The sequence below is a fragment of the Opisthocomus hoazin genome, chromosome 7 (assembly GCF_030867145.1).
Source record: "Opisthocomus hoazin isolate bOpiHoa1 chromosome 7, bOpiHoa1.hap1, whole genome shotgun sequence".
In the NCBI taxonomy this organism is placed as follows: Eukaryota; Metazoa; Chordata; class Aves; order Opisthocomiformes; family Opisthocomidae; genus Opisthocomus; species Opisthocomus hoazin.
The window spans coordinates 23,743,057-23,814,382 of record NC_134420.1 but is presented as its reverse complement, the minus strand read 5'-3'; the positions used below and the strand labels follow the sequence as shown (position 1 = coordinate 23,814,382).

Below are 71,326 nucleotides of genomic sequence, written 5' to 3'. Positions count from 1 at the left end.
AAAAATCCAGGCCATTTACTTCTTCTCTAAAGATTTTCCTGAAATTCCTGCAGTACACAGAGAATTAAGGATTAGCAGAGATCCCAACATTTCTGAATCGGTATTTTGAAGGGGTGCAGGATCTCAGGAACCTGTGTACATTCACTGATGCTGCAAGCCAGGCATTGAGCAGACCAAAGCTGTTCCTTTATACATAGATTCGAAAAGGCCAGAAGCATGGCTTCATTTCCATGAGAATACTTCAAATTTTTGCAAGATGCTGTACAGCTGGTCATCCAGCATACAGTCAGAAATACAGATCCTGTCGAGCCTAAACATGGTCGAGCCTGCTATTTATCTGCTGAGAAGGCAAATGGGTAAAGCTCGCAAAATATCAGGTGTCTGACTTCGTCTAAGCGCAGTTAGAGTATTCTGTAATCACTCGGTTCTGATCACAACCAGCTCTAATAACCTACTAACTCCCAATCAGCTCTGGGGTATTAGTGCTTCTGGCTGGATTTACCTGCATTCCACATCAGGATTTAGGCAATGTGGGACACTCCCTTGGTCAAACCCTTCAGCCAACGAAAGAATACTGAACAAACCCATTGACATGAAAGAACCCAGTGAAAAGAAGCAATAGGGAAAAAAATATACCAGAATACTGTTTTAGCAATTCCAGCCACTGCTCTCTTGGGCCTGCAGTAGACTGAATAAGCTAAGGAACCTTCATAACTGAAAGCATAAGCCCTTCAGAGAGCTCTGCATTTACGTAGACATCTTACTTCCGTCTTTTTGTGAATATTATGGTTTCACATGCAGCAAAATAAACTCTTGGAGGTCAGCTCTTAGAACTATAAACACAGTGCAATATAAGAATATAAAACTGCAGCTCATCTTCACAGAAGTGCCCTTATTTTATTACTTTTAGCCCACTGCTATTTACCCAGTTAAATGGGTTTGTGGGTCTTCACTTTGTAGCCACTCTCACAGGATTTCATCATTCTTGCTAGGTGTGTACCAAACAGATACAATTTTTTGTAACCACTAGAGCAGCCAAACACTGGAACAGGTTGCCCAGAGAGGTGGTAGATACCCGACCTATGGAAACATTCAAGGCCAGGTTAGACGGGGCTCTGGCAACCTGATCTAGTAGAAGCTGTCTCAGCACGTTGCAGGGGGGTTGAACAAGATGACCTTTAAAGGTCCCTTGCAACCCAAACCCTTCTATGATTGCGAGCGTTGTTAGCAGACTTTGATAATCCTTCCAGTTGCAGTCATTCATTATCCTCTTCTAAATTCTCTCTGCACCACTACAATATGGAGACAGACACTTGGTCACTTGTGCAAGTATGTTGTCGGTTGAGGCAGTTTTGACTTTTTAGAAGCACTGCACAGCACTAAGCCAAGAAATCTTCAGACTGCACGTCATGGAGGGTACATTTCATCCACCCGCACCACGCACCAAATTTCGCATGTCTACACAATCCCAGTGTTTTCAATTGAGCACTGACAAAAATTTAATGTTTTGTTGTGCTGCAATCCGTACAGTTGCATGTTAATTATTCACTTGGGTTTACCTTTGTGATAGAGATTTACTGAAGAGATAAAGTTAGCAGCTTGCAGTCACACATTGACTTAACGTTGCATGGCATTTGAATAAGTAACCTTTTGACTGAGTTGCCACCAGACTCAGGAGTTCCTTCTTCACTTCTCACGTTATTCTGCAGTTCAGTCCCAGCCTGTGTTAAGGCATGTGTGAGGGCAGGTAGCATCAGTGGCCAAGAATGTCACAGTCATGGTAGAATAAGTACAAATCAGAAACTCAAAACTGGAGTTACGAATATACAGGTTATGTTGCTCTAATTCTCCAGCTCCACACTGTTATGAAATGGAACTAATGATACCACAAACGAATAAAATTTCACTGAGGTTTAACTTTTAAGTACTACCAGCTCTCATGATTTTATCATGAGATTTGAGATACTTGGCATTTTTCTTAAAGCCATGTTTCCTTTTCTGTTTACCTTTTTAAAGTGGTTCTAGCTACGTTAGTGGCAGCATTACTGGGAAAACATACGCTGAAAATAACCTAAAGGGTCTAAATGCAGAAAACCAAATAAGAACCCTCAGATTTTTTTATAATCGTTGTTATTCTTATCTTGCTCTCAGGACTTTTTTGGGGTCTGACTCATGATATTTAAATGCTTGCAGTCAGTGTTGGGACTGAACATTCGTTTAACCCCCAACACTGAGCTATTAACTAATCTGAAGTTAAGGCAATAGCTGCATACAACAGCTCTACCGGCTTTTTTAGTAGAGTCTCATTATTTATAGCACATCTGAGGATCAAACAAAATTTTGAACTGACTTGAAATAACAGAGGAGTCTCTAGAAATGCTGGGAAATAGGCCTTGCAACTCCTCATACTATGAATTTGAAAACTGCTTTTAAAACATGAAGTTAAACTGTATTGAAGTCATTGATGATCTGTGGAACAGAAGCTATGAGTGACATAAACTTTTCAAGACAGTAAAATTCACTAGTTTCTGGAGTAAAAAATCACCAGATTCTAGTATCAAAGGTGTTTGAATGACACTGATTTTTTTGTGGAGCAAGTAATTTGAAGCCAGTTGCAGAGAGGCAATACACTAAAATTTTGAAATTTAAATTGAGATACGTGCAATTTGTTTTTGAGGTTGACAAGCTGATTAAAAAAAGTACTGTAAATATAATTCTGCCTTAGTACTTTGGCATGAGTAAGAAACATCTACTAAATATCTGTCTTCTTCCTGTTCAAGACTTGCAGAATTCTCATTTGTGGGAATTTGTAAGAGATCTGCTCCTCTCTCCTGAAGAAAACTGTGGCATCCTGGAATGGGAAGACAGGGAACAAGGCATTTTTCGGGTTGTTAAATCAGAAGCTCTGGCAAAGATGTGGGGACAAAAGAAGAAAAATGACAGCATGACATATGAAAAATTGAGCAGAGCTCTCCGGTGAGTTAATGGGCAACAGGGCCCCTCATTTCAGTTGACTTCTATCTCAGCATCCATTGTTCATAACTGTCCCGAAAATTCAGTGGGAGAGGGAGGAAGGGGTAGACGGCAGGGTGTCTGGTTATTTTCTTCATGTTTTTTCTGCAGGTCATGAGATAGCACCCAGTCTCCTCTGTTTCTAAACAATATCATAGGGCTAAATGGAAAGTGGTACAGAGTTGCAACTCTACTGATGACAACAAATCTATCGCACTTTACCTGAGTTGAGAATTTTAGTCTATGTTTCCCATATGACCCCCACAAAATCACCCTTCTTGCTTTAGCAGTAACTCTGCTGATTTTTCCAAAAGTAGTAGTCTTAGGGAAAAAATACAACCAAACAAAAAACACATTTCTTTGTAATTCTGTGTCTTTCAAACAGCAGAAGGCATACTCCAAGGCACGGGGGCATGTTTAAAACTCTTAAAAGTCACAACGGCAATTTAACAGAAAGAAAGGAGCTCTCTCACTGCAATGAATGCAAAGACTCATGTGCTGTTCTCCAGCCACAAAGTCCATGTAAACAAATCCTCTAATGTAACTTTTACTACTACTTTCTCCATTGTTTTCTTTTCTTTTCCCTCCTGCAGTTACTATTATAAAACTGGCATTTTGGAACGAGTGGACAAAAGACTGGTGTACAAGTTTGGAAAGAATGCCCACGGATGGCAGGAGAACAAGATATGAACTGCCCCATTCTTCCTCCTCAGCATGAAACATGCCACAGCCTGAATAGTCCAGCTTCAACGGACACTTGAGTGTTTTGAAAGCACCACAGCTGTTCAGTAGTTCTATGGAATTTGTTTTTTCCACATAATGAATTTAAGCAACAGTTGTAAATTCATCTACCATTTTAGGTCTACCCAAGTGGCATTCAGGGAGCTTTGATTAGGCTCTGGTCTTACTTTCTAGTGAACAGCTCTGCAGAGTGTTGTTCCACATAACCTCAGTTCACTGTTGAGTTCCTTTTTCCTTAGCCCTAAAAGTCTCATTCTTGCAACTTAGAAAACTATGGCAGTGTCTGCAATAGCGATTGTGTTTTACAGAAAGCATTTGCTTTAATAACTAGGATTATCAAATTAAGTACTGCTGCTGCAATACCATTTTAGTTTAGTACCATACTACACAGAGTTAGCGGGCAATGGTTGGGATATAGGATGGTTGTTGCTACCTTTGCAACCTAGATCTTGTCCTGCCTTCATCTCTACCCACCAAATGTTGCAAATTTCAGATTAGAGATGACTATCACTGAGGTTTCTTCCAAAAATTTTGCATATCTATTTGGACATCCTTCTCTCACTCCTGTTTTTCAACCATTTGTTTGTTTTTATCTGCATAACAGCTACACACTTTCTTCCTGAGAGACAAACCCCTTGAGGATATCAACACAGTATGAAGAGCGTACTGCGAAAAATGCTCTAATTTTCTTGCAGCTGCCAATTTCCTAATATGAGACAATGACATTGCTAAAAGAAACATCATCAAATCATCAGACACAACCAAAACAATGGTACCAAAACCCACATAAAAATGTTTCTCAGTCTATGGCAAGACACAGAACTGAGGGATGAGCACTTTCAAAATGTGTTTTACTACCTAAAATGCACAGATGTTGTTCAAATATATCCTGTTTGGCCTGCTAATTAAAGTCAAACCTCGAAAATCCTGAAGATTTGCAGGAATGACGTTGTGTGTCCTAGTCTGATGCTGCTCGGCCATCATCATGGACAAAACCCATGCAGGTGCCCCTCCTTTCAATGCATCCTCTGCCAAGTCAAAGAGAGATGCATCAACCACAAAGCCCTAATGCAGTTACACAAATTTACTGTAAATGTGTTTTTAAAATGTGAATAACTCTAAAACACCTACTTCTGGACTTACGTAGTTTCCCTCTAACTGCAATTTGTTAACAATGTGAATGAACTACTTCATCCACAAGACACGTGGCTTTTTTGCATTCATATTTTCCTACCTCATAACAGAGATGCTCTGGACACCTCTGCACTTTTGTAAATATGCGTCTTTTTCGACAGCCCATCTCTTGGTGTTTTTCTTTTGCACATAGTGGTTTGATTTAAAGAGAAAATCTGCAGTAACAGATCGCATTACTCACAGGCTGCGTGGACTCTGAAGCACGTGTATGCAGCAGCCTCCTCATGCAGCACGCTGGGGTGAGCGGATGGCTCTGAGTTAGCAGTGCTGTAGGATGCATGAGGAGGAGGAGGTAAGAGTGCACCAAGGCCTACATTGCTGCTAGGGCACCACACACCATAGGGCTCCCCGGAGCCTGTCAGCCATGGCCTGTCCTGCTGCACCAAGAGCAGCAGGGCAGCAGGCTGGCAGCACCAGCCCCGAGCAACGGGTACCTCCCCGGTGACCTGGGCCTGAAGGTGGGGGTGAGAATCAGGCCCTGTGAGGGGAACCGGGGTCAGACACAGCCCCGCGGCCGGGCAGGGCCGTGGGCAAAGGGACAGGCTGAGGCCAGGCTGGGCCGTGGGCAGCGTTAGGGGAGGCTGCAGGCAGGGACAGTCAGACCTGGCGGTGCCCTCAGGCCCCCGGCACTCAATAACTCTTTCTTCAAAAACGTAACTGTCTCTTGCTCCGTGCCGAGAACGAAAGCACAGAAGACAGCCCCGTGACAGATAATGTCATGCAGAACAGTTTTCACCAGGATGAAATCTAAACCCCTATTTTAATCTTCCCCCAGTGCGGCCCAGCTGGGCAGCAGCAGCTCAGGGCCGGTGCAGGCCCGGTGCCCCTTGGTCACAGGGGCCGCTGCACAGAAACCCCTGCCGCAGTGCTCCTTGCCCAAACGCCTTCAGCCGCTGAACATGCGGGATTAACTCTGCACAAAGTTGTTCCACATATTGCTAACTGCTAGGCTGGGCACACAGCGCAGAACAGTTTGAGCGGAAGTGGTCTATTTCAGTAAAGTTTAAAAAGAACCTGATAAAAATCTGAAGGACTCTTAAAAAGGCTCAACTGGTGTAAATTGTTACAGTGTTGCAACTCTAATGGAGCTAAGATAATTTATTCCAACTAGGTCTGCACATGATTTCAGCCCAGAACAAAGGTCACTCAGCTGCTTCCCCCATGTTCATGAATGTCATGTACAAACACCAAAGCAACTTAATACTGTCCTCCCACAGCAGATCTTGCTTTTATTTTTAAGATTGAAGTACTGCAGAAAAACTTACAGCTTCATTTTTCATATGGTGCCTCGCTGTACCACTGAAGCATCTACACACAACATAATGAAGATCCTAAACATCTCTAACTGTAGAAGCCATTTACCTGCCAACATTGAAAGTGCCAATTCAACTGATAGTTCTTTAAACCTAGAAACAGGTTGCAAAAATTATTTTATTTAGAATCAAGCTTAGCATCATTACTGAGGTGCTCAACTGAGAAACACCACAACTGTTACACCCTAGTGCCTACCGTCTTCAGCTGATGAAAAGCAGAGAGATCTGTGAGGCACAAGCAGCACACAAGACTACAACAGCTTCATAAAGCATGCAGTTCTGCACCAGAGCATCTTTGTCATTTGGGATTTTTCTCTTGCAAAGAATCATCTATGCCGAATTACAGCTTTTCAAGAAAAATCCTGGCTATACTGCATAACAACACAGAATGTTACACTCTTCAGTGCAGTCTGAGTTCAGCCCGCATTTTGCCAGGTTTGAAGCAAGAATTGAACCCAGATGTCAGACTTTCCACATACCAGAAAAGTGTCTTAATATATTTCAGCAACAAAAGGCATACATTTTACTGGTTGGAGAAAGTATTTCAGCTGATTATTTATGCCTCTAGACATCACATAAACAATGGAGTATAATTCTGAAATTTAGGAATGACTGATTCCCACCTGCACCTGCTTCTAGCCCAGCAGAAATTTGGGGCCAAGGACTGTGTTATAAACCACACCACCAACCAGTGCTAAAGGGAAGAACTTCAGCTCTCATGGCCTGTTTGCTGGCCCGCTCTGGCAAATTCTGGCAAACTTTAACAAAACAGAGCCTTGCTGTAGATTATTACTCAGCTACTTTCAGTTACAAGTTTCAGCATTGCACAGTGCTGCTTCAGGCTTGAACAAAAAATTACGACTTTTGATCCATTCAGTAATGTCTTTGCAGATTCACTCTACGAGCCCAGTAGACAGGAAGTTTGAGTGGTCTAATGTTGAACAGCATACTTTGAAGGTTAACTCTTTTTCCTGGAGGCACAAGGTGTAAAATGTACATGTGTTCTAATGGCAGCATAACATCCAGTGACATTGTCTTCAAGCTGAGTTACAGAAAAATAATTAGGAAGAATTATTTTGTAGGACATTTCTTAATACATTTTCCAAACCATGCAAGTTCTCATTAAAGACAAAGAAAAAATGTACCTGCAATATTATTCCTTTTCTTTTGACTTATTTTAGTAAGCAAGGCTATAACCTACTTACATGCATAATTATATATGCATACGTGCTGTCACTTCCCAGAATATGTTAAAAAAATTGTTAAAAACAAGTTTTTAAAGCAAGATATGATTTGGACTGAATATTGAATTCAGAGTCACGTTCTTACACTAACAATTTTTCAAATACTGATATCTTCTTAGGTAAGCAAAACATTAAAATTACTAAAGGGAACAGTCTCAGAATAAAGTATACATATTCTCATATTAGCATATTTAGCTTTTGCTCCACCAAAGTTCCTCTGAACAACTGTACAGTATCCAGTGGCAGCGCTGTGAAGGAGCAAGATACATCCCTCAGCACCACCCTGAGGTGGCCTTTTCAGTACTATTTATTCCGAAGAGCTTGAGTGTAGGTACTGTTGTCAGGTAAATATTAGAGAAATTTTCATCTGAAACAGTAAGTCAAATCAGCATGGCAACAGACAGGAATTTCATTTCCCAGCTCCAGACACGCTCCTGGTTGTTCTCCGAGCCCAAACTCTCCATGGGAGAGCCAACAAGGACAGGGGTAACAAGCATCATGCTCGTCTATACCTTGATTTTAGCAAATAAATTTGACAGCTGCACAAGTATTTGCATGGAAGGGAGAAGGAGAAAATGACAATCTGCCTCTACTGTTTCTCAGCAGGATAATTTGACTTCCATTGATCTCTGTATTGCTGGCATTGAACGTCTCCAGGACTAAACTCGCTCAGCTCTCCCTGCTGACCACCTGGTGGGCCCAGCCTCTGCCTGCTCTTGAAGCCTCAACAGCAATCACAGCTTCCACGCTCCTCAGCCAAGTGCACTTTTCATCGAAAGATACTTACTCAGGGTGCTGAAGCAATCCATTATTCTCTCATCCATAGAAAGGCAGAAACACAGAACAAGAGCAGTGAAAGTCTGAGAAGTACAGGCCAGCTTCCATGTCACGCCTTCAAACACAGAGCAGCTACAGATTTCTTTGCATTTCCAGTTATGTGAAGAAGTTATTTCCAAGCACATCCATAAAAAATAAACAAAAAAAAACCCCAAACACTAAGTGTTTTAATTCTATCACATTCTTCAACACAGAAAGTACAGTTCCTGGCCTATATCTGTAAATAAGGCACAGCGTGCCAGCCAGCATGACATCAGATATGAGGAATAATCCTATCTTAGGTTGTTTTGCCTTTCACTGAACATTCCTTACATTAAAAGGATGCAGCTAATTTTGTTCTCCCTTTACTCTGGTATCTCAGCGGGACCACTTGCTCACAAAAGAACAGTTCATCTTTTCACATTCCTAACAACTATTTAAAAATCAGCTGATGGTCTGCAACACTGAGATACTCCAGCAGAGGTTGCAATTGAGCTAAAACAGCTGTGGGCTGCGCAAAGCTCGTCTCTCTACCAATACCCCAGAATCTGGGATGCTCCTACTATTTATCATGGATATATCATGGATATATTTCTTCTTTCAATACGTAAGATCTTCACATGCTATGACTAAAATATAATAAAAGGAGATGAAATTTAAATAAACACTAGGAAGTTTTATAGGTAGGAAAACATTTTCATGTGGCATTTCTCAAAACAGCTTTTTCTTAGACATAAAGCCTCACACGTCAGTTAGTACATTTAGCTTTTACTCCAGCAAAGTTCCTCTGAACAACCGTAAATTGCGGCAGCTCAGCCTTTAAGTAGTTGAGAGAAAGACTGTAACAGTGGCTGGATTATTTTCCAGTAGCTACACTTTTTCACCCTTAGCACAAGAGTGCTATCTCCACACAACTTCTGAGAAGATAATTTATAGACAAGTGATGCTTAAACAATAATTGTGCCAGCACAACAGGAGTCTGCAATGCCTGTCACAAGCAGGTCCAAGTCTGTGATTGCTCGTATCTCACTATTTCTATAGCTGTAACAACATCACGAATGAAAAATGACAGTTCTAAGGCTGAGACAAATTTTGGTATTTTGCATGTTTAAAAATGTTACGACTACCAATGGAACATATTTTTGTTTACCCTTTAATTTTAATCACTTAAACACTGCTTTATGAAGCCTTCTACTGCTGACTTTTAATAATCTTTAGTTCTTGAACAGACACAATTTAAATGCAAATAATTAATATTTATAACATATAATAGGCCCTAACACCAACATAAAATTAACATGCCCTAACCATAACAGTAATAGACCTAACCCTAGCCTAGTGGCATGATGCCACTGGTTTAATGGCTTGCTTTGCCATGGGTCTTTTCGGCCACATTGTGACCGTTAGCAATACCTGTGATGGACACAGGCCGGGGTTTGCTGGTTACCAAGCACTAGGTTCTTTGGCTAGAACATGAGGATGAAGATATCCATCAGTGGCAGCACCCTGTGTGCTAGCTGTCCAGATGCAAAAGGAAGACGCAGAGGTCATCTTCCCAGATCCTCTGTTGCTTTATTTTCACAGGAAAGACCCTTTTGTTACAGACCCTTCCTGCTTCTCTCGCAGGGGGTTTATTTTTGAACCCATTAGCATTCGAAGCACTTTTTGCAATGGACTTCCAAGTTTGGAAGGATTTGCTCCACTGAAGGACTGGTAGAAGGTTCTGATACAAAGCAGAAAAAAATGTTGGGTTTTTTGTATTCAGAAGCCACCAAGGAAGACTGAGTTGTTAAATGCAGCTCTGTGGTAGCCTGTGCTAGGGTTTTGTGAAGAGATTTGCCTGGCATATCGAAGAACAGTTCAGTCTGCAGTAACAGCCATAATCCCTACCATTCTTCAGCATTTACCACCAACCAGCCTACTTCTTTCAGTGATGTAGCTAGCATCAGTCCCGCATAACAAGGTTAGAAGCCAGCATCTGCTCCTTCCATGCCGTTCTGCCGAACTGGATAACTCTGCATAAGAACAAATGGAGTAGTCACTGTCTTTTACTCTCTAACTAGAACTTTGTAAAATCCATCTGCCATTTCAAAACTTGTGTTGCATTTTTTGTTCAGAAAAGAGCTATACAATTATGCAATTGTAACCTTTTTTTGCTGTTACTTTTCTAAAATAAGGGCGCAGGTTTGGTAGGTGCAGGCTAGTGTGGCTATGCTGGTTTGTTGCTTGGGTGTTTTTGTAACAGTTAATGGGAGAAGATAATGGGTTTTTTAACAGAACACATGCATTCTGTAGAGAAAAATATAGTGATAAAAAGTAAGTAGCTCATAACGCAGTAAATACATAGTGCTATATCGGCCAAACGTGTTTACAGGCTGAGAGCTGATTTGAGGGAAAAAAAAACAGGCTATAATTTTTCAGTTTTTTATGCTTCTTTGATTAATGCTGTCAGAGTTGATACCATGATACTATATACAAAAAGAAAATGCAAATTCATAAAGACTTGGTTTAAATGTAATTAAATACTATGACAATAAGTTTATACAAAAAAAAAGCCTTTACTTGCCAGAAACTTAACCATCTGACATTCTGTAGCTGAAAACATATTCATGAACTGAAGACTATTCCACAACTTTTTCCATTACAAAGAAGATTTTTCAAATCGTTCAAATGGGACCTACTAACTAGATGATCCATATTTTTGGTGTGTTTTGAAGTCACGGTTATGTTAAGATTTCTGCAGTGCAACTATTCAGAGTTAATTTTTTCTGTATATTTTCAGATTAATTTTGTCCATCGTGCAAGATACTATAGGATACTTATAAATATTCGAAGATATTGTACACATACTTCACACCTTTGCAGCTCTTTATTTTATACCTAGAGATTGGCTGTTAAACAAAGATAAAGTGTCAATACCTTATAACCATATATTTTACTACGTGGGGAAATCACTTGCTTGGTTTTTCTAAGGGCAGGCGTTGAAGTTGACATTATAATGACAAAACCAGGTACTGTTTTCCTTTTATATTTTTCCTGTGACATTTCAGTCCATTGGACATCAGTGTGAATTGGGTATACAAAAGTTTTACAGGTGTACCTCATTTCCTGAATTGCAATAAAATTTGTTTTCTAACATGAAAAATAGCGTTAATGTGCTGTTTTCAAAAGCCTCTTATTACAATTTGGCTAATAACTTTTTCTTTTTTGCCTGACTGCAGGTATGTATGACATTTTAGTGTCTGATTTCAGGAGATGTTTTTGTACAGTTTTGTATCTGATCTGTTCAACTAAATGCCTGCCTCTCTCCCAGCACCCACGTAGCCTTCTCACCAGCAACTGTTGTTGGTCAGACTGCTATCAGTGGAAGAGATGCCTACTCAGTAATCAGGGAATGAGGAAAACAGGAAGGCAAAGGGCCTAATGCAGATCTTGGAAAGTGTCTGTGAGTACACACACACAGAAGTGCTGCCATTTATATTAGCTTTTTTCCTACTTTCAAAACTTTCAATCCTAATAACCAAATGCGGTCTCCAAATGTCATATTCTGAAAAATACAGTTAGTCACCTCTACGTACCATGTACTCGACCCTTCTCTTTATGTGAGAGGACCCATACAGAGAAGCAGGAATTGTTGGAAATCTAACTATCTGCTGCTTAAAGTATAAGGTGAAGTGCAAAAATAGCACTGTCTTCCAGCTCTGAGATTCTGACAACATCTGTGGCCACACATGCGTGCCCAAATATCATTGCCTACGTTGTCTGTTTCCTACTTTTTTTACCCAATCTTTGCCCATGGTAAGATCTAACTTGACAGATAACCCTAGAGGAGCAATTACTTGGTAGAGGGATTGTACTGGCACAGAGGCAAAAGTGCGGTTCCTTCCCTTTCCATTCCTCCACTTTTTGAATGATTTGAAGTACATGCCAATGTAGTGGACCCTGGCATAATCTTTGTTCATTAGATCCTTCTCTGCTTATCTCACCTTGAAACTGGTTCTGCCTGCCTTACTGTATATTAAATCCAGTTATTAGAGTTGAGTGGAGTAGTAAACAAATGTAAGCGCAACTCATTTGTGGTTACACTTTTGTAACTTTTCTGATGCCTATGTCCTGAAAGTTTTATATGTCAATTGTATGAGAAGCAGGGAGATCAAGTCAGCGTTACTGACTTCTGTCTCCTGCTTCATCCAAAATGCACTCTCCAGGACATGCCTGCTTGAGCAGGGAGGTTGGACAAGGTGACCTCCAAGGGTCCCTTCCAACCTCAGCCATTGATTCTGCAGTTCCTCCCCACGTACAATGACAGGTACGGGTAAGAAGGCTGAATGCCACTTCCTCCACGTTGTGCAGTTTCTGCCATTTGTTAGTAGCCCAGTGTCTGCAAAAAAAGAGCTCATTCTTCAGCTGCGCTATTTTCCTGTGTTTTCCTGCTCTCTCTTTTGTGAGCTGTAGCCAGAGAGACTTGCTTATTCTTCTGACCTGCACATTAGCAATGGCTAAGTTCTGTTTTGACAGGTTTTCGTTTTGAAGCTGTCAAATACAGAGAGTAATCTTCTTGGCCTGGGAACAGTGGTTCAAGCTAGGGCTGTTCTGAAATTGGTCAGGTTCACTCTGTGTCAAACTGTATGAGATCATCATAGGATGTTTTATACCATCAGGGGAAATGCAGAAGGGAAGGAGTTTGACCATTATTTGGAGGTATCTTTGCTTCCTTCATCTCTCTCTGTTTCTACACACAAACACCCCTTAGTCTATTCTGGAGGCTTTTTTTAGGCAAAGCAAAATAGAAAGTGTTAAGGTGTCTCTTAGGGGAACCACACCGGTCTCCCTGAGCTGGTGGGGATTATGCATTGCCAACAACTGGTGGTGTCATTCTGTGGGCCCACTGGGCGGGATGCCGAGAGGGTGAACTCAGCCTGCCCCATGCTCTGACAAGGTGGTGCCTATGGCCTGAGCCTTGGACAGGTTTGGGGGGTGCAGTTGTGAACTCAGTACCTGCAGCCAGCCATCCGGTGCTTGCGTGAGATGCCAAACCTGCCTCTCTTGGAAACTGATACCATCTCAATTCCGTAGGCTTATTAGACCTGCTGCTTCTAATTCCTCTGCAGGGCACTGTGAGGATGGACACGGGGCAGGCCTGGGTGGAGCAGTGAGGTAAGCACGGCTTCGGAAACACATTCACTTCACCATGGGTGGCCTGGAATCTTTCAGGCTTCCTCCAAGAGGAATGAACAAAAAGAACAGAGGCCTTGGTGAGCAAAGTGTGCTGTGCAACTGCTGGATTCACAGCTCTTTTCCAAATGTCATATCTGAGGTGGTTTTACAGGGTGATGTGTATCAACATCTGCTGGTGAGGAGAGTATGAGTGCCAGGCAATGACTGTCTGTCGACTAGTTGGTCCAAACACACGGGTCTAGAAATGTGCTGATGTTATGATTTGTTGTAGTGGTGACTTGGAAAGTTCTTACAAAGCACAAATGTCAGAGCTGCACCAACCAGGTCTTTGTCTAAACGTTATTTCACATAGCAAAAGGTCTCCTGTTTTCTGTATTAACTCGAAGATGTATTTTCGTTAATAGAAGATACTGTATTCACTCCTGCAATAAATAGGAACAGTTGTTCTTCATTTCAGTGACAGCGGCATTTTAAGATACAGAACCTATAACATCTAAAATATCACTGATGGATCTGTTGGTTGTTTCAGAGAAGCTTTTCTATCAGCAGCATAAAAGGACTTAGGCAAGGAGTATAAATTGCCTGAGAGGGTCTGTAAGACTCCTTGTGTCCAGAGGTACCCAAGATTTCCTCTCTGTTTGAGATAAGCCACTTGCAGGTCCTGCTTCCCATGAAAGCCACTGTTAAACTGCAAAACTGAATGCTGATTGCTGAAGATGAGTTATTTTATGTAGAATTCCACAACCTGTTCAGTAGTTTGGAAAACCCTTGGATACTAAGATGGAAGGTCTGAGTGCAAAAGTTTGAGTGATTCTTTTCAAAGAAAAACAATTGTTCAAAACGGAGTATACATACAGAGGTAAGTAAGACTTCAACGTACAGCTCTGAGGCATTATGTGTAAAAAAATCTTTGGAATAATTAAATATTTTGAAGTATTTCCTCGCTTGTCTGTCTGCCCCTTTCTTTTTTTCATTCTGGCATACGCTTTCCCCGTCCAGCTTTTCAGCTTCTGTCGCAAATGCTTGTTATGCTCGCTCAGTCGTGTTAAATTTTGGGTCAATATGATGCACCGTTGCTCAGCCCAGCAGACCGACTACTTCTCACTACACTAAAGCACCAATGAAATGGCAATCTAGATGTCTTCAAATAATGTTTGCTTATCATTCAATAATAAAATGTAACAAGGATTATAAAGCATAAAGCAGTTTTAATCTCAGATTTTCAGACAAAAGTTTTCAACTCTGATTGCAGATGACACCAAACTGGGACGTGTGGTAGACACACCGGAAGGCTGTGCTGCCATTCAGCGTGACCTGGACGGGCTGGAAAGTTGGGCAGAGAGGAACCTGATGAGGTTCAACAAGGGCATGTGCAGGGTCCTGCACCTGGGGAGGAACAACCCCATGCACCAGTACAGGATTGGGGCGGACCTGCTGGAGAGCAGCTCTGCGGAGAGGTACCTGGGTGTCCTGGTGGACAACAGGTTGACCATGAGCCAGCAGTGTGCCCTGGCTGCCAAGAAAGCCAATGGAATCCTGGGGTGCATCAAGAAGAGTGTGGCCAGCAGGTCGAGGGAGGTTCTCCTTCCCCTCTACTCTGCCCTAGTGAGGCCTCATCTGGAGTACTGTGTCCAGTTCTGGGCTCCCCAGTCCAAGAAAGACGAAGGGCTACTGGAGACAGTCCAGCGGAGAGCTACAAGGATGGTGAGGGGACGGGAGCATCTCTCCTATGAGGAAAGGCTGAGGGAGCTGGACTTGTTCAGCCTGAAGAAGAGAAGGCTGAGAGGGGACCTTATAAATGCTTATAAATATCTGAAGGGTGGGTGTCAGGAGGATGGGGCCAAACTCTTTTCAGTGGTGCCCAGCAACAGGACAAGGGGCAATGGGCACAAACTAAGGCACAGGAAGTTCCGCCTGAACATGAGGAAGAACTTCTTCCCTCTGAGGGTGACGGAGCACTGGCACAGGCTGCCCAGGGAGGTTGTGGAGTCTCCTTCTCTGGAGATCTTCAAGACCCGCCTGGACAAGGTCTTGTGCAGCCTGCTGTAGGTGACCCTGCTTTGGCAGGGGGGGTTGGACTAGATGACCCACAGAGGTCCCTTCCAACCCCGAACATTCTGTGATTCTGTGATTCTGTGAACTCTACTCAGTAGATCAGGTGCAGAATTTCTGGAGCGGTGTTTATATTCGACTGCTCTATGGCTGTCTAGTCTCGATCTCTCGATGTGAGGCAGCTGTAAGTGGAGGGCAGGGGAGAGCTGGGGATCTTGTCTGTATGGCAGCAGTTCTTTGGAGCAGCAGGCGGTGTTTATAGCAGTGTTGTGCTCTTGGCAGTCCAAAAAGATGTGACAGTTTTAACGGGAAGAAATTCCAGGTTTTGCAGTGTCGTAAGGTAGCACGCACATCGGTACGACTGGAAAAAGCAGACACGTTTTCTGATGTGCAACCTTTCTGCAGGTGTAAAACAGCCAAGCCTGCCTCTCCCCAAAGCGTCTGTGAAATGTAACTGAAAGGGACTCTGGTCCGCACGACAATGAGAAAACTTAGTTCAAGACTGAAATGCTGTATAGTGTCTAGATGAGCAAAACCCTTGCTATTGGTTTGAGGATCAGGATGCGTAATGTGTGAAAATATCCTGTCTGCATACACCTCTTGCAGATATTTACCAGTAGCTATTTTCCTCCCTAAAACTTTTTGTTTTTATTTTATTTTTAACTGGTGAAAACCCCCAAAGAGTGACATTTGGGATCTCTTCCCGCTGAACTGCCCCTGGTGTGTTTGTTTTCCTTTCGTCATACTTAACTTCTTGCTGAAGTCAAGCCAGAAGAATTTTTCTAGCTTCTCTCTCCCAGTAAAGGTCTGAGTACCCAGTGTGGTCGCCTGTCACTGTGACTCTATAGATGAGGAGAAATAGTTACGATGGCTGCAGAAAGATGCCTGAGTTCAGGTCTGAGCTTTTCTCTGTTTTGTGTCTTTAAAGAGATATTTCAGTGGCATTTCTTCATCGTAAACATGAGTGTTATGTGTGAAAGAACAGCTAGGATCCTTCATAAAGCACTCTGAGATTTATGTGTAAGAAATGGTTTCATCAACTAAGATAAATTTAACGTTGTTCCTGTTTGTTTTCCAAGCTGCATTGAGATCTTTTGATCTAACTCAGGCATTCCCAAACATTTATGTGCCACTTTATATCTTAGTTTACAGCAGTCAGTAAGATGCTTTGCTTTTACTGTGTCTCAGAAAGCTTTAGCTGTTTGGGTATGTGGCTCTACTCCTCAGTGCCTCTTACTCTTATTTCTGCTACACTCCTTGCACGTAGATTTTATGCCTTTCGTCAAATCTTGTGCTGAATTTTAATTCAATTAGTATTGGTCAAGTTCATTGTGGAACCTTGACTGGAAAGTGCCTGAGATGTGTAACAGCTTTGCTGTAAGGTAGCTTGCAGTCAGGTGCCTCAACGGGAGGTGGCTGCTCTGTGCGTTTGGGAGAATTTTTTGGGGAGACCCCTTGACAGATACCCCCAGACACAAGACGCGTGGGTGTGCGAATTCCCATCCTAAGTGTGGTTGTTTATTCATGAGATCATGGAAACTGTTGGGAAAGTCTACACTCATGTGTTGCTTTCTGTTGGCAGGGGGGGCTTGGGGTGCAGCGCCGGGCTGGAGAATCCTTGGAGTATTTAATGAGCAGCTTTATGCATTTATAGATGAGTTTGACTTAGACTGAAACCATCCAGGAGATACAATAGGTTGTTTCCCGTTGGATTTCAGAAGAGAATAACTTTGATCATTTCAGAAGCAATGAAGCCTGATGCTCCAGTGAGAAAGTGGTAATTTATAGCTACCATTAAGGAAACAAAGACAAAGACCGGGGGGAAGTTTCGCTCTGAAGATTTACTAATGTGTATAAACCGCCCTCACAACGAGAAATAGCTCGGTATTTCTCACAGAGCAAAACAAAAGAGAAAAGACAGAAAAATGGGGAAGAGAGGGAGGGATGGAAGAGAATACCACCCGCTTTCACTCGCACCGTTAAAGGTCAAGCAACATTTAGGAAATTGCAATTCCACTGGGTAATGGCTAGGCCACTTCTACCTGCCGTAGGAATCTGGACGGGGCCTTCACCTGCTGCAGTGGGGTGGAACTACAGGGTAAAAACTACGAAACGCCAGGCGGGCTGGAGCGAGCGGCGTGCCCGTGGGTTGTGAGCGGAGGCCGGCACACGGGGCCTTCGCGCGGGCTTGTCCCTGCCGAAAGAGACCCTTCGGCGGGCCGGCTGCGGGGCGCTCCCCTCCGGTGCCCGAGCCTGCGGGTGAGGTGCTGCGGGTCCATTCAGGAGGCGTCGGCTCCCCGGGCCGTCTGTGCGGGGGGAGCCGCGCAGGTGTCCGGTGCCGTGGGTGCGGCTGACGGGGAGGGGGTTTAACGCGCGGCGATGGGGCGGTTCGCGGAGGGGGGGGGCTGCGCTCACCGCCTGCGGGGCGGCCCTCGGGGGCAGCGGGGCCCGCGGGGAGGGCGGGAGGCCCGGACAGGGGAGGCGCGGGCAGGGGCGGCCCGCCCAGCCCTGGCCGCCGCGCCCCGCCGCCCCGCGCCCGCTGTCAGTGCGAGGCGGGCCGGCCGCCCGCAGACACCTCCCTCGCTCCCTCCCTCCCTGCCGCCCGCCCGCCCGCCCGCCCGGCGGGGAGCCGCCGCCGCCGCCGCCGCAGCGCCATCGATGGGGTCCGGCGGCCGCCGCGGCGCGGCGGGGGCGCGGGCGCTGCCTCTGCTGCTCCTGCTGCTGCCCGCGCCGGGCGCCCCCGCCGCCCTGCCCGCGCCCGGTGAGTGCCGCGCCACGCGCCCGCCTGCAGCCCCGGACAGCGGCTCCCCCGGGGCTCCCGAAGGGCGGCTTTCCCCGCGGGGCGCCCGGCCGCCGCTGCCGGGGGCAGCGCCCGGGGCGGGCGGGCGGGCGGGCGGGGGCGGCCGTTGCTGAGGTGAGGTGAGGTGAGGTGCGGTGCGGTGCGGCCGGCGGCGGGGCGAGCGGCCGCCGTTAGCTAGGTGAGGTGGGTGGCGAGCGGGGGGCTGTTGCCGAGGCGAGGTGAGGTGCGGCCGTCGGCGGGGCCGTTATCGAGGTGAGGCGGCGAGCGGGGCCGTTACCGCGGCGGGGGCGGCTCCCCGCGGGGCCCTGCGGGCGCGGCCGGTGCCTCTCCCGCGGCAGCTTCCAGGCGGTCTCCTGTGGGAGAAGGGCTCTGGCCCCGACGGGCCGCGCGCCTGGTTACCGGCTCGCCTTTGCCGATGGAGAGGGGAAGTGAACTTCGCCTGTATCACGGCTTAGGCTGCTGTGGGTCGCCGAGGGATAAACCCCGTAATTCTTCCTGCAGCCCCTCCGCGCCCGCCTCGCTGCCAAGGTCAAGGCTGCGATGGTTGCCCGCCGCCTCCCTCCTCCCGGCTCAGGCCGCTGTCGCTTCATGAGGAAAGCTCGCTCCCCGTGCCGGGTGGTTTTCTCCCTAGCCCTCTTTTCCATGCCTGCCTATGCATTAGTGCTGCGGTTGTTTGCTGCTGCTGTTCTTCCCTGCGCGCCGCAGACCGCAGAGGATTAGGGTAAAAATAAAAGAGCGGAACAGCCGTTTTGCCCCTGGAATGAGGTCCAGGTGCCGTCTCTGTGCCATAGCTGTGACAGAAGCCCCCTCCCTGCTGTGTCCTTGGAGGGCAGGTGTGTCCCCCGGCCTCCCTTGCCTCCAGCGCAGGCGGCTGGTGCTTCTTTCTGCCCGCTGTTGTTCCGTCCCTACCCATCCTTTCCTCCTGCCCCATCTACCTGGATCCCACTAGCTGGAGGCCCCTCAGCAGCTCCCCGCACCCCTCCTTGTATGACTTGCTCCCTCTGTTCACAGCTTCCCCTATTTTTAATGGCTTGGCTTTTCCGCTTTGAGAGGAGGCAGGTTCTGCCACTGTTTCCCACCTTCCCCTTGCCTTCTGGAGGTAGGACCTGAGGACCCCATCGCTGTTACCGGTTCCGTGCGCACCTGAGAGCCAGGAGAGCCCTGCTGCTGTAGCACTGGCTCTTTGCCTTGTTTCCTGCTGCCAAATGCCATCAGGAGTTAAAACTACACACATACTTTCTGAAGTTGGCAACTGATGCAGTACCTACAGGCATATTTTGTGATTGGGGGGGGGGGGGAACAGATGAATGCTGTAATTGTAAATGGGAGAGGTGCTGGCTGAAATTCTCCTTATAAAGTGATCCCCACTATAAAAAGTGGCTGACTATTTTAAGTAGTCACCTTCTGCTGATACTCTTGCAATTCACCCTGTTATTTTAGGAGTCACTTCTTGTACCTATGTGGAGTGCTGCTTCTGCAATTCTTCCTTTTAGCCAGTTGCTGGAAATTTCCCTGTTTCTGTGTTTGAATTCTCTTCTGCTGTATGAAAAAGTTCTGCTGACATGTTCTGCCACCCATAACTTTTCTTCCTCTTCTTCTGTCTACACTTCTTTGTCTTCAGGACTTCCTCCTGTTGGTGTTTCCCTTTCTCCTCATTTCCTCTACTCTGAAGTTTTCACCGGGATATTTACTTCAGTATGCTGTGCTTTGTGATGGCAGGCCAGGTGATTTGGCAATGCTGCTCACGAGATACTATTCTTGTATTAAAAAAATCGGCATTATTTATAAATTATGCATCTGTTTAATGGTAAGTCAGTCTTCTAGTGTTCTGGTGGTGACTTTGAAAGTAAGTTTCTGTGAACTCCCCTTGTTAGTTTAAAAATCATTTGGCTTCCTGAGGGTGATGTCACGGATGTGATAAAGAACTCTTTCAGTAACTGGTTTTGGTTAACCGGAAAGATTAACAGTCTCGAAGAATCTGTGTAAAACTGTCAGCTAAATCTCGTGGAGGATCTAGCCCATAATAGATTATTTTGGATGTATTTGTAAGTGGATACAAAAGCTTAACACAAACTTATCTGAGCTGCGTACAAATACATCTATATGCAGGCAGAGTGTGATACAAATTTAAGTTCAGATACAGTCTCTGCATGTTTCTGCCCTGACTTACAAATGCAGATAGTGCACACACCACAAACAGGCACTCGGCTTTACGTGGTCATGTCAGTGGTATGTACGGGAGACATGTCCTGTTCTCCACCTTCTGACATCCCATCTGAATCTTGTCTTTTCGCAGAGGTGGATGAGTGTGCCCTGGGGCTTGATGACTGCCACCCAGATGCGATTTGTCAAAACACCCCGAAGCTGTACAAGTGCACATGCAAAGTGGGTTACACTGGCGAAGGGAAGAAATGTGAAGGTAAAGTGATGGAAGCACTATGCCTGTGTCAGCATGAGGTATTTCTAAGAAGACAGAGCCATTAAAAGTAATGGGTTAGAATATGTTTCTTCACCTGATTTACTTCTTGTTTACAAAATCAAAGGCAAACAGATTGCGTGGCTTTTCACCCAGTAATATCACTTGGTCCAATAATTAGGTTGTTATTTAGTCAGCAGCCTGAAAAACTGTAAGGTAAAGCTACACGTGAGTCTCAGGGCGTTTTGTCACTCTTCAGAAACATTCAGCAAGCAATGCGTTAAGCACAGTCTATTTGCAAGACAATGACGATTTGGGACAGCAGTTGCTGCTCACATTTACGCAGTCCCATCTCTAACTGTCTATAGCACTCAAGCAAGCATCCATCATACTGACTTTTGCTTTATTCCTTAGACATTGATGAATGTGATAATGACTTCAATGGAGGCTGCGTCCATGAGTGTTTCAACATCCCAGGAAATTATCGCTGTACTTGCTACGACGGCTTTATGTTGGCTCATGATGGCCACAACTGCCTGGGTAAGAAGTGCATTCATGAACACTGTGAGTAGTAATGCTAGCATAACCCTTTAGCTACATCCATGGGAAATGCATGGTGGTCTGTTGGACTGGATTAGCTCAGCTAGAGAATGTTACAGATGGGACTGAGGAATTCCAGGTGCTGCTGTACCATCCCACTGTGGCTTTCGCCCTCTGTAAATGAGGAGGATAGTTGTGCTACATTTCTGTTAAGTGCTTTGGGTTGAAATGTGTGAAGTGCCATCTATTATTATGCTAAACGAGTTTATGTAAAAGAACTTGTGCTCTCATTGTCTTTTCTGTTCCAAAGTTAGTTTAGGATCAGTTCTCAGGAGTGTTTCTGGGCTTAGAAATCTTCTCTCTCATACATCTATAACGAGTTGCGGGCTTCTCTCTCTTGCTGTGTCTGAGTGCTTCCTGACATGGAAGCTGTAAGAAAAGGACAATCATCAGGAGTGTGCAGCAGCTGTATGTTAGAGGCTATTGAAGTACAGAGGGACTAAGCCAAATGCTTGGAGTTTCCCTTGGTGGTTAGTGTGAAGCCAAGTATGCAACTCTGAAAACACGTTCGATCCTGGCAACACTCCCTAGACCCTGCAAGCACACACTCTTTCTCACCCTCTTTTTCTTTTCTTTAGCGAAGACCTCAATAGTTTCCTTCTTTTTCTGTGCCAGCAGGTGAAAATCTTTACAAATGGGTAACAAGACCTTGTGGTTTTACTGTGATAGTGTTCTCCAGCCCACCATGCAGCAGTGTACCAAAATGTGTGAATTGCCAGCCTGTTGGCAGTGTGGTATGCTGCCGGCTTTGCTTCCCTGGGACAGAGCCTCACGCTGATGAAGCTCTCCTGCTTCCAGCACCCACGCTGGGTACCCTGTGTGGCTCTGTCCTATGCTGTGGTACCTGTCCCATTGACTTTTTCAGAGATGGCTCAGTTTTTCTCTTCTGCTGCATTGAGTGTGACTGTGCTCGGGCGGGCTTCCATGCTTGTGTCAGTCAGAAGGAAATTTGCTCTCGCAGCATAATTCTAAGACTGTAGTTACCTTGGCTAGGGTATTTCCCACTATAGTGTACGGCATATTAGATCGGAGATCAGACCATCCATGGGCTGTATCTTCCGCTGGGGCAAATCAGAAGGACTCTTCAGTGGGGTTGTGCTGGGTTTTACCTGCTGGGAACCTGGTGCGTACCCACAGATTAACTTTGTTACAGTGTAAGTGAAGGAGAGGATGAAGTCGCTAAGTTCCAAGAATTTCACTAAAAAAAGTAGAGGGAAGCAAAATATGCACTGATACTTTAAAACAGTAGGAAGGCCATCTTATTTTTCTCTAGTGCATTTGTGTAAACACACAGTGGAGTTCAGTTGAGGTTACTGTGAAGGGCTGAATGTGAATGAACACATTGCCCCTTGCAATGCCACCAAAGGGTGTATTCTCTTTGTATCCAGTAGCCCCTCTAGAACATACTCCAGATGACTTGTTTGTGACCAGTAAGACCTAGACATAACTTAGACCAAAATGTATCACGTGCTATGTTACTGGAAAGCTGAACAGTATTGCATGGCAGACTTTTTAAAATAAAATAAAATGTCATTGAAATACAATGAAGTTTTTATCACTGACCTGCCAATTTTGAGATGTGATATGAACATTAAATAAATATTTTGGCATGCAGCAAATTGGATCACATCTTCTCTTAATCTGTTTATTTACTTTGTTCACCCAGAGTTGCCCTCCTCTCACCCTTATTTTTGAAGATCTCGGCTGTGAGCCTGGGTTTAAGCCAAATAGACAATTACTTGTTGGAAAGAGATGATTTTTTTGAAAGCTGTCCAAGGTCTGTAAGACAGAAACATCTGTTGGAGTTCAAATGTGTAGTACTAAAGACTCGTGGTGGCTGTTTATTCATGATTGTTTGCACATTCACATCACTGTAGAACTCTAAAATACTCGGATTCTCTGTGATGGAGATATGTCAGCCGCTCTTTTTGCTACAGCAGGTCATATTCTTTTGCATCCAGTTGGCTTACTCGTTGCGTTCAGTAGAAATTATATCTGTTGTAATACTATGTTATGCTTCATACTAAAAGCCTTTTTCTTTCTCCTTTTTAAGAAGACAGCTGTTTTATGCCAGAAATGCTACAATGTTAAATTAAAACCATTGTACTACGAGCACAGAAACAATGAACAGAACAGGGAGCAAACACGATGTTCCATATGAATTTGCAAATGAGACCAGTGCTTTGCCTCAACCATGTTTTGTTCTGTTTTTTCAGAGACTGAGCATTTTTACTTCCTGTTCAAACTGGCATTTATGAAAATTAGGGTAGGAAAACTCTTATACTGGTAGTGGTTACAAAAATCTGTGCTTATTAAGGGATGAAATTCCAAAGAATTGGAGGATGGGATGAGCATCCTGTTGTTCAGAGGCTTAGCTGAAGTTTTTCTTCTCTTTGTTTCTCTTGGCTATCTTGCAAGCAGAGCCTTTCTGTATTCTCGGGTATTGTTGAAGCTCTGAATATTGCAAAATCAACATTAAAACTATTTCCAGAACTTCTGCTCTTGTCCTTGACTGCAGTCAGGCAACACAGCAGCAGCCTTGATGGTAAGTGGTGATGACCTAGACTTGAGGGAGGAGGATAATAAATCAGACTAAGCATCAGAACAGATGTGATGTGTGAATTTTAGCTACAGTGAAAATAAGGAGCAGGGGATAGGTTTTGAGCTAAATTTGTTTTGAGGTTTGTATTTTTCTTGTTCCACCTTTGCTTCAGAATGGGGACCTTTCTGGAAAAAAAACATCTTTCATGGCTTGGATAGGTTTGGAGCCAAAGTTGTGTCCCACTGAGCAAGACGGAACCATTTGTGGATGCTCAACCTACATGTAAATGTGCTAGGCTGCTGAGTGGTAGTACTGTGCAGCTGCACTGAGAGGCAGAGTATGTTCATGTAGGTGGAGTGTGGAACCCTGCTTCTAGCTGCACCGAAGCTACTCTGCCTTGGCTGTGACCAGTAACTCTGGTTCATTGGCTAGCATTTCTTGGGAGCCTTGGGACTGATCAGTCAAAGTGTGAACAGAGGAAGAGCAGCAGCAAAAATATACTTTCCTATGTGTGACAGCACAACAACAACAACAACAACAGGCTAACCTGGGGTGTCTAAGCTGCCTGGGTAGTTACATGTTGAGTAGGTGTCTGTCTGTACTGTGTATTGCGCGGTTGCTGCCAGTATGAGTTTACTGGTGTTAGTACAAAGCTGATCTCTCTCCCTCTCTCTCTTTCAGATACGGATGAATGCATGTTCAACAACGGGGGTTGCCAGCATGTTTGTGTCAACACTGTGGGGAGCTATGAATGTCGCTGTAAGGAAGGGTTCTTTCTAAGTGATAACCAGCATACGTGCATCCACCGCTCAGAAGGTACTGGCTGCTTCGCTACAGGCATCAAGCAGGAGTTTTTGACAGAAGATAACAGCCTCTAAAGCTCTAAAGCAGCTTCAAAACTATTTTTAGCTTGAGTTTTTCAAAGCTGTGAAGGGTCTACAAGTCCTCATTCCTTTTAAAAGGAACAGTGTGTGAGGTTCTTCTAAGTAACTTTGAAGACTCTTTGCATCTCTTCTGCCTCTTTGATCCCACCTGTATGACTGCAGTGTTGTGCTTGTTAAAGTCAGTACTGCTGTACTCCTAGTGTACTTCGTGCTCTGTTGTGCAGCTAAGCTGTGTCCTGACCCAGGGAATGACAACAAACTGAAGGACAGTGAGTTCTGACCATTTCGACTGCCTTTAGTTACAGGTTGCATTATCTTCAGATACCTTTTAGATTCCCTGTACAGTGTTTAGGTTTCAGCTAAGAGATTTATTGTTTGTCAGCCCCAAAGTTATACAAATCATGTTCTTTGTTTTGAGTGTAACCTTCGTGAAGCGACCTTTGAGAGATCAGAGAGCCTTGGATATCTAGTTAGACATCGGATTGAACAAAATTATTTTGGATGCCCTTAGGGAATACTTTAAAGTGGTTGTTCAGATGAGGGAGTTGTCCATTGAACTGTACAGTGAATATCTTACTAAGAAGTATTCAAAGCTGCAAAGCTTTCTTTAATCTATGGCTTATCATTGGCATGACTATAAGAGAAATTTGAGCATGAATAAACAAATTTCACTTAAAAAATCCCCATAGTGAAGAGATCAACATTATAGACACATATGGCCATCCACAGATGAGTGCGCTGAGGTGGCTGTCATCTGGTGTGACTGAATTGGTCTTTTGTTGAATCAGGAATTTGTAATCTCAGCTTCTCTGGTACTGGGCTTGGTCTCACAGGGGTCTGCTGATGCATTGTGATTTCCCAGGCCATTGCTCAGCTTTCCACTGCAGGAGCTGAGCCAGGAGTGGGGACAAGCAGGAAGGCTGTGCTTGTGGGGCAAGGCATTTCCCTTCATGGTGCCTTGCTAGCAGTGGTGTGTGTTTGTGTGTGAGCATGGATGATGAATCTAAGGATGAAAATCAGTTGCTTGAACTCCTTGTCTTGTCCAGTGACAAGGGAGGAAAAACTTCCAAGTCTCTTTGTTCTTACTTTCTGCTACTTGAGTATTTTCTACTGTCCTAAACCAACAACAGCAGAATTTCCTGTCATTAATGTTTGTTCCCTAAATTGTACCTTTGGAATTCTATCTCTGTTCTCTTATTTTTAAAGATGCAGTTAATTTCTTTTAACTTTTTGGCACAAAAGGCCTTTTTTCCATAGTACGAAATTCCCACTTAATTTAGTCTTTTTTTTTTTTTAATAAAAGTAAGAGGAAAAAAAATGCATTTTTTCCTAAAAAACTACTAAATAAAAAATAGTTTTGTGGAAACCAGTCTTAAGAAAAAAGCCTCACTGTTTCTGCCTGAAATGCTTTTTTTCTTCATATTAAAATACAGAAGTGTTTGTTTTGTTTTCTTTAAAAACTGTTTTTTCAGGTTATTATGCCGTGACTGTTTCCTTCCTGCCTCCCCCCATTACTGTGAAAGAGTGCTCCACGGAATTCCCCACATTTTTCCTTCTTTTTTTTTTTTTTTTTTTGGGTGGGCAGGTCTATAGTGAGCCAAATCTCATTGCTTTATTTTTCCCCTCACTTTGTTCTCTGCTTTTCTGCTCGTCACTAGGTCTTCTGTTCTCTGCCTTGTGTATGCATCTTTCAGTGTGTATACTTCATTAGTTCTCTTTTGAGACCTCGCAGCATTGATTGAAACAGCGTTTGGCACCTATTGCCTAGACAATCTATTCAGTTTTGCTTCTTGTCTGTAACAAAAGGGAGTATTTCCTTCCCTATGTCCAAACCCAGTTAAGAGAGTGCATACGTTAATGCTTGAGAGACCTTCCTAGTGGTCTGCAATACCGGCCTTTACATACACAGAAAAAGAGTGAACCAGAGTTCAGAAAGGAGAAATAGACAGGCTTGGGGCTGTTGTATTCCCCCTGATGACCAGTGTAAAAGGGGAGCCTAAGAGTCATCTGTCCTTCCAAGTCTATCTGCAGTTATCCTCTGGGTTCCCTGTCACCTACTGTGACATGGAACTCAAGTTCAGGTAGCTACTGGAGGACAGTTCGATAATTATATTTGATATTTCATTTGATGTAACTGTGTTGGTCTGAAACACAGGGGTGCTCCAAGGGGCTGGATTGTTCTGCCTAGCCCCTGCTTAAACCACAGGAGCTCAGAGTGTCTTGGAAGGTTGTGCCCAATCCTATTTTTTTTCTTTGGCTGTCTGCTCTGAATGAGCTTTTCTTCATCTATATGTGGGAGAATGGTTTTACATTAGGAGGCTGTTACGGCAGCTGGCAGGGCAGCCATGCACATGTAACTTGTTTCTGTGTTTCACTTGCTCTATATTAAAGAATACAAAAAAACTGAAGGAAAACAGTTTTTAATGAGTAAATGTATAGTATATCTTGTGGTTGCTATTCCTATGGATTGCAAATCTTGCTACTCTCCCTTGTGGTATTTTACAGTCATAGCTATCTACTTGCTGGGCTGAATCAATGGGAGTGAACTGGACCTGCAAGATGGAAGCCACTTTTAAAATCACTGCGTGGACTGCAAGCTTGTACACAGGGGACTATGTCAGCTGTTGCTCCTAGAGTCCTGCTGACTGCGGAGAACAGTGATAACTAGCAAGCTGTTTGGAAAAAGTTACCTTAATACAAGGGTGTAGACAGCATGAAAAAAGACTGAAGCGTTCCTGGGATGTCCCGTTCTGCTGGCTGTGCTGATGCTACTCTCCATTTGGCTGTTAGAGGGTGCCTCTGAGAATCTCTGGTCATTCTTTTTACAATTTGATCATCTCCCTCTGTACTACTGAGCAACTGTTTGAGTACAAAAGTACTGTTTGAGTGTGCCCTAAATGGAGCCTTAATGTTCTTAGCAGATTGGTGGTGATGTTCCTACATCTTCTGTGTAAAAAAGACAAAGATTTAAACACAGATCATACATGTAAAAGATTAATTTAACATGACCTGTTAGAGAAATACCGTGCTGGCTTTTTGCCTGTGTCTTGCCAGTGACAGGAGCGCTTGGATCTCACTGAAGTTTGCTGGGTAACTTTGTGAAGGTCCAGTCATCAGAAAGGATTCTTCTGGCTTGGGGTCCACGAGGCCAGGCAGGCACTGGATTTGGCTCTCTTGGCTGTCAGTGTTGCGATCAAGAGACTCATCCGTCCCAAGGCATTTGTGTGTCAGTAGGGCACGGTCTCCTTCAAGAGAAATTGTGTGTCTGGGAAGCACGTGGTGGGAGTTGACCAAAATTTGTGTGGGGTTTGGTTCTGGACCACAGTCTGCCATTGCAACAGGTCTGGAACAATGTGACCTGGGAGACTTTGTGTCTGTGAAGGAGTTTCAAGTCACACAGCATTTATGGTTTTACAGACATTTCTTTAATATAACCTTATAAAATGGGGTTGAGTAAAAATCGTCTACCACCTTTGGAAACAAGCAGCAACTTCATAGTAAATGCTAGAATGTGTGGGTGTATGTATCTTCTATGAAACACTGTCATTTGTGTCAGCTAGATTTTGGTGCATTTGATCATGTATCTCATTATGCAAATAGGTACTTTGTTATTCAAATGTACCCTGGTTTGGGAAGTGCAGTTTTATTTTTTTGCAGAGACCTGACTGAATTCTGCTCATTCAGAACAGAGCAATCTCAAATCGAGCATTTAAACCATTTATCTGATGTCAGTGAACTTTACCAAAGTACCTGCTTGAACAGTTTCCCCTTTGGCGGCTCAACAGGGATGAAAGAATAACTTTGTTAACAGAAACTAAGCTGCTAAGTCTCTAATGCTTTCTAATGCCTCTGACCTAACAGACCAAATCATATTGCATGCTTAAGAATGGAAATGTCACAAAACCACCAGAGTTAATGAGGCTAATTTGTGGCCTCTTAGGTTGTCTCATTCCTTGACTGACAGCACAATAATGGATGACAGCTTTCATGTGGGCTCCTTGGGTTGCGTCTGTGTGCTGCAGGATTTGAAGTGTCATTGTCTTGTTAGACTTCTACAGAGTCCTCACTGAGCAAAAGGAATCAAAAAGCCAGTAGAGCAGAATAATCTACGCTCTGCAATATCCATTATTTTGTTGCTTAAAGCTATCTTAATGGAGAAAGGGTACTGTAGCTTCTGCTTCAGATGGCGAGAATAGGCATGTGCAGAGCAAGGGCCTAACTAAAGTGTAGTGAGATAACAGTGATGATGTGACCTCTGCTTGCCAATACAGTGTTTTTGTTTCATTTAGTAATGAGGCTGCAAAAAGGGCTGTATAAGTTTAAAAAATATACAGGTTGTGAAATTGTTCACACAACCTCTTTTTAGCAGCATGGTCTTCATTCTTTCTCTGATTATGCATCTGCTCAACTCAGTAGAAGTTCACTGAGGTAGTGTGGGATAAGCCCTTATTCTTCTCAAAAGAAGTGTTCTCACCTCATCAAGAAGAAAGAACATTTTGGTGTAAAAGGTCTTATAAAAGCCAAATGCACCGAGGGAGAGAATTTGACGGCAAAGGTGTGTTCTCTGTATACCTGAGGAGAGCATTCAGTTGTCTTCTCTTCCAACTTTGCAGCACTATAGAAGACTTCAGCAAAAGTCTGTGGTGTACTGATAGAAGAAAAACTATTAAGTTGGCCTAATGATCCCATTTGATAACTCAGCCAGCTGCTGTGTAGTTTTGTGTGTGTAAAAATTGTGTCACTGTCTTGATGACAAAGGCATTGATTTAGCTGAACCATAGGGACAGGTGAAAGAAGTTTTTACAATAATTATAGGAAAATTCCTCCCTGTTTAATTAATTTTTAATTTTTGCAAAGGCCAGACAAGACACTCTGGCGGTCATTGAGTGCTGGTGCATGAACAGCTTGTAACTGTCAGAGGCAAAAATGAGAGGATGTTTTTATGAGGTGCACCAAGAGGAAGAAAGTTGCTAGCATCACATTGCTTTTTCATTAAGTTAAAGCAGGCACTGGCACTAAATTCTGTCCAGCTGGAAAGGTGTGTAGAAGTACAGAACACTGTGATAGTCCCCAGTGAAGTTATTTTGGGAGGTATTTATTGAAATCAGAAACAAAATGAAAACAAAATGGTTAACAAAAAAAAAAGAGAATTGACATACAGCATACATGCAACCCACATGTCTGCCTGGTCACTGCTTGGTCACTGCTGAGGTAGGTTATGACTTTGTAGGCCAGTAATTGAAATGGGGATGATTTTTGTGACCTTTGGCCCAGGCATTCCTGCATCTGGTAGCTGCTTTTTTAGACAGAGAAAGAAGAACTTCACTTTAGGCTTTGATCTTGACAGGTATTGGCCACATTGCATTTTTTATAAAAGAAATGAGGAAGTTTTATAAACACTGGTGTAAATTAAGACCATTGGATAAGAATGAAGATACTGTGCAAATCTAGGTATGTTGCTTTCTGACCTTGCAGTCAAAGAACATGGGCACAGAAAAGATCACAGATGGAGAAACCTTGGGGCCATTGACTTTGCAGGATTGGACTTTCTGCATTTCCTGTCTCTAAGCTTATCCTTCTTGCCCTAACACTGCAGAGTCTTCCCAGAAGTAGCAGGCTGTTGTCTGTATGTGTACTGAGCTGACTTTGTTGCCTGTACACAGAGGTGTTGAGGATGCTGATGCTCTTGCATTTGTCCTGTTTTGCAGAAGGCATGAGCTGCATGAACAAGGATCATGGCTGTGCCCACATCTGCAGAGAAGCACCCAAAGGAGGAGTTGCCTGTGAATGCCGACCAGGATTTGAACTGTCCAAGAATCAGAGGAGCTGCATTTGTATGCAACATTCTGCATATGCTTATGGTTTCCCAAAGTGAACAAATAGTGTTCTGTTTGCAGTGATATGGGATTGGGTATGTTATAGCTAAACTGGGATGACATGCCTAAATTGTGTGTATTTGAATTAAACTAGAATCAATGGCTTTGCTGGGCACTATCACACCAGTCTGTTGGTTGCTACAGCATCTGTAGTTTGGGAGATGCACAATCCTTCATAATGATGGGAAGTTCAGCTGCACTAGAGACCTCTGCAGTGTTTCAATCTCACAGAGTTCTTCAGGAAAGGGGCATGTTAGAAAGGTGTATTGGATGGTCAAATGGAGACAAAATTGCACACTGTCTTTCAAAGATGCTGGAAGTACTTGTGAGATGTAACATATATTTTCTGCCTAGTAACATGTAATCATGGAAATGGTGGCTGTCAACATATGTGTGATGATGCTGATAATGGGCCTCTTTGTGGATGTCACCCCAAGTACATCATGCATGTGGATGGGAAAACCTGCCTGGGTCAGTATACAGTGGAGGGAAGTAGCTTTCTGTTGGTGACTGACTCTAGAGTGGTGTGGTGTTGCTGTGTGTGCATGATTAATGCTGCTCGTAATAGTATGGCTAGAAAATGTCAAGGAATCCAAAACTAAGAAACCTGTTAGTGCATGAGTGAGTTGGTTGGGTCCAGGCAACTTATGCTTCTATATGTAAGTAGCTAACTAATGCTGCTGCAGCCTGTAATTATCACCGGTCCCTCTGAAGCACAAGGCCCGTCACTAACCAAAGAAGATTCCTTTCCCTTTAGGATATTTTAGGTTCAAATTCTTATATAGCATGAGCCAGAGAGTGTAACCAAGCAGCACGTCTGTTCAAACCAGAACTCTAAATTCAATTAAAGTACAATTTTTGCAAGGCAGCTATCCAGTAAAGAAAGCACTTAAGATTTATAAACTCTTCCAGTCTCTGGAATAGTTTGTTGTCTGTTGATTGAAATCAAATGCTCAAGCGTAACTGGCTAGTGCTTGTATTAGTCCATGATAGATGATGACAGTGTGCTCTTAACAGCACAGTTCATGACAGTTCAATTAGTTCTTTCATCTTGTTGCTGTTCGTTACATCTGTAGCACATCTTCTGTTTTGGTAAGAACACTGAAGAAAACACGAGAGTTGAAAGGAAGCAACAAAAGCAAAGTATTCTTATGGTTTTAACTGAAGGGTCTTCATGATTTTCATTATTACTTTTTTTAAAAAAAATTATTTCTGCCTAGTCAATTCTGTCTGTCTCTGATAATTCAGCATGCAAGGCAGCTGTTTGCATGTGTGTATGTATTGGATATCAAATGAGGCTTCTGGTCAGGGCACCTTTACTCATTTGTTTTATTCATGTCCCTTACAGAGAGGGAAGAAGCTACTGTTGAAATTTCTGAAGGAAACACTACAGCAGGGGCTGATGTGGACAAGAGGGTGAAGCGACGGTTGCTTATGGGTAAAAGTGCTTATCCAAAATAATCTTGCTGTTTACTGAAACATTTTAGATTGAAGAATTTTTTTTTACTGTAGCCATCATAGCTCTGGGCTGAATTCTGCCTGAGATGCTCCACTCCTTTTTAAGGAAATAGTTTCCTATACATAATGAAATAATATTATGTACATTGTTTGTGACGGTCAGTAGGAGGTGTCAGGAACTTGCCCTTGAAGTAGTGTACACTTCCATTGTTCTAATTCATCATGGGAGTGCAGTACAATCCCTTCTGTGCTACAGTTTTAGCCAAGTGATTATGGAGGAAGCAGTGTTTTGCCTGCTTCTCTTCAACTGAAAGTGTACTTCTGCATGGAAGAGAATTGGGCCCAGTGGTGGATTGCATCTAGAAGGGCATGTTGGGTTTAAGGCCATCTTACTGTCTCTGGAGGTGTTCGAATCTGGCCCAGAATGCCAGCTGCTGAGGATCTGTCACTACTGGGAAGGCACTGGTGTGAGAAACACTCACTGTGGTCTCAGGGCAGCTGGGTCAGTGGATGTTCACCTTTCCAAAGCCCTTACTCCAGGCAGTCAGGGTGATTTACTGTGCTTATTGGCATTTGTCACAGAAAAGTCATGAAGGCTGAGGAAGAACTACCAAAAGTATAGGGCTAGCTCTGAGTTCCTGAGTCCATATTTAGACATCTAAATGAATAGCCTTGTTTTCAAATAAATGACATTTCTGTGGAAAGAGGAGGAAAGAAGAGGCATTCTGTCTTCATGTGGAGGTTGGACACAGCCTCCTGATATTTAAAGTGACATGAGAGACATGATCTCATGGTCTCAGTCAGTCTAACAAGGTTGTTAGACTGACTGAGGTGGTTAGACTGACTGCAAGACTGACTACAAGAGGATGAATGCCAGAGTGAGTTATTTCTGTTTAGTTGGATGTGAAGAAGTGTATTTTAGGGGTGTTCACTAGAAAAGTTTGGTGAGATTCAGACATAGTTTGCATAGGGGGAAGTTAGAGGAACATTAGGTTGAGATGGCATGTGGGTTACAAGCCTGAAGGAACGCTCAGTGTGGGTGTAATCCACCATGACTGGGAGCACAGGTAGCATGCGAATGTGTGTCGGGAGGGCTTTAAGAAACCTGGTTTAGTACTGCTGAGTGTAACCAAGGGTCTGAGCGTTAGTGCGAAGTGTCAGAGCATCAGCCAGGACTGAGTGTGGACATAAGGAGACAGACTGACAGGAACAGATTCAACATCAAGGAGCGGGGATTTTGTTTAAGGATGAGAATACCCAGAGACGATATCTTAGTTTGTAGAGTCGCTGCAAAAAAATGGACATAGCTGAGGCAAGGATTTTGCCAACACATTTATTTAGTAGTTGCTCGTGTGTACTAGACTAAATGTGGTTGAATAGCAGTGTGCTTCGAACTGTGCCTTGTATCACATGATATTTCTTGTTACCATTGTAATATCCCTGAGCAAACTTCAGCTTTATCTTGTTGGCTAGAAACGTGTGCAGTAAATAATGGCGGCTGTGATCGTACGTGTAAAGATACATCGACTGGAGTTCACTGCAGCTGTCCTGTTGGATTCACGCTCCAGTTTGATGGGAAGACATGTAAAGGTGAGTTTTATACTCATGGACACATGCGTACCAACACCTCACTGTAAGGTATTAATCTCCAAATGAAGGTAATCCAGTGTTCAGAGGAAAGCCAGTATGTGTAATCTAACCTAAGAAAGGACTAAGCTGGAACTTCATGCACGGTTTCCATGGCATCAGGTGCATCATGTGCAGAGAATCTCTGCTGCCCTGCCCTTCCCCTCACCACTTCCTCCCCTCCTGCCAAGATGGCCTCATTTTTCACAGGTGAGGGCTGGTAGGTGGTAATACGGATCTGTGGTAACTGGGAGAGGTAGGTGTGTACGTTCTTACAGGCATGCAGTCCAATAGCCTGCTGTTTTACCTGTAGTCAGCTGGGTATTAGAGCAGTTTGTAAGTAAATATCAGTGTGTAAACAGGGATGTGTGAGCACAATTACTTATGCTGGTCCAAGCAGCACTAATGAGAGTGCTGGAAAGGAGCAAAGGGACATTTAGGTTGTATATTAGAATACATTTTCCAGTAATTACATGTTAAGACTGTTCTGCTAGACAAAAAACCAATGGAATCCTCATGCCTTAGCCAATTAATATTAGATAAAGAACTCATTCTAACATTGACATAACAAGAACAGAGTAGTTCAGGAAGTCTCCTCTGTCCGAGATTTCCGCCGGGCTTAGGAAGAAGAAATGGAGACAATGTTTAAAAAGCTAAAAGCTGTTTGAGAGCATTTGAGTCACAGTGTTTCCAAACAAAACTTAGGAAAATGGTCTTTTGTGAATACACATACCCAAATGTAACTGACAGCAATATATTAAATGAAAGCAAATAACACTGTCATGGGGCTGAATGGGCCAGATCATTCTTAAGAGCTGGATCTTATCTTCCTTAAAATTTGTAGTAGTCTGACTAGATTTTGTTTCTGGGCTTCTCCAACCAATTGAACATGACTGTTTTCTGGATCTGGCAGTGGAAGTATGTTGAATGTACTGTGTTTATTTGCTGAAGCACTTTTTCTTTACAGATATTGATGAATGCCAGTCCAATAATGGAGGCTGTGATCATTTCTGTAAAAACACTGTTGGCAGTTTTGATTGCAGCTGCAGAAAAGGATTTAAATTGTTAACAGATGAGAAGTCTTGTCAAGGTATGTGCACTGGAGAGGCAATAGAAGTAGAACAAATCAGTGTGGCTTGGACATCTGCTACAATGATGAAGTGATAATGGACTCCACAATAATTTCCATGCCTCAGTTTTGTTTTTTTTTCTTTCTGAAACAGCTGTTGAGTTAATACAGTTGGCTTGATACTGTTATAGGAGGTGTGTTTAACAGCACAGTGAACTATTACCTGGAAGCAACAGAGACAGCTCGTATTAAAAAGCTCTTTATGAGGATAATGCTCCCTCCCCCTTCTATTAATGATCTGAAAGTAATTTACAGGGAAAAATAGACAATATCTCTCTGTCCATCTTACTGACTAGTTCACTATTGCAGTGAAATTATTTCTTTCTTAATGGGACATTTAGATGTCATGAATTCATTATTTAAAGAAAAAAAAGATATAATGTAATCTGTGAATTTAGAAGCCTGTAGACAGACTGGAATCACTATTCCCTAAAACATCATAGAGCATTTGATTTTTAGGATGACATGGATTTTGCCTGTAAGACTTACAAAGCATATTTGCTTTTCTGTGTAATGGTTTGTACATATAAAATTAGCAATCCTGATTGAGCTGCTTAAATATACTAAAATGTAAAGATGAAAATGGTCTGTGGTTTTGGAAAAGCTACAGTATGAAACAATGTAAAGCCAATCAGCAAACTCAAACTGGGAGGGTGAATAATTCCACTTCCTAGACAATCAGCTGACATTAATAATAAATTTCAGAAAGCTGAACTGACCAACAGAAAATAATTTTCACCTGGGTTTTTAGTGCATTCTTATCCTTTTTAAATCAGTCAAAGAAGGACAACAATTTATACAAAACAAACTTACTTTAAAAATATAAGATTTTCAAGGTAGTTTGTGGGGGGTTTTTTAATGAAATTTGTTTATGAATGTATTTTAAAGACTTGCATCTCCCTTTTGTCCCTGTCACTTCTGTTATTTTCCCTATGCTGTTTCAAAAATGGTATCAAGCTGTAGCATGCCGAAGCCCAAGAAAAAAGAATGATGTAATGTGTCAGTGATGTTGATGTGAACTTTTTTGTATCTTGCAACATTTTAATGTGGCATGCATAATGTACTAGCACAGAAGTTTTAGGTGCTTTTGATGGTAAAATAAACATTCAAGGCCTCAGAAAGTGATAGAAATTTTACCATTTTACCATTCAATTCACTGAGGTCATGATTAGGCTATTGTACGAACTATGCTTTACAAAGGAGATGTGTGCAAAGTGATTGTAATGCCAAGGAAAAGTTTTGCTGGAGAAAACAGATATCTCAGCAGCTTTTAGAGACAGACACTGAAGTCTAAATATACAGTATAATAGATCCATGGAAAAATTCACCGAATTATTCCAGTCATCTGTCTTCAGGTGTATCTCAGAGAATGTGGTGATTTTCAGCAGACTTAAGTCAGGCACTGCATAGTCACATAGAGTTAAAAATGTGGCCTTTACTTTCATTTACGGGGAAAAACCAAAGGCAATACTTTCTTCTGTGAATCTCTTTCTGCAGATCTTATGTTAATGAACTAAGAGTTTTAACAGCATTTTTTGTTTCTCCCATAGAAGAAAAATAATTTATTTTAATCATAATTGTTAAAAGTGTAGCAGCAGTTTTCATGTTTGCCAAGAAAAAGCTTGTTTGGCAAAGTAATCGTTCTTTTAAAGGTTATCATTTAATTATGTTACATTATTTGCTGTAAAAGAATGTGCTTAATTTACATAAATCTGCACACCGCTGTGTCCAACTTTGTCAGCTGATTAGTGCTCCCTTGTCAAGCTGAAAGATACTGATGTATCCCTTTAAAACTTGCAGACGTTGATGAATGCTCTTTTGAACGGACGTGCGACCACACATGCATCAATCATCCAGGCACCTTTGAGTGTACTTGTAACAAAGGATATGCTCTCTATGGCTTCACACATTGTGGAGGTGAGTTATAAAAAGACACTACAGGCCATGCTGATAGAGTGCTGTTGCCACAGGTCTAATTAGTGTCTGTGCAAGACACAAGCCTACGTATATGCAGTAGGTGTATAGAGTAAATTTTGCTCTTTGCCGTGATAAGGGGACACAGCAAAAGTGGAAACTAATCCCGTGCATTTCTATCTTTTCTCAAATGATTTTCCCTTCCCACTCTGCATCCAGAAAGCACCTGTGACTATCAGAACAAACTGATGCATTTTGCACCTGGATATGAAAGCTATAATTTGATAGATTTTTCACATACAGGAGTCTCATTGACTTCAATGAAAAGTCAGTGGAATAGGAATTAAAGAACAGGAAGCTCTGGATGACTTAGATAAGTATGGTTTTGCAGGTTGCTCTTGTGCGTATGTCAGTTCCTCATGTGATCTAGATTGGAATTTAGCTGATGTAGTACCACTGATTTACATTGGCCAAATTAATACTCTTAAACCTTTTACATCTTTCCTACAAGAAAAGTTCAAGGAATATGAGAAAGATAGTCACAGAACCTCCATGTGCATCACGTGTGAATACTTCTGTGACAAATTCCCAGAATTAACATGAGGAAACATGAATAACTGGACACTAAATAGAATTAAACCTGTTTTATATAAGCTCTAGGCAAGACCTTGCTGACTCCATATAGTTACTTAATTCTGAGTAAGACCTATTTATTTCTGAGGCAGAATGAGCACCCTTGACCTTGGAGATAACAATTCAGAGATCTCTGTGTGCCTGATCTGTCCTAACCTCTGCACCTAGAAAGTCTGCAAAGAAGATTACAGGGTTACAACATCACTGTGTTTTATCCTGATGACCAGGGACACCTTCCTGGATGGGGAGAAACACTGCTCATGTGTTCTAGTTGCTGAAAAAAGTCTGTTCTCATGGATTCCTCTGCATTCATTCCATTTCTTTCGGCTATCAAAGGGGAAAAGGAACTGTAATTTTGCTGTTTGCTGCCAATTGGCCTCTTCATATCGTACTCCTGTGCAGAAGATATTAATCCTTGTCTTGTAGTAAGTTCTTCATTTATTGGCAATCGCAGACTGTGTCAAAGCTGGTAGGGATACTGAGTATACAGCTTCTGACCTATATGGAAGAGGTCAATAAGTGCTGGAGATAAAAGGTTGCCATTGCATGCAACTTCCTAACAAAAGGTCAATGAAAACTAAAGATTTGGGCCGACTTTGTGGTATCTTAGGGAGCAGTACCAGTTTAAGGTGTTCCCTTCTTTCTCCATTATTCCTCTGCTGCTCATTCCTGCCTCTGCTGTCTCAGTTCTGTTAGTAGGACATTCTTCCCCTGAAACCAGCTCAGTTTTGTAATCTTTTTCACAGCATTTTCTACCAAATTATTACGTATCTAGAGGAGAGACCAAATGGTTGGAGAGAGCAGTGGCAAGATTATTATTACCATTGAGAAAAGAGTATGTAGAAGTGTGTAACCTCAGATGCACAAACTTACTGGGAGATTTCTTGACAGCAGCTCTCTAGGTTTACTTATATTACCATAAAGCTACTGGAGACAAGTGAAGCAGTCGTTAGGGTGGATTTACGAAGCAGAGACACAGAACTTTGTATTTCCCTTTATTGAAATTCATGAGATTCCTGTTGGCCCATTTCTCCAGCTACTCAAGGTCCCTCTGAATAGTGGCACAACCATCTGGTGTATCAGCCACTCCTCCTAGTTTTGTATCATCTGGGAACTTGCTGAGGGTGAACTCTTGTCCCGTCATCCAGGTTTAATGAAGAGGATAAATAGTATTGGCCTCAGTATTGACCCCTGGGATACACCACTGGTGAATGGTGTATTCTGCATCAGCAAGTGAGTTTGCACCAAAAGCAGTATGTTGTGCTGTCAGTAGTTTCTCCTCCTGTTGACATTTATTGGGGGGGGTGAGGCCCTGAATTTGGATAATTAGCCAAAAGGGACAATGGTGATACAGTGGTGTTATCTGCCCACATGGAGTCAGATAGTGTCCCATAGCAATTGTACCTATTTGAACTCTTTGGAGGATTGATCGCTATGAACCCTGTCTGTGTCATCTGTCTTTATTTCAAATTAAAAATATTAGTTAACCAGACACAGTGCAATGCAGACTTGATTTGGTCTCCTTTTCTTTGAGTTAATTTGTTGTCATATTGCTGAGGCTGGATTTCTTTTTTAATTATGTGCTTTAAGGACATACCTAACATCTCTCCTCTGGCAACATTTGATCAATTTTGACATGTGTCAAAGGATTTCTGTGAAAACAAAACTATTACAAGGTGGGTGTCCAGATAGCGTTCCTAAAATTTTTTCTAAACCCTACTAAGCAGTATTTATGTACATGCTTACCTAGCCAAGTTAAAGTACAGTACTTTGTGAAGACTAACATGTTAAAAGTATTTATACCTTTCCTCCATAGATATTAATGAATGCAGCATCAACAATGGTGGTTGCCAACAGCTGTGCGTGAATACGCTGGGAGACTATGAATGCCTGTGTCAATCTAACTACAAATTACACTGGAATAAAAAGGATTGCGTTGGTAAGGTGCCTAGCAAATACATTTCTGCTCCTGGTGTCTGATGGCCATGTGGTTGCAGTCAAATCTGAAAATCTTGATCTGTCCAGTTAGGGGGTAGGAGTCGTTGTTCCCAGTATTCCGCTTTTTAGTCAGACATGATGGTACTGATGTTGAAACTGGTAAAAACAAACAAAAAAAGAAACCCCAAAACAGGAGATACTTTGAGGGATTTTGATGCTTTCTTTCCTGTGCTTGTGTCTAGCTCATTCTGCTGTTTCCTTTTGTTTCCCTGCATGAGAAGGTTTGCTGATGATAACTACCTGAAAGGAAGTTACTTATGTTGTGTGATCCTCCAGTGATTTTAATTTTGCTTTGATTTTCTGTTTAAACAGCATATTAATTGGATACTCTCAGGTACCAGCTACGAAAGCAGCTGCATGACGATTTATTAGTAGAGTGTATGTAGATGTTTTACTTCTCCCATGAGTATTTGTTTTATCCTATTTAGAGATAAAGGGTCCCTTGCCTGATAATATGTCATCCAAGGTGTTGCTGCACTGCATTAAGAGTGGTGGAAGCGATAGATGCTTCTTAAGCTGCTCTTCAGATGTCCAGGTATTTTCTGGTAAGTCAAAACCAACAAAAACAAGCACATGATTCTGTAGAGAGTGTTAAGAGTAGCAAACCTCCTAACCCTCATGGAAGCCCCAAGTAGCAGATAATCAACAAGGATCTTTCCTCTTTCACTATAGATAATGGGCTAGATCCCTGCCAGTGTCCCAAGAAGGCCCCTTTCCTTGTCTTTTATAACCTCTCTACCCTGAGATTCCCCTCTCATGACAACTGTCTTTTTGAGGCTGGGGAGGACAGGGCAGAATTCTCTGTGCTCCCTGGGCCATTCCTTAATTGGCCCTGAGAGCTGCTGCTGAATGGGGCGAAGGAATTCCAGCCCTGCGTGGGGTCTGAGATTTTCCCTGCACAGCCCCTCCACCCCACAGGACACAGCGTGAAGGCTTGGGCCGGTGCTTATGGGACCGATGCTACTTTTCTTCCTGAACTGTTTCAATTGCTGAGACAAGCTCTAATGTGGAGTATTTTATGAACAAAGTTGTTGAAAAAGGTGAAGATGATGCTGACCAACAAATTAAAAATGTCTTTTGTACTACAGGAGTCTTCGGTCTGTGCACAGTGACTGTGTCTTTACTGTCTGTCTGTATGGTCTGTCTGTTAGGAACACAGGATGCCTACACACTCACCTGTGGCAGGTCACCTCAGCTTAAGAAAAAACAGCAAAATACAAATGCATCCAGCTGGCTGGGTAATCACTAGATTTACTGTTGCATGATTTGTCTGATTTCTTTTAATAGATAGCTGTGAAATAAGGGTGTTTCTGTTGACTTTCTATTTTCCTTCTCCATTCTCCTTTTCTCTGTTTTTTCTTGCTCCTCCTCATGACTGCCATTCATAATTACAGCAGGAAATTCCCCTTGTGCTGCTTCATAGCATCACTCAAACTAAGACCTAGAAATAAGGAAAAAGATCAGTAGTGAAATAAATAAACATGTAAGCCAGCAGACACCCAAACTGGATAGTGTTGGCAGCACACAGTACAATTAGGTTGAGCTGCTGGACAGTAAAGTTTAAAAAGGATTTAAAGTTAAACAGATAAGAGGTGCTATTTTATATAGACATAAACTACTTTCAGAACTGTTCTGGAGTATCTCCTTCAATTTCAGCTAACCTTTACATGATTTGCCCAATAGCAGATCTGGACTTGATCTCCTCCTCCTTCTTCTTATTTTTTTAGATAAAATCTATCTCCCACTTTGTTCCGATTCCATTTGTGAACATGCTTCACAGCAGGAGGAAGCTGGCTTCTCTTTAGGTTTTCTGTGATGACTCCTTTTTCACTTGCATATTTTTTTATGTCATCATTATGATGTAATATTAGGGTTATCTAAATTTTCTGTTGCTTTTTTAAAATAACATGTCATTGTTTCTTCCTGAAGATACTTCAGCCATCAAGATAAGCGTAACCTTTAAATTAAATGAAGGAAAATGTAGTTTGAAAAAGACTGAGAAATTTCAAGAAGGTCCGGAATGGATGATACCAGGTATGAATATGAAAAATGCAGGTAAGCAGTTTAGAGGCATAGCTCAGGGCTGATTGTTTTCCTGATATGAAGTACACCATAAGCAAAGCATAGAGCACTGCAAACTTGCTGCTCTTCACTGACCTCATGAATCACACTTCATCCCAGCCATGATTCTTGCACTAGTTGTTTCAGATCACAACAGATCTCAGGACTTCCCTGTAACAACATTACAGTCTTTCTAGGAAAACCTTTCTCCTTTTTTGTTTGTACCACTGCCAAAAAATTCTCAGTAAAATCAATGATACTTTTCATTTTTTTGATTTCTTCCTTTCCTTTCTCAATCCCTTCTTTCTGTTCTTTCCTTTCTCACCTGTTCCTTACTGTCAGATACCTCAGTGAAAAACCTCCTGGCCTTTTATGCTGACTCTGTTGCTGAAGGGTTGTTCCTCCTTTCTCTTCTCTTCCTTTTATACTTCAGCAGCCCCAGATGGACACAGTGAGGTCAGCTCTTCCAGCTGCTCCAAGGCAGAAAGTATAGCCTTGGAATTTACAAAGTCAGCAGAAAAGGAGGAGGAGTAGATTTAAAAAAAAAAAATAGAAGAGCTCGGGGAAGATGTCACTAAACAATAAACAATATGATGAATCAACATGTCAGTTTGTTTGTCCTTAGAAGAGTAACAGTGAGAAACTACACTAGATGCTCAGTGAAGAGTTATATACTCCAGAACCAAAGCTTATTCTTGGTGTTTTAACTAAATCATATTTCCTCATTTAAACCTTGAAATGGTCTCCAAATGTCCTGTGTATGCAGCCACTACTTAATTTAAACACCATTATAAGCTAACACGTTTTTCACATGATTCATAGGAGTGCAAAATTTTTTCTCTGAAGTATCCTGCCCGGTGCAGGCAGTGTCATGGTTTTAAGATGCTTTGCATAGTGCAGAGGCAATTCATTAGAACCTGCAAGAAAAACCCAGGGGAAGCGGGCTGAGCACTGCAGCCAAGCTCGCTTCCTAGCAGTGAATCACGCCTCGGACCCAGTGTAATGCCAGAACCTCCGCCCAGCAGTACATCTGTAGGTGCACTGGAGTCATGATTCTACGTGAGGGTGCACCAGTTGAGAAGCTTGCCAAACGGTTTGTTTACTGGTTTGTGGAGTTAACCATTTGTTCCCCTTTCACTCTTCATGACAACATATGCACTGAGCACTAGTGAATGTTGACAAACATAGCTGGCCAAGCTTTTGCTTCCTTCAATTTTGTTTATACAGAGAGACATAATTCAGTAATGGAGAGCTTCCACTATGTAAACCTAACATGCAGCTCTGGCACGAAAGTTCATGGAGCCCTCAGTAGACTGACAGCGACTAGAGAAGTTTTTATCACTGCGGACTTTGAGCTTGAAACAATCCAAAAGGAGGTGACAGGTTGGTTGGAAAATAATCCAAGGTGCGGTTTGAAGATTCTTGCCATTTGCTCCTTAATTTCTGTATTTTTCACTTCTATCTGTATGCAAAATGATAATAAAAAGTATCTCCTGTTTTGAAAATGAATTTTACTGCTTCAAAAAGAGTGAGAGATGGGGATAGTTTGAAAGAGCAAAGCACTGCCCATAGATTAAAGTCTTGTGGTCTGATTAATTTTCTTCTAGCCTGATAGTGTTGTCCTTAAGGATCGTAGACTTGTTCCCTGAAGTTGCTTTCTCAGTGACTTGCTTTGGTTGATCTTTCGAATCGGGTGGATTTTTGTGCGTGGTCACTTATAGCAGCTTTCACCCTTGATACTTTTCAGATACATGTGATGTGCGCTGTGCTCGGAAAAAGACTGAAAAGAGGTTCCGTAAAACCATTCGAACCTTACGGAAGACAGTCAGTAGGGAGCAGTTCCGTGTCCGCATCTCTGGCATGGACCACGAAGTGGCCAGAAAGTCTCTCAAGCTATCAGAGCCACAGCAGTCCTGTGGTGTAGGACAGATGCATGTGGGTAACAGATGTGGTAAGTAAATGTCAATTAGGAATAAACCATCATGCATGTTTTATTGTTTTGCTCAGGTCTAGTGAGCTTGCGGGGATTGTGAGATGCAGGTCCAGGAGAGAGGCGGGCTGCATCTGAAGAAGTAGTTGTTACTGTTTGCGCCACTGAGATATGCCCCTCTATGTATCAATTGTTGGCAATTGCTGTATTACAGAGTAGAATAAGGGCTCAGTTCATTGCGCTTTGTTACAGTTGATGCACAGCCTACAGAAAGCTCAAAGGTAGAGAACATGGGAGTAACATCAGGCACCAATGGCCTTGACATCACCATTGTTATTTTTAAGACTACATTTAATATCCAGTGTAACACTGTGTTTCTGAACTTGTGAGCATTTCGTCTCTCTCTTGTTCCAAAGGAAAGGCTGAGCAGAATTTGATACAGTCACTTTCTTTTTGCTGATTAAGCTGAGTCCATGAGAATCTTCATGACAGAGTTATAAATTCATGGAGAATAGGGATTTTATAGGCCAGTACTGAGAAAAATCTTCATTATCATGGCACTGGAGGGCACCATCATAATGCAGCCCATAATAAATGCTTCCAAAGCACAAAAGTTAAGTAGAGGGGTCAGATGTTATCTTAACAGTGACCTAACAACCATGACGACTAATTCAAGCCACATAAGGTAGGCAGCATGTAGGTGGTTTTGTGAATTAGCAAGCCTTTAAAATGGTTGTCAGATTGAATTAGTAAGTCTCCCAGCAGCAGCCCATTCGGCCTTAGAACAGATTTTCCAACCTAGTTTTGCTCTGGAAAAACTTGGATTCATAGGATAGAAAAATGAATTGGTGTTGTTTAAAACATCTGTGCAAGTAAGCAGGCTAGGGAATTACTCAGGAACTCTATCGGAAAAGATGTAAGTTTTTTTTTATAACATTCTAATAAGTCTGAAACACTTTGGAAAGTTCACCAAGATGAGTTTACATGGATGTTTTCAAGCTGTTGTGTTGGATGCTGGAGTAAGACTTTGAAAAACTCCGTCTCATTCCATTGTGCAGAGCACAGTATGCTTTCAAGCCATTTGTGATTTCATCTGGAAAAAATAGTAATGAGTAAGCTGAAAATACTGCAGGTAGAGAAGGCAACGTGAGTTAATTTAGGAATTGGAACAACAAAATACATTTTTTTTTAGGTGGCTGTGGAACCAGTTTAATTTTTCGTTAAAAATGAGAAGCTTACATGGTATTTCTGTACTAGTTCAGAGAGAAAGGAGGCTTTTGGGAAATGCCTGGAAAACTCTTTGGTATGGTGAGCACAAATAGGCTGTCCATGTTTAAAACAGAGACACTGAGCATATGAAGACAAACATTTTGAAGAACAACTGGTAAAAGTCAAGCCTCTTCTGTTGCTGAATTGGTGCCACAGTTTGCTCTGGATATCTTAATAGGTACTGCTGTGAGAAGTGGAACCAGTAAGATATGGTTCCCTGTGGATCTCATGCCTCACTTTGCTTGTGCCTAAAAGGGTGCAATCACTAAATGAATCTTCCTTTCTTCAGCTGAAGTATTCAGACCATATCCTTGGTGTAGATTTGCTGTGATCAAACAGGTGATGGAACTTGTACCACAACTTGCTACTTCCATGGATGCTAAGAAGGTCTCCCTCCTCCACTTGCATGTTCCCCCCTCCCATAAAACGTACAGAAATTTAGTACCTCTGAAATCTCTCTGCATCCTTTGTCAAATTGCTGGAAGTTGGACAGAAAGTTCACTAGTTGCTGCGGGGACATAAAAGTGCACACAGAGGCAGTGGTGTTACATACGCCTCATTTCCTTAGAAAAAGCTGATTGTCCCGGTGTGTATGGTAAAGGCAGCACCGGGCAGTGGCTGCTGCTGCTGCTTTGACTGCCAGGCAGAAGGAGCTGGGAAACAGACTGAGCAGAAGAGAATGGAGTAGGAACAGTGTGAAAGATGAGGAAGAAGCTAGCTCAGGGATGTGTGTGGGAGAGTCAGGGGTGTTTTTGTTTTGATCCGATTGTTTTGCAGAGCTGCTGAGAACTTCTGGACAGCATTGGGGCACTGCTTATCTAGACACGCTAATGATTCCAGGGGGAGAGTGACTCCACAGCAAGAGATAGCAGGTCAGCAGATGGATTCAGTGCAGGTGGTGGATGTGGTCTCTGGACAGACAGAGAACTTTGGTGAAGGGATTTTTCTCAGTCTGACCAGAGGAGCAGGAAGCAGTGAGGGAACAAAGTGAGTCTAGGGACATACAAGTCTTCTGTGATGCAGATAGTGAGTGAAGTGCAGATTTCAGTTCATTGTTTTCAAATACATTTTTAAAAATGAAATACTGGGAGTATGGCTAGGTTAGATACAATTTTATTGATTCAGACAGTCTTCTACTGGTCCTCTTCCTGTGGTAGACTTCTTCTGGCACAGCACTGTCTGAACCATTAGTTGTGTCTGAGCAGTGTAAGAGGGAAAGTCCAGGTTGTGCTCTGACAGCTTTTGTAACTGGCCTGCAATTGCAGCAGTAAGCTAAACTTCATTTGGCTTCACACTTTTGGTGAGGTAGTACTTTTTGTGACTTTCCTGTCTTAACCCCTGCTGTCTACAGTGGGGCACAGAACAGAATAAAAGCTCCAGAAAGGCACCAGGAACAGATTAGATGTGATTTCCAAGGTATTTCATCATTCGTAGTATTCTGAATGGTTGCATGTGTGTGTCTGCTGTTCTTAAAACAGCTGTTGATATTAAAAGGGAATTCACTGCTGATTCCAAGGGGCAGTGTATTTTATTTCCAGTTTGCTGTTTAACATACAGTTCTGTTTGAGATTTTCTGGTGCTTTAGAGTTTCGACTGTTACATTTGTCTACCTTGTTATGTGTGAGCTCTGTATCAATGAATGAGCATGTTTAGCATTGGCTCATGTTGATTAATTCCATGAAGTCCTGTGAATGGCTTCCAAGGAGCACATAGCAGTAGGTCTCTACTAATGCATATCACAGGAAATGCATATAGCAAAACGGAACCTTCATCAGCCTCCCCAGAGAACTGGATTCTTATAGCAGCAGTGTGATCTTTCCACACTGAAGTAAATCTTATGGTAAAAACCATGCATATTTGAATGGCAGTGCTTCAAGACTGGATGAACCATCTGGAAATGCTACATGCTTCCTCAAGAGGAAAAGATTTGTCTTGAGGAGAATGCAGTTTCATTCACTGACCTGTCTACAAGTATTCATCCTCCAGTATGAGCTAGGCTTTAGAAAGATTTAACGGCCAAAGACCAGCTGTCTAAATACTAGTAATTTGTTATCAGAAGCTGATATGCTCGAAACCTCCATATTGAAAGAGAAGTTGATGTGTTATTTGGACCCTTTTGCCCTCAGGCACTTTCCACTGAGAAACAACAAGCAATTTAGCTGCTTTTTCCATTGCTAAAAACTCTGTTGTACCTTGATCACATCCCATGGAGTTGAATGTACACCGTGCCTCTTCCATCTGGTATTTTTTGTGTTGGATACATGAATACTTTAAGAGATGGAAGGAGGGAATGTATAGTACCATTCCCTGAAATTGCTGTGTAAAAGGGCATGTAAGCATGTTCTTGCTGCATGGTAATCGCAGGTGGATCCATCCAAAGAGCTGTCAATTCAGAGACCAGCAAGCATGAGCAGTACTGGTATAGGCACTGCTCTGATGTAGATGCTGAGCAACTTTGTCTTGTGTGGGAAGTGTTGATACATTTCATTGCTCAGCATTCAGTGGTTTTGCCCCTTAGTTTAGAGGATGCAAATAAAATATTAACATTTCATACAAAATGATGAACCACATCTCAAAGTTTAGATGTGGTATGATACTGGCATTATAAAAGTATGAGAGAGAGATTTAAAGAGAAAAGTGAAGTGGTGCCTGCCTTTGCGGTTGTTACAATTAGTAGTTTGTTACATAACAGAGAACTGTATGTTGCAATTTTTTTATAATTTTATAAAAATCTGACAAGAAGAAATGAATTATCAAATGGGAGAAAGAGTGCTATTTTTCTGCTAACGTGCTTGCTCTGAGAATCATAGATTTCAGACAAAAATCCTTAGGATGTGTAACCATCTAGTGTGACCTAAATGTGTGAACCACTAAAATGCAATGCCTTAAAGGATACCACTTCAGAATTGATTTACATAGTTGTTGGTGATTTTTCTTATAAAGTCAAGGCATCATTCTTAAGAAAATGGTGAATTGGTGGATCATGACCTCCTTTATGAGGTTCACCTTCTCAGCCACCGAGATACTACAACATTTGTCTATAGGAGCAAATGCTCAAAGGCTAATGTGTTGAAAAGAGGGGAAGAGCCTTTAAATGTCTTTGTAACTGTTAATCCTGGCTCCCTGTGGGCCCCTTTCTTCACCCTCCCTGCCCCCCCCTTCTTTTATTCTTGTTTTTGCATCAGAAAAAGCTTTCACATTTTTTTTCCCTCTCTAAAACAGCTGCATGAGATTCAAGACCGGGTTTTTAATGGGCATTGAAGACAAAGACAGTGGCTTCAGAAATGAAGTCTACTAGAGGCAATTCGTTCTTTTGTTGATTTGGAGAAAAACAATAAGGTTTTTGAAAAAAGAGCAAAGCCAGCCAGTGGAATTCTGATTTAATGTCATTATTTACAAATCTTCAGATCTTGTTTCAACTGGGTATTTCCCATGTGTCGGGAGGGACCATGCAGTTTCTAGTTTTGTGAAATGAAGCTCATAAAGCTTTTTAGTTTCATTTAAACAAATTACAGGAAAAGGTCGAACTCGGAGGTGTTTCTTGTTTGGTTGGTTGGTTTTTTGGTTGGAGTTTTGGGGGTTTTTTTGAGGGTTCATTTGTATCATCCTAATTCCATGCAAGTCTTATGAATTTCCATGGGATGGTTTCTGTGTTGACATAGTATACCTACAATTAATGTTATTATAATTGAACCTAACACCAAGTCTGTTTGTTTCACTAAATTGGGCCCTGGTGAGTGCTGTGAGCTTCTAAACAGGCTTTCCTCATTACCCCTGCTCTGTGCATGGGTAACGAGGAAAGGTTAGATGAGTGGCCTGTGTTTGGAACACCTCTAAGTGGAAGATGGGAAGGAAGTGTGAGCACTTTACAGGGAATGTGTTTGTGGATCAAATTGTCTGGACACTGTACCACCTTGAAAATCTTTGTTTGGTGTAGTTATGTGAAGAAACTGATATATTTGACAGCTTGAGGCATTAAAGATTGGGCATCACTTGGAGTAATTTTAATGTTTGCATTTGATTAAGGAGTATTTGTTAGACTGTAAATAGCTAAATCTGTATCTGGATGTATTAACCTCTTTTCTCATATGCACATAGGATCTATTAAGGCTTGAAGTGTTTGATGCATCTCAGAAGTCATAGCCAGGGAAAGACAGGGTTATGCATTTTTCTAAGCACTGCAATATTTAAAACTTCATTTTCCCAGTCTCTGTATTTTATATACTTTATAAACTTAATCCAGATTTGCTCGTTTTTTTTCAAGTCTTACTGATTCCAAATTGAGCATGGGTGCTTAACACCCTTGAGAATAAGGCTTGTTATTGCATATAGTAACATCAGATATGAATACGCTTGGAGTACCCTCACAGGCCTATCCATCTAGGCCTAGACTCTCCAGTCCCAGGAGGCAACACCACATATGCTGCTTCATAAACCAAAATCAACTAGTGTTCCCCTTGCCTGCTCTGTCTTGGAAGGCCACTCCACATGCTGGGGCTGTGGTAACGATGTGGTTTCTGAGCAGACAGTGGCCAGCCCCTTCTTAGTATGGTGGTGGTGTCCTGTGAACACAAACCTCGTGGACACACAGAGCAAGCCCATTGCTCATCCAGCTGGACTCATCTGTCAGCCTGGTTTGTCTCCAGCAAGCTGCTGTTGCCCAAGCAGATATTCTTATTTTGAAGCAGCAGTTCGTACCAAAAGAGCTGGGTAGTCATTACATGGCTTCCTGTCCGTGTTGGGTCAGCCTGCCTTCCGTTCCCCTGCTTGATCATTTTCTCTCTCCAAGCTAGTTCACAGCTGTAACCACCACACTGTACATAGCTCTTTTCAGCTGGTTTTTCACACCCTATTACAGTGGTGGTAGCTGACTGGACTTATTTTTACAGTTTTCTTTCTGTTGCCACCTTTTAGGAAAATTAAAATGAAATACTAGAATTGATTGGTTTGGATCAAATGGAAAAATTTTGATTTGGCCCAGGTCGATTTTACACAGTTCCTGCCTTTCACTGTCTCAGCCCTGTGTTTCTTCTGTGGGCATAGCCTATCATCCTGCTGACTGGCCACTGTGCATCCCTGGGGCAGCCGGTGCAAGTGGAAGACAGGAAGGAAATGGGGCCTGAAGCAGTTGGGAGTATAGCTCTGATGCATCTTAATGGACCTCAGATTAACACTGAGCAAAACAGAAACAAAATGTCAGCCTTCTTTCAGCATGCAGAAGCTGCCAAATTGCAGAACATCCTGGCAGGTCATCAGCTCTAGTAGTTGTGTAAACGTAGTCTTTGTGTCACCTTGCACTTTATCTAGTAGTCAGGCTGCTGACCATATAATTTGGCTCTAAACCCACAGATACAAAATGTTAGTCACCTGATACTTTTTTCTTTTTGCTGGTTAACTGAAGTGTGGGTGTGTACTATGATGGGGAATCAGAAAGTTGTGGTTTATGCTCTAATAAAACTTAAAAGGATGAGGAAGGACAAATAACTTGTGATGCTCACCCCAGTCCTCAGAATCCTGGAAACCAAAAGTTAGCTGGAGCTCACACTGTGTCAGAATGTGGAGGACAGGCACAGAAACAGACCACCTGATGGTTCTGCCCCATCTTTCACTTGCTCTCAGAATTCAGTTGTGCAATGCATCTAAGAATGCCTCATGCTGAGGATCTCAGTGATGTCCGAGGAGATCTTTTTAAGTTTATTTCCTCAGTGCAAATTCTCAAAAATCAGGCACTTTGCTAAATAATCCTGGAAGATTTAGATTAACTCAGTTTTATTCCAGGGAGCTCTATGATTTTACAACATGTGGTTTCAAGGCAAGTAAGGTGCAGATGATAAAGTTGTCAAGTGAGATCTGATGGGATAAGTTCTCAAATGTAACATTTCCACGTAAGTAATGGGTCTGGTTCCTGCCTGGGCAAGGTTTGCTTTGAGCTCTGTTAGCCTACCTACTGTTATGCTGGACTCTGAGCAGGTTCAGGAAACATGAAGTACAGTTTTAAGGTTGAATTTGTATGATTTTACGTGTGTCATTGTAAAGTAGCATTCTGTTCAAAACAAAAACAAAACAAAGACACACACACCCCCAATGCAAAAAAGTCCAAACCACCTCAAACTTGACATGCAATTAAAATGAAGGGAAAAAGACAGGTTAGGGGAAGATAACAGAGGGCAGAGAGCCTAGTGAGGCTACTCAGAGCATCGATTTCTCACGGAGCCAAAGAGGTTTTTTTAGGGAAGGAGATTTGCACTGGTGTTTGCATTGCTTCTGGGTTTCTGAAGACAGTAGGCACTTCTCAAAATCACATTTACTAACCTTGATTGTCTTTCCTTGTCACGGAATTGTAAATGGTGCTCTTTCCTTACCTTATTAGGAGTGCTGCAATGAAAGCCTTAATTCATTCATGTTTGTTAAGTTGCACAAAGAGTACAGAGATGAGTGTTCTGTAGGAATGTTTATAAAATGAAGAAAAGCTTGAGAAGTGTGGGAGCAAATGAATGTGTGTCCGTATGAGAGCAGAAGTGATGTGCTGGAAAAAGTTAGAACCAAGAGCTAAGACTTCCTCACTAGCTTTGATTGATAAGCTGCAGAGCATTGCTTAACCTGCTGTATTTTATTTTTAAGCTAGGAAGGAACACTCACAATTCCACCTCGTGTATCAGCCATAAACAAAATTCTTCATCATTGATCATGACCTGATTAATGCCCTGCTTGTTGTTAGTCATATAGCCTGAAATGAAGCCAAGGCCAATTTAACTTCCTAACAAAACAGCTATTCACTGAGTGATTTATTTCAGCTATAAACTAAAACTAACAGTTTGTTATCGTAACTGGTCTTTAAAAAGGACAGAATTTTTCAGCACAGCTGAACAACTGCAACAGTATTTTGTGCCTTTCCAGAGCAGGGTAATTATTAAATACTGGAAATTAAATCAGTTCTTTTGTGAAGAGTTTAAAAAACAGAATTTTTCAAAGATATCCATAAAAATTGCTGGGCTTGTTAGATAATATTGAGGCGCGTGTTTAAGTAAAATGAGTCAGATTAAGCTAGTGCTGTCCATGCATCATGCAGAATACAGCATTCCAGTGCATAGATAATAATTACCCAAGATCCAGTATCACAGGAATGGCAAGAATATTTCTGGTTTAGAAGTCTTTGAGGCATGTGTAATGTTTAGTTTAGTGAATTTGCACAATTACTTGTTACACTTGAGATTTCACACAGTTCAGTAATGCCAATGGTTATGAATCACAGAATCACAGAATGTTCGGGGTTGGAAGGGACCTCTGTGGGTCATCTAGTCCAACCCTCCTGCCCAAGCAGGGTCACCTACAGCAGGCTGCACAGGACCTTGTCCAGGCGGGTCTTGAATATCTCCAGAGAAGGAGACTCCACAACCTCCCTGGGCAGCCTGTTCCAGGGCTCCGTCACCCTCAGAGGGAAGAAGTTCTTCCTCATGTTCACGGGGAACTTCCTATGCTTCAGTTTGTGCCCATTGCCCCTTGTCCTGTCGCTGGGCACCACTGAAAAGAGTTTGGCCCCATCCTCCTGACACCCACCCTGCAGATATTTATAAGCATTTATAAGGTCCCCTCTCAGCCTTCTCTTCTTCAGGCTGAACAAGCCCAGCTCCCTCAGCCTCTCCTCATAGGAGAGATGCTCCAGTCCTCTCACCATCCTCGTAGCCCTCCTCTGGACTCTCTCCAGTAGCTCCTCATCTTTCTTGAACTGGGGAGCCCTGGACACAGTACTCCAGATGGGGCCTCACTAGGGCAGTGTAGAGGGGAAGGAGAACCTCCTGAGCTCGACCTGCTGGCCACACTCCTGCTAATGCATCCCAGGATCCCATTAGCCTTCTTGGCAGACAGGGCACACTGCTGGCTCATGGTCAACGTGTCATCCATGAAGTATGAATATTCAATCATACTGAGATTAAAATACTCATAGAAATCTGGAAGTACATTTTTTGCATCTTAAGTTCAGTACTAAATTATTTCATTTGTGGAGAGTCCAAGAGTTCTTTAGCTAGAAAGAGGAGATAATCACTACATAATTGCACTGTACAAATTAACAGAGAGTACTGGACAAGCCTAGTGTCCAGTGTAGCCTTCCAACAAAGTGTGAAATCCATTCCAGCTCACAGAAATGCTCACCAACACCAGAGGTGATCGGTATCTGTTTCAGTTTTACAGGGTACATTGCATGTATTAAGTTCCATCTGTCAATAGCATTCAGTTCTGAAACCCTGACTCCTGCTTCCCAAGTAAAGAGGAGAGCACTTCCACTGTGGGGTTTTGGGTCCTGTGCAGGCTCACTAACATACCTTCGCCTGTAACGTACAGGTTGAAGCAAGTGTGTTCTTCGTCTTCTAGATCAGTGCTTACCAGGTGAATATTCTCCTGACGGCTTCAAACCCTGTCTGCCCTGTCCCCTTGGAACATACCAGCCTGAAGCTGGGAGAGTATCCTGCTTTCACTGCGGAGGAGGTCTAACAACAAGGCATAGCAGTGCATCATTGTTTCAGGACTGTGAGACCAAAGGTAAGGTCAAGATTTATTTGATGAACTGTGTTGTTCTGAGGCAAAAGTAACTGCTGCTGCTACAAGCAGGGCATTCAAAGAAGGATCATTCTCCTTTCAGGCATCTCATATTTGGGTGGCCTGGCCTGGCTTCAAGAAAACTCAATAAAGCCTCAATTCTTTTTATAACTGATTTTTATACAAGACTTGAGAAGGGTTTGGGAGATACGTGGAAGTTGGTCAGTGAAGCTGTCGATCTGTGAAGAGCTGTATAAAGGAACAGCAGGGAGAAAAAAGCTCTCAAGGAAAAAATCAAGACTGGTATGCCTTATTGACATTTTGGGTTAGAGCACAGCAGCAACATCAAAATGTGAAGGAGGGAATTGCAGTCCTGGAGGATAAGGAAGAAGCTGGTTTCTTCATGTTCATGATGAGAAACTGGCTTGGATGCCTTGGGATATATCTGAAAAGCTAGCATTCAGCTTAACCCTGCAGTACCTCAGACAGCCCTCTCAACTTGATCACAGTGGAGCTGACACACAATCAGCTCCCAAGGTTTTCCTCACAGGAGTGAAAATCAGGTAGGGATCATATCTTTAAAAATGAAGGAATTGTATTAGTATCTTTGTTATCTAAAATATAAAAAGCTGTAAGACAGCTATGAAGTTGTGTTTGCAAATAGTGATAAAAATACTTGTCAGTGGAGAGAGATGAAATGTTAATCAGTATAATGGCTTGCCTAATGTCTTAAAGCATGTGTAAAATAATGTCAGTTGTATCTAAATCACTTGAAGAAAAAGTGTTAATGGAAGATCTACTGCCGCAGAGTAGAAATAAGGGATAGAAATAAGGTCCTGGCACAAACATTTGGTAGTGGTTTGCAATAAAAGATCTCTCTAGTGTCAGTTAAGATATGTTTACTATTGAGAATTGCAACATAATAGAAGAATTTTGCAGTATCGTTGAAGAATTGATATTACTGGTAATAATGTGATAGCTAATGGATTCCTTCAGTGAAGAATAACTGAATCCACAAATGCTGTTGTTTCATACTTAATTCTGCAAAATTAATGCACTAAAAAAGCATGTTAAAAACCTTTGATCAAGATAAGAGGAACTGACTTCAGGTTTATTTAACATAAACAAAACCAGGTCTGTAAACGAGGTTCAGTTTTCAAATTAGAGTGGAGATAAAAGGAATTTTTTGTACTAACTGGAATGAAGAGCTCAGGGATTTGCATGTGGAAGAGGCCACATGAGACGTGGAATCACAGATGCAAGAACTATTTGGAACTTGTATCTGAAGCGTTTGGACTGGGGGGTGGAGCATGTAGGGAAGGACGCCAGGCTGAGCTAGCATACAAAGCTCAGCAAGACTAGAGTTATTTGGGAGTAAGCAGAGCTTGAAAGGAAGGGAAAAAAGTGACTGTGCAGCACAGAAAACTACATTTGAAAAGCAAAGTAGTAAATTATTTTGACGTTGAGTTGAGAGAGGTAAACTTGCCAAATGAGGTAAAAGCAATAGGAAAATATTTAATTTTATTTTATTTTTAGTCCCACAAAGAAAAAGGGCAAGGCAGAAGAAGCAAGGGGGTGATGGATTAAGAGCAAAGATAATATATGGCTGAGTCTCTTGACTGCCTTCTGTCAGGTTTCAGGACAGATGATGGTGGGCACAGATGCAGATGCAGAACAGCTAAGCAAAATCAAATGAAAAGCAGCATATTAGAGATGTAAGCAAATGTGTTTGGGGTCCTGTATTGTCAGAGTGCAATGAGAGAAGAAAATCTTCCTGTGTCCAAGCAGTGAACTTGGAAAAAAGTTGCAAGTCTTCTAGAAAGGATTTTTCCCCTATGCCTGTCTATCTCATGTCCAAAACTTCCATAAATTCTGTTATGATTATGAAAGAGTTTGTATGTCAGCGTGGAGTCTTGCTGTGGCGATGCAGGACATACTCTCAGCAAGCCCTGTGAGGGCTATAGCTTATGTGTCTAGCTAACATGGTGATTTGCATGATGTGATGAAATAAAGTAGCAGCAGATCTGGTGGAGGTGGCTGTACCCTGAGTCACGGCCTGTTGTTGCAAGGCAGTGAGTGATCATGAGGGAAGGCGGCAATATGCCAGATCAGTTGCTAATATTGATGCAGTGTGCCTCTTGTAGAGGGCCAGAGTCTTGCACCTCTGCTTGTGGTGAGCTGATCACAGGGGATATACTAGGATGCAGCAGCAGTGCACATACTGCTTGGTGTAAGCTGGCAAAAAAGAAAGGTATAGTTACTATTTCCACATATGGTTCACCTTCCACATCAAATGTCAGTGGCTAGACCATTTGGTAACGCACTGTTCTTCTCAGTGTCCTACTTACAAAAACCATGGTGGTTATATGCACTTCCCCATATCTTTTATTGCTGTTTCCACTCAGAACTGCTCTATAGTGTTGCGTTTGGGGTTTCTGAGCTTGCACAAAGTGACCTGATAAACTGAAATCTGTTCAATTACCTCTGCTTTATGCCCCTCATAGTTTATGAATATGGCATTTCAGGTTTTGAAATTATAATAACTCCTATAAAAATACACATTTGAATGTGCTGTTGCCACTATTTTAACCATGATGCATATTTAATTACTCTCCAGTTCAGTGTTCTCCTGGCCATTTTTATAATACCACAACTCATCGGTGTATTCGCTGCACAGTTGGGACATATCAGCCTGAGTTTGGACAAAATTACTGCATTTCATGCCCTGGAAACACCACTACTGATTTTGATGGGTCAACAAATATAACACAGTGCAAAAGTAAGTGTAGCGAGATGGTTTTGATGATCTGTTGCAAATGAAAAGACTGGGCCATTAATATTCAGAGTGGCCCTAAGGGCAAAAATCAGCTTTGCTCCAGGCAGCTTGGTGTTGCTCCTCTTTTGCTGACTGCCTGCATCTCATCCCACATGGCTTACTGAGGTCCATGAGAGACCATTTCTGCAGACTGGTTCCATCATTCTTGCTAAGGTAAGCGGTGATTGTACCTTGCCAGTTGTTGCTGGGTCACTCTGCTGTTAAGTCTTTTCTCGCATAATATCGCACACAGAGTTTGTGTTCTGAGCGCCCTGATTTCTTTCACTTCTGTTAAAAAGCAATGGAAGTTGGGTCACAAAACTTAATAGCTCTAGTAACCATTTCTTCTTAATAACAACCTTTGACAGACGCAATTACAAACTGAGCCACTGTTCTAGATTATGGTAGCTGTAGTGTGGGAAGCTGAAGGTCAATTAAAGAGGGAAAATAGAGGACAGAGAGGCAACTTCTCAGAAGAACCTCTGGAGACGCTTATATACACACAGACATATATATATACATACATACATAGAAATATGTTTGTGGGAACTGCATGTCTCTTGCTTAAAGAATCCATTCCCTAGGCGTGTCACACCCGCACATCGCTGTTATGGTGCTGTAGTGCTCAGACCCTTGTGGCCGCACAGAGTTGGGAACACAGGCTCCTGCTCTGGGGTTCACCCTCTCTTACTGCTGGCATGGTGATCCGTGTAGAGAAAAGGCCTGCCATGCTCCCTGTTTCATGCTGCTGCAGGCATGGTGCCTGAGCAGAGCACCGCAGACTCCAGTCAGACTTCAGCTGATACTTCTATAAAAATGTTCTGTCTAGTACAAGCAAGTGGAGAATCCTTGCTTGACCATTTTTATGTCCTCTTACAACTGCCTTACTGCTTGGCTTGGTCAATAGCACCTGCTCTCTTAATGGGGACTGGTCTGTACCGTTATGTCTCAACATTGATTAAAACACAAAGGCAGAAACAGGCAGCAGCATGAAGTGAAGCTACCAAAGAGAACTGTACCTGCATCACATGAAAACAGAAAAGTTTGCGTGTCTGTCACCCATGTACTGCTTCTGACAGTGAATGTAAAGAAAGCTGTAGGACGCCCTCACTTTACCTACTCCTGCATACGGTATTGCTTTTTCAGATAGGCAGTGTGGAGGTGAACTGGGAGATTATACTGGATATATTGAATCACCAAACTATCCTGGGGACTATCCTGCAAACACTGAGTGTACTTGGAATATTAACCCACCGCCAAAGCGCCGTATTCTGATTGTGGTTCCAGAAATATTTCTACCAATAGAAGATGAGTGTGGAGACTACCTGGTGATGCGAAAAAGCTGTAAGTCTGAAATATCTACTGAAGCATGTGGTATCTATCTCAGCGTGCAACACAGGTTTCTCACATGCATTGCTGTTTACATAAACTAAATGCAGCCTGGCTGTCCTCTACTTAAGAGAAGAAATTTCTTTAAATGACAAATTGAGAAATCCTGTTTGGTCCATAGATTTCAGGAGAAACGGGTGCACGGCTATGTGTCAGTGAACTCTGAGAGAAATATTGCTAAGAAGGGGTAGATGGTTCAAGCTAACCAGTCATGAATTACTCTAAGCAATTCTAGCTGAAGTTAGGAAAGAGAAGATGCTTGCCAGTCCCTACAGGTGCCTGATGTGTGAATAAACAGCTGCAGCTTCTAGTGTAGGCACAGCCTTCAAACAGTGGACTGGTTTTCGGAAAAATATTCCTTGGCTAAGAAGTGGCCCATTGATGGCCTGCCACCCACTGTTGGCCTGCCACATTTTGAGTTGTTTTCTTAACACCAGCAAGCATTTCTTGTCATGGTAGTTTAACCTATTTTCTAATTGTTCATTAGTATGAAGCATTGTCAGATAACTGCCTATTGTGTGTTTTCTTTGAAAGCTTCTTCCAACTCAGTGACCACGTATGAAACCTGTCAAACCTACGAACGCCCTATAGCTTTCACTTCTAGGTCCAAGAAGTTGTGGATCCAGTTCAAGTCAAATGAAGGGAACAGTGCCAAAGGATTCCAAGTTCCTTATGTAACGTATGATGGTAAGCGGATGCGAGCAGCTGAGCCTGTGTGGACTAGCACAGCTGCAGCAGTACGGAACTCCTTGTGGGCTCCTTGACCCTGCTAAACAGTAGGGTAATCCGGCACTCTCACCAACGTCACTGCTAAGCTACTTCCAGTAGCTGTTTTCATTTAAAGTTAGTTTAAGGAATTCTGCATTGCACTGTAGTCTTAAGTGCCACCATATTTCCAGTTTTCCACAGACCTAAGGAGAGAGCTGGGATTCTGGGCTCTGACCTGCAAAATGCAGAGCTCAGAGCCAGAATCTGAGTTTTGTGCATTTTTGTGCCTTCCCAGTGCTGGGTTGCTTCAGGTGGCAGCAAAGTCCCCCTGGTTAGGAACTGGGCAGAGACCAGGTGCCACTGACTTACCATGTTGCTGCTACCATCTGTAATCTGCTACCAGATAGAAAAATATCTGTATTGAAAAGAAGCTTGAGGGGCAAGAGTTTCACCCTATCCTTGTCAGAGTCACCAGGAGTGAAACTGGAACTGAGGCTTTGCAATTTAGCAGAAGTGATGTGAAAATGGTATGGCAGGTTTCTGTTCGCACGGGATTAATTGTGATGGAGTTGTCCTCGCTGTGATCTACAGAGTTTCATCAACAGCGGATAATTCATTTTTCAGGGGAGACCTCTCTTTCTGAAGCATTTTAAGTTTGGATTTACCAGGGGGTTTGCCTTTTAAGAAAGCTTCCTCTTACCTCTTTTTTTTCCTTCTTACTGTAGAAAGAAGTCAGTAACAAGTTGTGGGTATTTACAGATAAGTTTCTGCAGTGCAGTTGGTTTGAAGCAGGCTACTTGGTTACAGTATGCACTACAATCCTAGGTGCGTTATGATTTCTTTTGCTTTTGACAGATTGATGCTGTGCAGCTCAGCAGAGTACACTGTTTTCATAGTAAACAGTATTTGTAGTTTCTTTACGGAAGAGCATTTGAAATATTTTCTGACTGCTAATATGAGGGCCAAGTACTACTGGTTCTTTTGGGGGTAGAATGTGTAACCATTACATGTGTAACCAAGGGAGGTATCGAGTATGTAAGTGAAGTGAACCTGCAAAAATGACTCTCTTGTGCATTCCCCGTAGAGGATTACCAAGAACTAATAGAAGACATTGTTCGGGATGGTAGACTTTATGCATCTGAAAATCATCAAGAAATACTTAAGGTATATTCCTTCCACTAAACATGTTGGTTTTGATTGAAAATGACACTATTTTATGCCAGTGAGGTTGCCTCCTGCTCTGCATCAGATCTGCTCCTTGGTGCACTGGACACATGCTACTTCAGGGAAGTGGGGTGAATCAGCACAGCCTGATTGTGCAGAGCAATGGATATGAGATCCTTTGTCCAGGGGGTTTAAAGGTGGATCAGACCTACTAGGGCTATCTGTGGTGATGACAGCCCCTTGAGCCTCACATAGATTGTGCTGGAAGTAACCAAGGGAGCAAACAGAGGGACATCGGATTTAATGTCTTGGAGAAGCACTTGGTACTGCTACTTGTAGCCTGTAGATTAGCAAGGGCTTTTCCTCCCTGGGCAAAAAAGTCTCTTGGAGGATTTCACTTCTCTGACCTTGGTTAGGAGATAGTTGCATGGGCAAGTTGAGTGGATTCATCCCAAGTACAATTTTCTTTTGCTGGATTTATCAAATCCAGTGTTTGTTTGTTTTGTGGTTGTTTTTTGTTTTGTTTTTTTTTCCATTTGCTGTTCTTGGAAGTATGAGGAGGAGAGAAATTATTCCGCCTCTAATGATAAATGTGAAACTCCAGTGACTTCTCTGGGGCCTGAATGTCAACCTTGCTCCACTAGTTTCTGAGTCCTGAAACGTTTGTACTTGAAAAGTAAAATGCTCATAATCTTTTATGAGTTAATCAGTCATTAAGCTTTGGTAATACTGACCCTGACTCCTCTTTGGAATTACTATGAAATCTGCTTTCTTTTTTTCAGGACAAGAAACTGATAAAAGCTTTGTTTGACGTGTTGGCGCATCCACAGAACTACTTCAAGTACACAGCCCAAGAGTCAAGAGAGATGTTCCCAAGATCCTTCATTCGGCTGCTGCGCTCTAAAGTTTCCAGATTTTTGAGGCCTTACAAATAGTTGGCACTGTACTTAAAAAAACTAACCAGCCCTCGGCATGCACAGAGGGGTTGTGGTAGGTGGGGCTGCTTTCTGTTTTACACACTGGCGGAGAAACTCCAGGGAAGCTTGCCAGCTCCGTTCTTGGCAGAGTTTGGCTTTCTCTGTTAATATAAATATTTTGGTGAACAGAATTTTGATTGCTTTCCAGATAATACCTTTTGGGTACCAAGGATAATTCATGGGTCTCTGAATTAGAGACTGTGCATAATTTCTGTGACTGAATGGTGCCAAGCAGAAGTTTGTAGAGCTCTGCCCTGTTGCTTCGTCAGTAACTCTAAAAGCTAAGGAGGGAGGACAGACAGGCCAAGTGGTGTGGTTTGGAGTGAACTCTGGCCTGCCATTAATGCATGTTACCTCAACAAAGCTGGGTTCATGTTTGGTCTCACTGAAAGTGAGAACAAGATTGATGTCTCTCTTAACTTCTGCTACGCAGGAAATTCAGAGCTAAGATTGAAATAGTTTTAGTCTAAAGCAGTGAGTCCGAGAATTGCACAAGGTGTAATTTTTCTCTGAACTATATGTTGTGTGAGGCACGTGGAGGAATAAGCAAAGGGTTGAATATTAGCTTGAATGCTCTGGGTCTATATTACACTGTGTTCATGCTAATGACCTATTGGTTTAAACGGAGTGATACCAGAATAAAACCAGGGCACCACAGCAATGGAAAACAGACCCTGACCTGCTGGACATGTCCATTTTGGGCTGACTGCAACAGCACAGCTTCTTTGCTAAGTCCCAATGTGTTCTGCCTGTGCAGAGGCCTGGGACCCCACGAGGCACTGGCTCTTCCAAGTTGTATAAAATGCTGTCCTCTGAGCACCTGCAGTTGAACACACAAGCCCTGTTTTAAATGCAGGCTTTGCATAGATTATGCTCTTGTACATCACTGTTTAAACCTGTATAAGGTTCTTATATGAGCCTCAATCCTTATATTCCTTATCTTGTCTGAACACCTTGCAATGACCCTGTTGAGCAGAGAAGGGCTGCTTTCCCTGGCTTGCTCGAGAGAAGTAGATATACAAAGATATTCCTCAACCAGACTGTGGCCGCAAAAGTTGTCTATGGCAAAATGCTGCTGAAGATTCCCAAACTCTGTATCCTTTTCCTCAGGTTGTGTTTCTTATAGGAGAGAAGGCTGTTCTGAAAGGGCCTGCAGGGAGAACTATGTGGATCAAAATGTTGCTATTGTCTCAATGCTTTTCTGTCCACACTTACATGACATCACTGTCCCCCAGCCATGCAAACCATTCCCTCAGTGTAACGTGCCTCTGGGCCTTCTGTCGTGAAGGGACTTGGCTGCAGTCCTGCTCATTTGGAGACCGACTTGTGGCCTCTCTGTTGGTCACTGGCACTGCCGAGGGGTGCGGTGTGCGCCAAGCTCCGTCAGCGTGCCCCCTGAGGAAAGGTGCTGAAATTCTGCGGTGTAGCCAGGACGAATGCTCCCTTGCCTAGGGCAAGGAGTCAGATGTCTCTGGGTTTCATTGCATCGGTACGTGGTATTTAACTGTTGTATGTGAAGAACACCACATCCACAGTTTGACAGAAGAAACTCTCATCAAGAGCCAGGGTCTGAATCTCTTCCCTACACTGTTAGGAGCAAGTGAATGCTACCAAAGGCAGCCTTGCTGGATTGCCGTGCCATCACAGCGCTGTTCTGTGGCACGTGAGGCAGTGCAGCCTGTCTTCTGGTAAGGACATGGTTTGGTCATGGTGTGATGGGAAGGGGCAGTGCCTTAGTCCACAGCTGGGGAGCAGAGCCTCTCAGGACGGGCTGATGTGATGCTGTGTACCTCTTCCTGCTGCCCAGAAAGAACTGCTGTGGTCTGAGCGGAGGAGGGAAGTCGCTTGCGTTGCCGCTGAGAGGGAGAGCGGTCCCCTGGCTGGCTGCACTGTGGCTCCTGCTCCGGCTCCAGAGCAGCTTGTGGGTTTCTGTGGCAGGGTGGGCAGCAGCCATTCCAGGAAGGGGGCTGCCAGGCCTGCAGCAAAGGGGAGCAAACGGGCTTGGGGTGAGGGGGTAGGCGGCAGTGGATTAGCAGAACAGAGAGGAAGGAACGTGTGTCCTTGTACGCTCCTGGCTGGTGTGCTTCATCCCCAACAGGGTCCCTGCCGCCTCCATGGGGAGGGAGGACAGGGTTGTCTGAAAGAAGGTATGAGGCAGTGTGATCAGTGAGAGGAATGGCTAAGGGATGCCAAAACTAGAGGAAGGGAGGTGAGAAAGGCTTTCTATGTCTGCGGTGAAGTGTACTGTTGTGAGATCCCAGGAAGGTATTTCAAGATAGTTTCCCTCTGGCTGCACAGCCCCTGCCTCTACTGTTTGTGGCTTCCCATGCCAGATGCAGTGTGTCAGCGAGTTGGAGTGACCCACCAACCATCTCTATGTGGCAATGGAGCACTTTGAAACGGGCGAGATGCTGCAGTTCTGCTGTGCATGGGTGAGTTAGAGGGCCGCTGGTGGGGCCCTGGGAGGAGAGGACCGTGGTGTGCCAGCTTCTGGGCCAGGCCCAGCAGAAAGGCTTTGCTGTGGTCTGTGTGCTCTCTGCCAAGGGAAACAAGCCAGTTCTTGCTGTGCTGCCTCCCAAGCAGGCTCCAGATCTGAACATTTCTGTTTCATGTTGCTGAGTGGCACACAAATCAGAGTGATTGGTTTCTACAAGGGTTCAAGGAAACAGAAGTTGTGAAACATCCAAATATTTTTAGTTGGTGAAGCTGGGCTTTCCCGCTCTGTGCACGAGTTAATGACTTGAGCTCTGAGTCGGGTGCGCTGCACCTCATCTTGTAGGCACTCTGGTCTGGCTCTGCGTGGCTGCTCTGGGACCAGCGTCTCTCCTTCGGTCTGTATAGTGGATCCCAACTTTGCTTCTCTGTTGCCCCGTGTGCACAGGCCATTTTCATTGTTGTCTATGGAAGGAGAGGAGTGTATCAGTGTGGTGTTGTGCGATCCGAGGCTGAGGAGAAAAATCTGCCCTTTCCTGAAGAAGAGTCCTTTTTGCTCCACAGCCCTATTCATTTTCTACATAAAAAGTAAATGACTCAGGAGCACTTCTGTTACACTTGGTCTAAACATTATGAATCAAAGTTTCCCCTTTTACTGTAGATTCTGTGTATGCAGTAAAAAGTGAAGAGGGAATTTTTGCCATCTCACATATTGGGAGAAGTGATAACTGTTGCAGAATGGTGTAACACTTGGCATTGTATCTTCATAGTGATGGTAATGGCTCTGTAGAAATTTTAATTTCTACTTTCTGTGTGGTTGTAGACTGATGTTATGTTTTGGCAACAAATGATTCAAAAATGTTTAACCTTATAAAACACGATTTAACTTCTGAAATACTAATTAGCATTAATGGGATGACTTAATGTCACCTACATGAGATAAGCATAAGGATCTTTTTCATGATTGTAAATTAATGTAAAATGTTTCAGACTGTTACTCTTAATAAGAGAAATAAACCAGTGAACTTTTAGTTGCATGAAAATCTTGGGTAATATTTTTCGTTGTCTTTGCTGTGCTAAATAATAGTTTTGTGACAAAATTAAATGTTGTGTAACAAGTTATCGCGCATCAGATAGACTTTATCCTGGGAACATCTGCTTACCATAGCATTCAGTTTCATGTAATATATTATTAACCTACCTCTATACCCAGAAAGGTACAATTCTTCATATATTTAGTGGTGCACATATTTCTAGCTAGTATAATACCAGAATTATCCTGGTATTAATTCCAATAATTATGCCAAAAGTGTCTCCTGTATGATGAGCTGGAGTCAGTTGGCCTGTTGTAACCAGCTGTATGAAGACAAGATAAACTACTTAAACTAACTCCAAATTATTTTATTACTTTGTAGATGAATTGTTTTATTACTTTGTAGATGAATTATTTTTTCTAAAAAAAAAAAGCAAAGAACCCCAAAAGTCCTTTGCTTAAACTTAAAAATAATTTTAAAAACCCAAAACAAAACAGCACGGTGAAAATCATGTGTCTTAACACACGAGTTCCCAGAATATTTTAAGATTACACCACAGTTTCATCAGAGCTATTCATTAAATCCACTGTCTTAATTTCTTAGAATTAAAAAATAGAATTGGGTCATAGGAAATGATAAGTGAATTCATCTGTAATATCTTTAATATGTTTTTCTCTATTTGTTTCTGTGATATCACGTTGAGATTATTAGTTGTAGTCATTCTATCAAGCATTTATAAAAGTAATCCAAATATCTTCTCCTTAATTTATTCAGTTGTTTCTTTGACCTTTAGCTTCCTTTGATCACAGTGACAAGGTTTGATTTGTATTAAACTGAATGTAGCCCTCTATGTTCATTTAGTGCAGTTTTGGAAGACATAACTGCATAATTCAGCTGTTAGCTGTGGAAAGCTGACATTGGTTTCTATGGAAAAGACAGCAAAGTGACATACAAGGAATACAGAGGTCATGGAAAAGTGTGATGACTATCGGCTAATCACAGCAAAAAAATATTATTCAAATATTCTTCCTGATATTGTGAATGCTGCCACCTGCTAGACTGCAGTGATGGACACATGAGCATTCAGATACTCTCCAGGACGGGGAATGTCAATATGAACTATCTAATCTTGTGAACTCCCAAAACAGTGGGAGCTGAAATTCTGACTGGGACCTTTGAGCATTTACTTAACAGAAATAAGTAATAGCAGAATATAGAGAGCAAGATTTAAAGCTTATTTAAACCCAAGGAATAGGAAGAGGTCTGATGCAGGTAAGAAGGAAGGAATGGTATTAAGATAATCCTTGGGAACAGAATGCAAGGATAGTGGCCCACAAATATTTCTGAATTAAACAAACTGAAATGCAAATGCTTTTTCTATCATGCATATAGATGACATCCTGTAAATGCAACAGATGCTGACTGTAAAACCTGTCACAACAAAAATGTACATAATATTCCTATCTTCGTTTTAATACCGCTCCATTCAAACTTTGCTTGTGCAAGGCTGCTGCTAGAGGAGGCAGACAAATACTTCTTAGAGAACTGGAGCCAAATTCAGGGCTGGTACAAGTAGATTTGTTTCTAGGCATCCCTGGAATTAACCTGTCCTACAACACACCTTGCTACTGCCCATTTAGTTTGAACAATTCTTTTGCTCATAGGCAGATTTTCATTCTCTGTTGTGGAGCTGTGCTTTCCACAACATTTATTCTGCTGTCACAGTAGTACCTGTGAGGAAAACAGAAGGAGTATTCAAGAGGCAGATTCCACTCTCACGAGGTAAGTTCATCTAGTTTCTCTCCAAGTCAGTGTAAATTACGTACAACTTTCTGCATGTTGCTCTTTTAAACTACCTTCTTAAACCACTCTAAGTGTTAAGAAAAAACAGAATTTTTCTGTTTAAATATATGTTTGTGCAGCTGTTGCTCTGATTAAACAAATTTTGAATAGTAATAAAGTTTTTTGAAGTCCATGTAGTAAAGGCTGATTAGTACGCAATGGAAAAAATAGGTCAGAGAAGATGAACGTGTCTTCCTTATTGAACATGTCTATAATATAGAATTCATTAAGGAAACTCCCTCACACTGGCTAGCTGCTAACCTTGATCTAATGCAACTGTAGACTGCTGCTTTCACTGGGAAGCCTATTCAACAGGCAACGTATACTTACAAACCTGGACATTAATCATGTGCCATGAAATTTCCCGTCTGTGATGATTCTGGGGATCAGGAAATGAGGGGTTCATAGACTTAAGGAGACAAATAGCTGAACTGGAAGCTGAAGTATTCTGAAGTGGTCACTTAGGATGCAATTTGTTGTTTAGCAGTTCTTATTTCAAGTGTTTCATATTGTACCAGGAACACTGCAAACATCCATGAAACACTTATGTACTGAGCGAGTTTATGCTTGACTAGGTTTAGAGAAAGCTTTATCTTCTGTGCCTGCGTCTAATACAGCAATGGTAGCCTGAATGTGTGGTTTTCTGCATTCTTTCCTGCTTGCTGTGATAGAAGAAATGGAACAAAATACTAAGCATAGACAGGAGCCTTGATGTGAGCTGGATGGAGAATCTCTGTCTGGAAATGCATTCATGGGATGGAGAAGTGTGGAGGTATGTCAGACAAGCACATATATGTATGTGTGTATGTCTATATATGTATATTATGTGTGTGTGTGTATTTGACAACAAGATAGCTGTGTGTGCAACGGCTGTCGTGAAGGAGGAGTGCAAAAAATACAGTTCCTGAGCGGAAAAAGTGAAAGTTGAAGAAAAGCAGCAAACTAGCAAAGGATGCAGAGTTGGGAGGAGTGGGCACCGGGCAGGGTGGACGCAGCAGGCCCTACGTGTGGGTGCCCAGTGGGGTGCAGCACTGGCTGGAGGCACTGCCTCTGGTTCCTTACGTCTACATGCCCCAAAAACAGCAGGAAAGAGTTGGGGTCAAGCAAAAGAGCAAATGAGGCTTCAAACGCATCTTACGATTCCATTTGGAGGTACCAAAAGGCCTTTTGCTGTGCACTATTTGCTGTCGGTGTGGTGCAGCAGGGAGCCACCGAGTTTGCTCTGGTTTTAGAGCCAGAGGTTAGGAGCTGCTTGTCACTGTGTTAGCGCTAACATCTGCCTCACACCCTCTTTGTGACAGGCCCTGTAGCTACGCATGCCCCGGCACCACTTGGAAGACCTGTTGCAAAATGCCAGTTCAGCTGGCTTCTGGAGGTGCCGCCCAGAGTAAAACCCAGCCACAGATAGCAGCTTATGGTAAGACAGGGGTTCATGATTTTTGGGGGGTTTAATGTGGAAATTAAGAAAGCACTCAAGTAAACTGGGAATTCAGCATCTGTGTGTCCAGCAGACAAGCCTGTCTGTGACACAGCACTGCTCATGAATTTGGGTGGCCCCCAGTTTGCTGTTACTGATGTAGTGCTGGTGTGGGGGTTTGTGTGGAAAAGCTGAGAGGTACCAGTTATTAAAAACAGGACTGGCAGAAAAACGCTCAGGGGGCCTGTCTGGCTTACACAGCATAACTATTGCGCCCCAGCTCCCGTAGGTGCTAATTCTCTCAGCAAACTTACAAAAATAAAACCCTGAAAAGGCTCATCCATGCTGAGAACAGCACCTTCATTCAGTGGAAGAGGGCAGCTTAGCTCTAGGAACTGAAGGCTCAACACTGCAGGCATTGCTGTCTTCCTTGGCTAGTCCAGAAAGTCCCTCAGCCAGTGCCTGAGGCAGTGGCGTGGGATGGACACAGCAGTGCTGGAATACGCACGTTACAAATGCCCGCCCCAGCTCTGTGCAGGACACTTGTCCAGCTTGGCCATTTGCGCTTAGAGTGGATAACAAAGGCCCAAAGCTCTCTGTCCCAGCAGGATGCGTTCCACCTGCAGTAACCGAGAAGTAAAATCTGACACAGAAGACGGTCTGGCTTAGGGGTGCTGTGGGCACATACTCTGGCACACCTTCATGTAAGAGACTAGAGCCTCATGACTCCCCCAGACACCTCTCAGCTGAGGAGAATTTTGAGGACCTGGGGCGCTGTGATAATGAGGCATGGGTTGTGGTGGCCTACGTGGAGCTGCTGCTCCTGGGAGTGCTGGCAGACTGCAGCTCCCTGTGTTACCTGCCCTGTCTGTGCTGCCTGTGCCATGGGGCTCCGGGCTGCCATGGCAGTGGGGTACCAGTCATGGGGGTCCCCACGAGATGAGAGCTTCTGGCCCTGAGAAATCAAAAAAAGTTGTTAAAACTCATGCTGACAAACAGCAACAGGGTTTGGGTTTGGTCTTCTGTAGCACGAAGCCTGAAACAAAGAGTCTGCTGAAATTCGGGGGTTTGTTACCAGCTCACGGTGTGCTTCTGTCTTGCGGCTCAGATGTGTGAACCTACCCAGGAAAAGCATGTTGCTATCTTGGGCTGGCTTCAGCAGCTTTGGCGGACTCTGAAGGAGTATTTTCCAATCCACTGGCAACTCTCTGCAGGACACATGCACCAAGGAGTGAAATGTTCCAGGTAGCTGTGACTTGAGCTCCAGGCAGCTCTTCTGAGGGCATTGGCACCATTAGCCAAAATACACAAATCAGATTTTCTTTGTTTAGCAACTCTTGTCCCAACCGCTGCCTCTGATCAGTCTTTTTCAAGAAGGAGCGATTCTGTAAATTATCTTATAATTTGCATTATTCTATTTTACAAAATGCAAATATGGGGCCTAGAAAAACCTGTGCTGCTGGGCCAGATACTGCCACCTCTTCAGACTGCAGTGGGAGGAGACCCTCTTCTGAACCGGATTCTGACCATCAGTCAAGGCCATTGCCCCTTCTTTTCCAAATTGCTAGTGAGGAAATGTGCAGGTTTCGAGTTGTTCATTTCCAGGCAGAATAAACCTCAGAGGAAGCTGGAGGAAACGGGCAGTGAATGCATAGCTTCTGTTCTGCTTTGGTTGCTGTTACTGCTGAGAACAGTGACTGATTCTGGCACTCTACCTGACCCCATCCCTCTCGTGACTCAGTTCTTCCAGATGTCAATAATGGACTCTGAACTTTTGTCTTTGGAAATAAAATTTCATGTATAATCAGCTACTGTTTCCCTCCATCATTTGAGGGGAGGTTGCTCAGCTCGATCACAGCTTGACTCGTATCAGTGGTTGGACAGGTGATCTTGTGGTAAATTGTATCCAAGGTAGGGCAGAAACACCTCAAAGAACAGGTAATCAACAGCATCGCGCGTCTCATTGTTCATACCCGCTGTGCACATGCTCCCGCTCTCCTGGGGCGGCTGGCTTCCCTGTCAGCCATAGTGCAAGCTAAAGTGTCTGTCAGTGAACTAGACTTGAAGGTGGAGATATCTGACCAAACCACAACAAGGCAAGCACAACCTCTGTGTTAGGAGACTTACACTGAAGTACTGTTGACAATTTTGTGCGTTAGCAGATATTAGCACTGAGCGTCCAATAACATGTCTCACTAAATCTTGCCTGTTCTGAGTTGCTGCAGTTTTGCATGCGCCACGTGGAGGGGGATACAACGATAGCTCGCTTATGCTTGCAGCACTTGAGAGTGTTGGAGTCTTGGCTTCATAAAATAAACATAAGAGCGCCACAGAGGTGAGAGATCCTGTGTTTGACTAACACTGTGCTGACCTCCTCTCTAATGTTGATGTAAGTCATATTTTTATCTTAAATGCATACTGTAAAATATCTTAGGCTCAAATTTTTATTTATCTTAGCTTTCCAAAATAAAGATATTTAGATACATTTGATGAACTCGGGATTTTGAGTGCTTTAAGTTCCAAAATATTTTGATTTTTTGTTTTTGTTTTTTAACTTCAAGCGTTCAAATGCTGAGTTCATTGAATATTGGTCTGTTGGGAAACCAGAGCAATTCCAGACTTGATAAAGAACCTATACAAAACAACCTACCCCCTCTTCCTCTCCTCTGAAGGAGGGGTGCAAAGCTGTCTTAGAACTGAGCTCCACGAGAAGGTGGAAATATTTGTCAAATGAAATTCCTCTATGAATACTCCTTTAACTGGTAGAGGCAGAAGGAGTTCACAGTCAGTCTTTTAAAAAGTATAGTAAGAATGTTGTTCCTCAGTGAATCCCACATTGGCACGAGCTGAAGTAAGCACCTGTTCTCAGGGCTTTTGCAGAAGAGCTGGGAAATTCCAGTTCTGCTCAACTCCCTTGCTTACTTCATCACTGGAGATAGTCTGTCATATTTGTCACCATCACCTGATAAACTGGGTATGCCCTGCAGGAACCCTTCAAAAGGAGATACTGTTTCAGAGCTGACCCGTACCAGTCCTGTTCCAGAAACAAAGCGATTTTTTTTTTTTTTTTTGCCTGGTTTTAGATTATGTTCTGAGATTTGTGTTCTCCGGGAGGTAAATTTCACAGAGCTTGCCTGAGGAGTTCCCTCTCCCTCTCCCCAAGTACTGCTACTCAGGAATCACACCACTCCAAAGGGTCTGGAATCAGAAGGACCCTTGCTGCAGGTCTGTACTTGGGCAGAGGAAAGTTCTCTAGCTAGAAAGCGAGAAAAAGCAGAAAGCTTTTAAAAGGTTCACAGAACTCCATTCCGGACTAAGAGTTACCCCCCGTGGCAGGGAGCTTTCAAAGAGCTGTGCTTCACCGTGCCTGGACACTGAAGTGCCAGCTCTAAACTTGTCACCCGAAAGCAAGAGACTGTGAAAAGCTGCAGCAATGACTTCAGCCCTGTCATTGCGCGAGGAAAGCAGAGCGCTGAGTCTGCGGCCTCACACACTCCTGCACCACAGCATCTTTTACACTGGAGCCAGTGAGCGTTTCACACCGGTGAAGACATGGGGTTAGGGGGAAGTTAACCCCGGACAGAACGGCCTTGGCTACCAGGAAGCAAGGCGTCTGTTAGATCCCAATGGAAGAGGAAGGCGATGTGGTCTTCTCCTGGCCCATTGTGGGCACCTGCCCGTGGTGCCAGTTGTTTCTGAGGATAATTTATTAGCCTGAAAAGAAAGTACGAGGAAGAAAATGATAACCTATTGTTGTTCTATGTCTTCAGCAATCGATAGGTAAATATTTAAACCTTCTTGCTGCCAGGTTAGGATCAGGTTAGCAAACTACTCCCATGACTGTAGCTAGGCATGCGTGTCATTCTGGGCGTCATATATCCCCACTGCATCTCCACTAATGTTCCAGGTGTTGACTCAAGGAAAAATGTGGCCAGCTGCGTTATGATTAATTAGCCACACAGATCTCAAAGCAAACACAGATCTCCTAAGTTTCCCAGGGTAATGTATATATTAAGCACTGAAAAGGCTTTGCTTCAGTACTGTTGCTCTAACAAATATCCCACGCACGCGACTTTGTGTGCATACTGATATTTTGTGTACTAAGGAGTGACTTTTCACCGTGCTGGGAAGGAGGAGTTTTGCCCAGGGAGCCCTCTGCTTATAATTCTCGTTCAGCAAAGCATTTAAACAGGTACTTAAGTGCGTTGGTGGATAGACATGGGTTGTTGTATTGGAGTATTTAGACAAAGAATGGACTCCTTTGTGTCCACAAAACACAGAGAAATTGCTGGCTGCTAGCAGAAGTGGGGCTTTGTAATGGGTGCT

The 71,326-nt window shown here is 42.9% G+C and overlaps 2 protein-coding genes across 4 annotated transcripts in view; both read left to right on the top strand.

The window, feature by feature from the left end:
- The window catches only part of ELF5 (E74 like ETS transcription factor 5), a 13,032-nt gene extending 9,330 nt beyond the window's left edge, over positions 1-3,702 (top strand). Inside the window, exons 4-6 of the mRNA XM_075426670.1 lie at positions 1,644-1,789; positions 2,781-2,976; positions 3,606-3,702. Coding sequence (XP_075282785.1) covers positions 1,644-1,789; positions 2,781-2,976; positions 3,606-3,702 — 439 coding nt within the window. The remainder of the gene's footprint in view (positions 1-1,643; positions 1,790-2,780; positions 2,977-3,605) is intronic.
- Positions 3,703-18,178: 14,476 nt separating this feature from the next.
- SCUBE2 (signal peptide, CUB domain and EGF like domain containing 2) lies at positions 18,179-64,353 on the top strand. 3 transcript variants are annotated; one of them, XM_075426045.1, is made up of 22 exons: positions 18,179-18,311; positions 20,647-20,769; positions 21,181-21,306; positions 24,590-24,724; positions 30,501-30,626; positions 31,023-31,139; positions 32,017-32,106; positions 33,600-33,716; positions 34,720-34,842; positions 36,682-36,798; positions 39,245-39,367; positions 39,855-39,971; positions 40,578-40,664; positions 41,356-41,460; positions 42,715-42,870; positions 43,235-43,438; positions 53,057-53,224; positions 55,839-56,000; positions 57,183-57,380; positions 57,960-58,112; positions 59,218-59,297; positions 60,080-64,353. In XM_075426045.1, the coding sequence occupies exons 1-22, from the start codon at positions 18,209-18,211 to the stop codon at positions 60,230-60,232; spliced, it is 2,883 nt and encodes a 960-aa protein (XP_075282160.1). In that variant the 5' UTR covers positions 18,179-18,208; the 3' UTR covers positions 60,233-64,353. The 3 variants fall into 3 exon arrangements, with proteins under 3 accessions (XP_075282160.1, XP_075282158.1, XP_075282159.1); XM_075426043.1 differs by lacking the exons at positions 39,855-39,971; positions 40,578-40,664; positions 41,356-41,460; positions 42,715-42,870 and having other exon boundaries at positions 18,209-18,311; XM_075426044.1 differs by lacking the exons at positions 18,179-18,311; positions 39,855-39,971; positions 40,578-40,664; positions 41,356-41,460; positions 42,715-42,870 and adding an exon at positions 20,050-20,157.
- The last annotated feature ends 6,973 nt before the right edge of the window (positions 64,354-71,326 follow it).

Excerpts from the sequence above, each read along its gene's own strand:
- SCUBE2 (XM_075426045.1), top strand. The coding sequence starts at position 18,209 with ATGGGGTCCGGCGGCCGCCGCGGCGCGGCGGGGGCGCGGGCGCTGCCT. Across the intron at positions 40,665-41,355 it reads AAATGCATCCAGCTGGCTGG|ATACTTCAGCCATCAAGATA; the intron begins GTAATCACTAGA and ends TTCTTCCTGAAG. Across the intron at positions 41,461-42,714 it reads TCCGGAATGGATGATACCAG|AGAGACATAATTCAGTAATG; the intron begins GTATGAATATGA and ends TTGTTTATACAG.